General features: G+C 45.1%; 1 protein-coding gene across 1 annotated transcript; it reads left to right on the top strand.

Moving 5' to 3' along the window:
• Positions 1 to 5844: 5844 nt before the first annotated feature.
• On the top strand, positions 5845 to 56430 carry RAP1GAP2 (RAP1 GTPase activating protein 2; the record flags this gene model as incomplete). The annotated part of the gene is made up of 17 exons (XM_008059441.1): positions 5845 to 5923; positions 6711 to 6764; positions 9282 to 9365; positions 15056 to 15156; positions 17195 to 17324; positions 19467 to 19622; positions 24973 to 25044; positions 25566 to 25652; positions 27073 to 27207; positions 36482 to 36619; positions 38302 to 38420; positions 45818 to 45931; positions 46205 to 46319; positions 46764 to 46890; positions 50511 to 50587; positions 50983 to 51021; positions 51963 to 56430. Coding segments are annotated over 16 exons (1597 nt in total), but the record flags the coding sequence as incomplete, so codon positions are not given.
• Between the last annotated feature and the right edge of the window lie 4103 nt (positions 56431 to 60533).

The following is a 60533-nucleotide window of genomic DNA, read 5'->3' as shown; positions in this document are numbered from 1 at the left end:
CATCTCTTGAAGGTTTTGTTCTGTCTTTTTTAGCTTATTTTCTGTGTTTTTAAGAGTTTGGGTTATTTCTATATTTTGGTCCTCAAGCTCTGAGATTCTTTCTTCTGCTTGGGTAATTCTGCTTTCCATGCTTATCAATTTGTTATTTATTTCATTCACAGTATTCTTTATTACTGTTATCTCAGATATCAGCTCCTTCCTAGTTTCTTCTTGTGTCTCCTCAATTCTTTTTAATCTCTCCATTATTGTTTTGATATCTACATTTGCATTTTGAGACCCTTCATTCTGGGGACTTTTCATTGTTTGTATTCCAAAGTCAATTTTCTCAGTGTCTGCTCTCCCAGGCGTCTGGGAGAGACCCATACTCTTCTTTTGGTTTTTCTTCATTTCTGTAGATTTTTCTCCCTTTCCCCCTTTCCCTCCCCCTCTTCAATTCTGTTTTTGAGGGAAGGTGGGGTTGCTTTTATTTCTCTTCTGTTCTAAAGTTTCATGTGTGCCTGACTTTGTCTAGTGGTAGGGATACTGTGAGGCATATGTTCTCATCTTGTTACTTGGTATAGAAAGCATTCAGTACATTTTAGGTGTTCTTATTTGTATTCCAAGTCTTCTTCCTCCTCATCATCTTAGGGATCTAGACCATTGTAGGATAGTGAGGGTAATACAAAACATAGATGGTAAGGCAGAGCTGAAAGGATGAAATGTGTTTCTGAGTGTGTTGAGAGATTATGCTAAGAGGTAAGAAAAAGGTGGATCATGTACAGATGATGTTTAGGAGCCTGCATCCTGGATGTTATCCTAAGAGTAATAGGAGAGCTACTGAAGGGAGACTGTCTTGATCACATTTGCATTGCAGACTGATCACTCTGGCTAGAATAAGGAGAATGGCTTAGAGGAAAGCCAAGGCCAGAAGCAGGAAGGTGAGTCAGAAGGTTGCTATGATTATCATGGTGATTATCACAGGTGATGATCCAGGTCACCAGATAGCATAATGTGAGTGGTGTCCCGAGAGCTGTGTTAACCAATAAGCATGATGGAAACTACACCAAGGTGGCTTGAACTGAGAAGAAAAAAGTGGGTGGAAAATTCTAAAACATCTGGGAAAAACTGACATTAAGAAAGATCCAAAAGCATCAACAAATAGGAAGTAGATTTACTGCTGGTGAAATTCAAGTAATGGTATACTTTCAGAATGACTTAAAATAAATGTATTTAAGATTGTAAAAAGATAAAGAATGAATAGCATCTGTGCAATGGATAATAAATTGTGATGGATCAGAAACACACGAGTATAAAATAAAAACATAATTATTGGAAATAAAGAAATATTTGTTGAAATAAACTTAACACATGGGATTAAAATCTATTCTGTACAAAGAGTGCTTTTATAAGTGCAAGATAGTCCCAAGGAATTCATCCAGAACACAGCACAGATCAAGATATAATATATATAAAAAAGAAGATAGGATATATGGATAATAGACTGGAGGGCTCCAGCATTTGTCTCAAAGAAGTTCCAGAAGGAAAGAACAGAGAGACAAGTGAACAAATATCCAAAGAGGTTATAGCTGAGAATATTTCAGAATTGAAAAAAGCACACACCTTGCTGCTGAGCAAGATTTTAAAACAAAACAATACTTCTAGACATGTTGAAGTGAAACATAAATATTAAAAAAGTTTAAAAGCTACCTGAGGATAAAGACAAGATTATCTATGTAATATGTGTAATGGCAACTAGACTGAGAACAGATTTCTTCTTAGCAATGATAGTTGTTGGAAGGCAACGGGACAGTATCTTTAAAGTATTTTTAAAAAGAAAGGAAAAAACCCTCTTAACTTAAAATTCTATACTTGGAAAAACTATCAGTAAAGACAAAAGAAAAATATATTCAGTTGTAAAACAAATGAAGGGAGTGTATTATCCACAGGCTCTCCCTGAAAGAATCACTGAAGGATATATTTCAGCAAGAAGAAAAGAGAATCCAGAAGAAAAAGATTTAATTAAAATGATAAGAAATAAGTAAACTATGTTGATAAATTTAACTGTTGACTGGACAAAAAAGTAATTTTTTACATGTTTAAAAGGAAACTTGAACTAAATTTAATAAAAAATGACAAGCACAATGGGAAGGGCAAAGTTCATTGGATAAAGCATACTCTGTTGTTTCTTGTTTACTCCCCTCCAGAGAGAAAATACATTTTTAGTTTGTTGGAAAAAATATAAATATGTGTATTGGAAGATACAGACTTACAATCTATAGCTCCTAAATTAGCAGAGTGATAAAAGGATGATAAAAAACAATAACAAAAAAGAAAACAAACAAAAACTTCACAACTGTATTCAACTGAAGGCAAGAAAGGAGAAAAAAACAAGAAAAGAAAACAGTTAATAAAAAATGTAAAATGATAGATTAGAAATAATTCCAAATAGGATAATAATTACAATAAGTATAAATAGATTAAATTAGCCTATTAAATTACCAGATCGATTGAATTAAAAATACTGTTATACTCTGCTTATAAGAGACATACTTAAATAAAAATGACATGGAAAGATTTAAAATAAATGAAAAATGATGCACTGGGAACATACTTACCAAGAAAGCTGGCATAGCAATATTAATATTATTAGACAATATAGGATTTTAGGACAAAAGCATTAGGGATAAAGGGGGTACTTCTTTGTTACTTGGGAATACTTCTTCCTCACTTTTGATGTTTCCTGTGGCATGGAAGGTACGTGTTTTTGTAACATCCTGGCTCTTTCCACCCTCTGATTGGTGTATTTGGGTGCAAGAACTGGATGTGTGTATCCATGTTCTTTCTGCCTTTTCCTCTTGGAGCCAGTTGCCCTCAGGGCAGTCTCCTGTACTGTATTGTCTCACCTGAGCAGAATCCAAGGAGGGGGCTTGCCCCTGTCCAGTACTACTCGTGCCTGGGTGGGTAAGTTTGGCTAATTCTGGCGTTCAGTTAGAAAGACCGATTCCATCCTCCCTCTAAGCTATGTGCTCCTACTTGGTTTTTATCAGTAACAGAGGTGTTATTTTGGCTCCCAATACTCTATTTTTCTTTGTATATGTGTATGTGTGTGTGTTGTCATTTGTTTGTTTCTGAATTTATTCAGAACCTGGGCAGAGGAAGATGCCTTATACTAGGCCCCCTCTGAGTCCTCAGCCTACATGATGATAAAGAGGGCAGTCCACCCAGAAGATCTGACAGTCATGAACTTGTACTTAGTAACGTGGTCTTAAATTTGTAACAAAACTGACAGAAGGATAAGAAGTAGATAAATCTTCAATTATAGTGGGAGATTTTGATAGCATCTCTCAGAAACTGATGGATTGAGCAGGCAAAAAATTGTGAGGATATAGAAGATTTGAACAATACAATTAACAAATTTGATCTTTTGACATATATTCTTGCTCTTAACAAAAGAAAAAAAAGTACATTCTTTCAAGCCCACATGGAGTGTGAAAAAAATGTAAAAGTCTATGTATGTATTAAAGTCAGCACACTTCAAAGAATATCATATAGAGTATGTTTCCTGAATTTAAGACTGTTAAATTACAAATCAACAGTTAAAATACTGAGGGAAAGAAAATCTCATATTTGGAAAGTTAAAAAAAAAAAAGACCTCTTTAAATAACTCATGGGCTAAAGAGGAAATCACAAAAGAACTGACAAAATATTTCTCACTAAATGTCAGTGAAAATACTACGTATCAAATTGTGTGGGAAGCAATTAAAGTGGTACTTAGAGATGGTATAGTTCTAAATGCACTTGTGAAAAAGAAGAAAGATTCAATGAGTAAGTTTGTAGTTCAGGACGTTAGAAAAAGAACAGTGGAAAAACTCTGAAGAAAATAGAGAAAATAGAAGAAAGCACACAAAAAGACAAGAACAAACTAGTAAGTAGAAAACAAAAATAAAAAAGAATAGAACTGATAAACAAAACCAAAAGCTAGCTCTTTGAAAAGTCTAATAAAATCGATAGATCTCCAGTCTAGACTGATCAAGGGAAACAGAAAAGATACAAACAAATAGTATTACAGCAATGAAGTTGAAGAGACAACTACAAATGAAAATGAAGACCTAAGAGAATACGAAAAGCAACTTTATATCAATGTGTTTGAGGGATACTTTTATATAAAAACATAAGTCACCAAAATTGACTCTGTAAGGAATAGAAAATATAAACATTTACCACCAAGGAACATGAATTAGTAGCCAAAAGTTCCTCCTATATAGAATGGCAGGCCTAAAAATGACACAGATGGGTTTTAGCAAACCTTTAAGGAATGGATAATTCCTGTATTATACAAACTATTTTAAAAGATGAGAAGCTACCTAGCAATTTTACAAGGCTGGAATAACACCTTGAGATCAAAACTTGGCAAGGGAAATACAAGAAAATAAAAAATAGGCCAGTGTTGCTTTTGAACATAGATGTGAAAATCTAAATAAAATACAGTAGTTCCTCCTTCTATGTGAGAGGTATGTTTCAAGACCCCCAATGGATTCCTGAAACATCAGATAGTCCTGAACTTGATTGCCATTAATTAGAACACGTTTCTGTTCTTCCACCCACACATTTAATGCTTTTTCTATCTTAGCTAAGCACTTATCATGCACTGTGGCAAGAACTTTTGCAGTTGGAGATGCAACAGCAAAACTTGCACGAATTTCTTTTTCCTTCTTCACAATTTCACAGACTGAAATCGATCCCTACTGCAGATCTCAGCAACCTCAGCATATGTTTTTTTTTCTTTCTTTGAGCACTTTCACCTTTCACTTACAGGAAGTGTTTATGATTTCTCTTGGCATGTCTGAATTGCCAGCATAACTACTCTTGCTCTTTGGGACCATTATTAGTAAAATAAGGGTTACTTTAATACAAGCCCCAGAGTATTGCCGAGATGGCTATGGAGTGACTCATGGGCAGGGAGCGTGTACAGTGTGTATATGCTGGACAAAGGGAGAATTCCCATCCCAGGTGGGCCAGAGCGGGTTGGCGGGAGAGTTCACCACAGTACTCAGAACATAACACAATTTAGAACTTAGGAATTGTTTATTTCTGGAATTTTCTAGAAAATTTGGAATGCCCAATGTTTGGACTTTGGTTGACCACAGGTAACTGAAACCTTGGAAAGCAAAACCATGGATAAGGGGGGGACTACTGTATTAACAAATTAAATTCAGCAGGATGTTAAAAATAATCCATCATAAGGAAATGGAGTTTTACCCATGGACTCTAAATTTGCTTCAACAGAAACATAATTCACCAGGTTAACAGAGTAAAAACCATATGATTATCTCAGCAGATGCAGAAAAGCATTCAGTAAAATTCAGCACTTTCATAATGTGCTAAATGAATCAGGGGAACAGGCTAAATTTAGAGTCTTTTGGTGAATCCCTTTATAAATCAGATGCTACCCCATTTATATTTTGAGTAAATCCAGATTTTCAAATATTAGATTTTCTTTTCATAAAAGTTTAATTGCATATCAAAACCCAAATATATCCAGAAGCTGTGCTTAATTCTTTGGGAGAACACAAAAAACCCACAATCAACCAAAAAATATTGGTGACCCTGAAGGTGGCTACTTACATTGATTGCCCTTATTTCAGTGACAGACAGATTGACCAGGCATATCCTTTAAGTGTCCATCTCCCTTGGGGTACCCAAGTAGGACTCCATTTTTCCACCATTTGAGGGTGGTACCCAAGACATGAGCTGGGTAAAACGAGGCAGATCTGACCTAGGGAGACCTAGGTGTGGTCTCAGCCACCTTCCTAATTGGCTGTCTTTCTTGTGGACGCCCTTTCTTACCCTCATCTGTGTGTGCAGGTCCAAACTGAAGACAGTGCATGAACGGATCCCCTTGGCTGGACTGAGCAAGTTGCCCAGCGTCCCTCAGATTGCAAAGGTAAAAACCAGCCCCTTGGAGTTGGGGAGGTCCCTTTACTCATTGGCCCTTGACTGAGTGGATAGGGCTTGGGGAGGGCTGTTGGCAGATGCCTCCATGTTTCCTACACTCTTCCCAGCTCATCCTTGTTGAGGTTGCCCGGGAATAGTGTTATCCATGGTGCCTGCTCCCAACTAGTTCACAGCTAGTTCAGGAGACAAGAGAAGTGGAAAGACAGAGCTGGATATGGAAAGTGCTGTAGGACTTCAGAGGAGGAGTGGGAGGGAGTGGCCAGGGAGCTTTCACAGCAGAAGAGAAGCCTTAGTTGGGCTGGAGGATGATCCAGATTGAGCACACTCTTGAGTAAGGAGCAGCCAGCTGGTGGAGGGGCTTGTGTTACTGCTTTGGGTTACTGGGACCTTGGAATTGAGTCAGCAAAGTGGGGTGAGAAAGATGGTTGACTGGATTGGGTTGGACTCTCACTCTGGGAGCAGGAATGCCACAGAATTATGCTGAATAACTCTGGTGAGAATTAGGGAATAGATGGCTTTTTGGCATCGTCTTCATGTCAGAACAGAGACAAGCCTCAGGCTTCATCTAGTCCCTCTTCTCACATTATCAGGAACCCCCAGAAAGGCTACGCGACTTACCTAGGCACAGGTTAGTGTGTGGCAGAGCCAGAATTCAAGCCCAGGCCTCCTGACCCGTGTGTCTTGCCCACCCATGCTACATTCTGTTGGTGGGCAGAGGAGCCCAGATGTACTCTATGGATGTGGTCTCTGAGCTGTGTGTTTTTCTCCCTTCTCAGGCCTTCTGTGATGATGCAGTGGGGCTGAAATTCAACCCTGTCCTGTATCCCAAGGTGAGGACCTTCATGCTTCCCCCAGGGACCCTATAGCTTGGCACAGATTTGTACACCTATGGCTCTATGGGCAGTTCTTTGCATCATGCTGGGATTTTGTGGGGTCTCCATGATAAACTTCCATGTCTTCCTCTCTTCCTGCTATTCCTTTACTAACTGGTCCACTGGGAACCCACTTACAGCTATGCCTGTGTCTGCAGCCCAGCTGAATTCGTCCCCAGCCTATTGCGAAGATGGCAGAGGATAGCAGTGTTATAGTTTCTCTGCCCTTACCCCAGTGGTACCTCCCTGAGGCCAGAACTGGGGTGTAATTCTACAGCTGGGGGCTGTTGCAGATATAGTTTGCTGTCATGGAGGGGTGGGGGCTGCAGAAGGCAGAAACTCACTAAGACATGAAAGGCCAGACCACTGCTCCCCATTGCCCTGTAACTGCAGCTCTGAAGCCTTCCAAGCCTCTACCCAGCCTTCGTTAATAAACTGACTGGTTCTCTGATATCAGTTTCCTTAGGATTGGCCTGATCTTGACCCCAGTTCTGATATGGGAGTGTGGGTGAGGAGAGGAACAATAATAACAAAAACAAAACAACAAACCCACTCAAGAGCAATTATGATATGACAGGACTTAAATCACCATGGGCTTTGTGAATTGCTTGAAACTGGCCACAGGAAGGAGGGTCTGGAGAGAGAAAATGGAAGCAGAGCTGTGCTTCCGAGCCTTTGCTGTGGGCCAGTGCTGTGGCAATAGAGGTTTGCTGGGGCTGGTTCTGATCATTCCCTGAGTCTCAACTCTGACAACCAGGGGCCATGAGCTGAAATATCTAGTGGAGAAGAGAGGCCCTGTCCCAGCTGAGACATCCAGAATCCCCTAGAACAAATGCCTTAACTGTTTGCAATTGGGCATGACCCTTTTAGAAGCACCTATTTATCTATTTGCAGTGGTTGAGCTATTGGCAGAGTCCTCTCCTGCACAGAACTCTTCTTTCAGACACCTCTTTTAGCCATTTTAGCATCTGTAGATACTAACTGGGAATAAGCTACACTCTGTTGAACATTTTCTGTCATTCAGACTGATCTCCTCTTTATAATTAAAATGGAATTAGTAAGGTTAAACCAAATATTAAACCCCATCATAAAAGTTTAACAACTACAGGTTTGGCAATTTTTGTTGTCAAATCATATCCACTTAGAGAACCAATGATGTTTATCTGCATAGTTCTCTCTGTAACTTGGAAAACCTCTGACCTTGGTTATTATAATGGAAGAACAGCTGTATTTTTATATTTTTTATATTTGAAGGACTGTGGCGTCTGACTGGCTGAGATGCATGTATGTGTGTGTTTTTAACATTTGCAGAGTTTAGAACGTTCTTTGGAAGATCTCCATGGCCTGATGCCTCTCTCTGGCAGGGCAGCTCTTCCTCCACTTTGACTCATCCTAGGCAGTAGTGGAGGGCTCCCTTTAGGGTTGGGCAGCAGTGTCCTTACTGGGGGAGCTGAGAAGTGTCCAATTCCTCAGGCGGCTGAGAACCTCACGGAGATATACAGTGGTGGCAACTTGACATGGGCCACATATTCCAGCCAACAAGTGATGCCGGTTTGTTCCTCCCCTAGTATAACACATGGTTGAATCCCTTTTTTAAAAAGAAAATTACAGAGGGTATCCTAACAGCCTGCAGATCTTCTCTGTCCCAATAAGCTGGTTCAGCTTTGATCTTTCTAGAGGGTTACATGGACGATGATGATGATGACGATAACGATAGCTGCTCTGTGATCAGCACTTTATGCACCTGATCTCATTGAATCTCCACAACCATACATCTCCATTTAACAGATGAGGAAACTGAGGCCCAGAGAAGTTAAGTGGCTCACTCAAAGTTACATAGATAAAAGCTGCAGATTCAAAACTACACTTCAGTGTTTCTAACCCCAGACGTTAATTCTAACAAGCATAATGGAAAATTAGATAGAATACCAATGGTCAGGTTTTTTTTTCTTCTTTGCATATTATATTAAAGTGTGTTCCTTCTTAGAGTGGTCTTCTGAGAGACCTCTCATTTTATGGATAAGGCCTTGAAGTCTGGGCAGGAGCAGTGACTTGCTCAAAACTATACTGTTGATTAGGGATGAATCAGAACTAGTCCTTCTTGCTGACCAGCTTTTGGAGTTCTGGTTTCATTTTTTCACACCACAGATTAGACACTGGGGTAAAGGTAGTTCCTTGAGTCCTGCTGAACTCATGTGCTCAGGTCTTGGCTGGACATCTGGATGGAAATGGAATGGATGATGCAGAGGTTTGGTTACTGCTAGGGAAGCCCAGGTGTTGGGAGCTAAACAAGACCTTTGGAGTTTCATCCTGACCATCTGCTTATTATTTCTCCCCTTCTCTTCCTCCATGTGTGTGGATATTTATACCGGGGGCACATTCTCTGCCCAAATAGATGCTTTCCCTTCCATTTGCTTCCTCACTTGCCTCCAAATTAATACACAGTCTTGATTGTTTTCTTCCCACACTTTCCAGGCCTCCCAAATGATTGTGTCCTATGATGAGCACGATGTCAACAACACATTCAAATTTGGGGTCATTTATCAAAAAGCCAGGCAGGTAAGCAACATGGATCATACTGATTACTATATCCTATGGCTTCTCACTGAGAACTTTTCCCCTCCTTATCTCAAGTGCAGGAGCCCTGAACTAGGTTCTTGAACATTCTGAATACAACTGTCACATTTAGGGAATAAATTAGACAAGAGGTGGCAGAACCTTCAGGATGGCCTTTCATACAGTAAGTTCTGATTTTTTCCTGGCCACCTTAGCTTGAATTATCTCTGGGCAGTTGGTTTTAAGAAAAATCAGACTAGTAGAGGGACTGGAGTAGCATAAGCCACTCTTTCCTTGCCCACCATTCTTCCCATCTGGAATGAACTTTTTCTCTCCAAACTTCAGTGGTATGATGGAACCAATTGTGTGTATTTTCCCAATTTTGTTCAGTGATGTTGGGTTTGTAGCTTGAAAGCAGCCATGGTAGAAGCTTTTACACCATAGATTGGCAAACACCAGGGTCTTTTTCTTCTCTGGAGATCCAGAGGCCAAAAAGTTGACCTGCATGCCACTGCTCACTTTCCTGTGTCTCTTGTAGCACTCACATGTTGCTTTGGAGTTAGTTGGCTAGAAATAATGTTTCTCATTTTCCCATGAAGTGCTAGTCTGGTGATGTACTCTGTGAACAAATAACTTAGGGAGGAGTTGTTATGTGTGTGAGAACTTTTTTAAGACTCTAAGAACCCCCTCAAGGTAAGTAACTCTTTATAACTTGTTGAACTGAGTGTTTCCCATGCTAATTTGGCCACAAACTTCCCATCTTTTATACTTTTTTCCTACCATGAACTTTTGTTGACATCCCAAGCAGAGTGGTCAGCTGAATACACTGTTTTCTCACCTAGATTCTTTGAGAGAAGGTTCTACACTCATTTCATCTTTGTATCATCCAAGAATCTAGCATGTCAACTTATATAAATAAACTAAATGCTTAAGAGAATTAATGAATGAATAAAAATTTTGGCCCTGCTAATGATAGGTTAATAGTATCTTTTGATATTATCTGTGTTATTTTGCGTGATGGTATCTTTCTTGGCTAGATGACACCTGATTTCCTTGTCTGAAGATACTAGACCATAAGAGACCATGGAGCTTAAAAATGCTCTAATTAGGAGAAGAGTTTAGGGTCTGTAACATAAACACTGATGAATCTTATAATTTAAGGGAGATTATTCAACTTATTATTTTCACATATTACATTTTTATTTTGAGTAGCTCTGTTAATACAACCCCCCTAATTAAAGTTCTTTGCTTGCAAAATTTATCAGAGCAGATTTTATAAGGTGATTACAATCCAATGTTCCAGCAAAGCTATAATTACTGAACATTAACCATCCACATCGAAGAAGGAATCTGTGTGTTGTTTATGTACCTGTTACTGCTGCGGGGGGAAAAAACCAGGAAGATAAAATTCTTTTTTTTAAAAAACCCAGGCAGATTGTTGTTTTGCAAACCCACAGCTGGGGGACATTTAATATGAGCATTTGTTGCATGAAAGCCCTATGTTGGTCTTTAGATATAAATAAACCTCACCCAACTCTCCCGTTTTTCATTGACTGTGCTAAGCACTCTGGGGGATACAGTGATGACTAAGACCCCCCCCCTTCCTGAGCCCATGGTCAAGTTCAAGGCCAGTATAAAATAATGGCAATACTAATACCAGACTGGATGTGAATCCTGCAAGAGAGGTATATGTCCCAGAACACACACTGGATTGTTTTCCTAATAGGAGATGTAGGTTGCCTAGAAGCAGCTGCTCCTCCCACACTCTGGCCTCATGACTGGGGGCAAACAGGACACTTGGCTGGAGTTGTGATGTCTTCATGACATATTATAGATCAGGGATTGGCAAACTATTTTTGTAAAGGGCTAGATAGTAAATACTTTAGACTTCATGGGCCTTGGGGTATATGTCAAAACCACTCAACTCTGCCTTTGTAGTACAAAAGTAGCCATAGACAATAGATAATGAGTTGGCTTGGCTTGCTCCAATAAAACTTTATTTGTAAAATCAGGCAGCAGGCCAGACTTGACCCACAGGCCATAAGTTTGCTGACCCCTGCTGGAGTGTGGTGCTCCCCAAACTTTAGACACTCACAGACCATATTCAAAATCTGTATCATATTGTTCCATCATGTGTCACTGTTAAGATTTCTATTATACCTATATTTTTTTTTGTTTGTTTTTTGAGTGAGAGTCTCGCTCTGTCACCCTGGCTGGAGTGCAACCTTGACCTGCTAGGCTCAGGATATCCTTCTGCCTCAGTCTTCCAAGTAGCTGGAACTACAGGTGCATGCCACCATACTTGGCTAATTTTTTTGATTTATTGTAGAGACCAGGTCTCACCAAGTTGCCCAGGCGGGTCTTGAACCCCTAGGCTCAGGCAGTTCTCTCACCTCTGCCTCCCAATGTGCTGGGATTACAGGTGTGAACCACTGCGCCCAGTCCACACTGTTAACTACTTAATATTTTCTTTAAAAAGTTTTTAAAAAATTTAAATGCATTTAAATGCATCTATATTAAATCTCTTAAAAGGAGATTTTATATCACTACTCTAACTGGAAAACCAGTATCATTTACCATGAAATGAAGGTAATTCTAAAATAAATGCTGTAAAAAACAAAATAAGGTTAATGAAATCTATCAGCTTCTGTCACCTGTTAAAGGCATGAGGCCTGAGGTCTGCTCTTTTTTGCTATAAAGCAGGTGTTAAGAAGGTGCACAAGAATCATCTCTTGGAGACTTTCTACTTGAAGGTAGACTAGAGGGTCTTTATGTCACCTGTAGCCATTTATTGCAGTCTATGGATGTTTGTAGAGCCTTCAGCTGTTTGTAGATCCTGCTGCTGTGGGTAGAGCCTGTTGGTCAGGCAGGGTAGTCAGTGTTTTAAGCCTCTTACTGTTGGCAGAGCTTGTTACTGTTTTCAGCTTTGCTTTCTAAAACAGTATTAAGCTTTTTATTTTTAGATAATTGTAGACTCACATACAGTTGTAAAATATAATACGAGAGATCTCATGTACCCTTTACCTAGTTTTCCACAAAGGTAATGTCTTTCAAAACTATAATACGGTATCACAACCAGGATATTGACATTGATGCAATCTACAGATCTTATTCAGAATTCCCCCACTTTTACAGGCATTCATTTGTGTATGTTGTGTGTATTTTGTTGTAGATAGTCTTATCACATATGTAGGTTCCATAGTCAAGATACGAGGGGGGGACCCAAAAAGAAGATAATTATTTTTTGGTGGGGGGGCCCTTTGTAGTACTGGTTTCCCCTACTAGGTAAGTGTTCTAGCAACCCATCAGCATCATTGTACCAGCTAGCATTGTAGTAAGATGCTGCATTGGGCTTCAGTGAATTTTTCTTTGGAGATTCTTTCAATGCGTTTGCCCATTTCATGATGGGTGATTTATGAGCACACCTGCCCACAACATGCTCTGTTCAGCAGATTTTGACCAAAACCAGCATGACCCCCAAGCCTCACTTTCCCTAATCACCTGATCTCGTCTTGAGTGACTTTTTTTTTTTCCTGGATAAAAAAAAGTCCTTAAAGGGAGATGTTTTGCCAGTGTGGAAGAGGTGAAACAAAAAACCACAGAAGCTCTAAAAGGCATGAAAATTGATCAGTTCAAAAACTGTTTGAGCAGTAGAAAAAGCATCTCTGCATCAAACAGAGAGCAGTTTGAAGGTGACTGAAGTTTAAACATGGAAGAATACACAATTTTTTAATTAAAAAATAATGGTTTTTTGGGTTCCCTTCATACAGAAGAATTCCGTTATCTCAGGGTTCCTTGTGTTGCCCTTTTCTAACTATGGCAACCTCCTTCCTGCCTCCCTTCTTCCTTCCTCCTACAATTCCTAAGCCTTGGTAACCACTAATCTGTTTTCCAATTTCTAAAACTTTGTTATTTCAAAATGTTATATAGATGGAACCATACAGTATATAACCTTTTGAGATTGACATTTTTCCACTCAGCAGGTTTTATCCAAGTTTTTGAGTGTATTGCTAGTTCCTTTTGATTGCTGAATAATATTCCGTGGTGGTAATTCACCACAATTTGTTTACACAGTTCAGTCCACCCAGTGAAGGGCATCTTGGTTGTTTCTAGTTTTTGGTTATTATGAGTAAAGTTGCTATGAACACTTGTATACAGGTTTTTGTCCGAACATAAGTTTCTCTGGGATAAATGCTTAGGAGTTGTAAATGCTGAGTTGTATGGTAATTATATGGCTTAGTTTTGTAAGAAACTGCCAAACTGTTTTCTAGAATGAATGTTCCACCAGCAATATATGTGTTATCCTATTTCTCCACATCCTTGTTAGCATTTGGTCTTGTCACCTTTCTTTTATTTTAGCTGTCCAGATAGATGTATAGTGATATCGACTTATGGTTTTAATTTACATTTCTCTAATGACTCATGATGTTGGACATCTTTTCACGTGCTTATTTGCCATTTGTATATCTTAGGTGAAATGTCTTTTCATGTCTTTTGATCATTTTCTAATTAAATATTTTTACTATTGAGTTAAATATTTAATAACAGCTTTATTGAGCATTTGAGCATAATTCTCACACTGTGAATTCTCACAATTCAAAATATATGATTTATATCTCAATAAAGTGTACAATTAACTGATTTGTACTGTAACCTCAGAGTTGTCCAACTATCACCACCATCCAACTCCAGAAAGTTTGCAACATCCCCAAAAGAAACTCCATGCTCACTGGCAGTCATTCCTCATCCCCATTTCCTTTAGCTCCTGTCAGTCACTAATCTACTTTCTGTCTCTATGACTTTGCCTATTCTGGACTGTTTATAAGTGGAATTTTATAATATGTGGCCTTTTGTGTCTGGCCTTTTTTACTTGGCATAATGTTTTCAAAGTTTATCCATGTTGTAGTATATACTAGTACTTTGTTCCTTATTTATGGCCAAATAATATTCCATTTATGGATATAATACATTTTGTTTATACTCTTATCCATTGATGGACATTTGGGTTGTTTCTGCTTTTGGGCTATTATGAATAGTGCTGCAGTTAGTATTCATGTATAAATTTTTGTGTGGACATTCATTTTCATTTCTCTTAGGTATATACCTAGGAGTGGAATTGCTGGGTCATATATATGGCAACTCTATGTTTAGCCTTTTGAGGAACTGCCAGCCTGTTTTCCAAAGTGGCTGCATCATTCTACATTCCCACCAACAGTGTATGAAGGTTCTGATTTCTCCACATCCTCACCAACACTTGTTATTGTCTTTCTTTTTTATTATAACCATCTATGCTAGTGAGTATGAAGTGCTGTATCATTGGTGGTTTGATCACTTTAGAGTTTTGAGAGCTCTGTATATATTCTTGATACTTATCCTTTGTTGGAAGTCCAATGGTCAGTTTTTTAATATATGGGTTATGTTTTTGGCATTAAGTCTAAGAACTGTTTGCCTCAACTTTGCCTTGTGCTGACCAGCAGGAACCTTTGCTCAAACTGAAAGGTCTCATTAATCAGCCCAAAGATTTGGCACTGTTGAGTGAGCCTCTGTTAGTCCTTCCTCCAACTGAGGACAGCTATGGTGAATGTGCTGGGAGAAAGGAAGAAAGAGACTAGGTATCTGGGCAGCCATATTCCTTCCCTTGGCATCAAGAAGGGTTTTTCTAACTTCTGCCCCTGTCCATGTTTCTTTTTCAGACCCTGGAGGAGGAGCTCTTTGGGAACAATGAGGAGAGCCCAGCTTTCAAGGAGTTCTTGGACCTGCTGGGGGACACAATCACACTACAGGACTTCAAAGGGTGGGTTTTAGCCAAGTGGCAGCTCCAGCTCCATTGATGAGGCCCGAGAGGAAGTGCAAGGGGCAGACAACTCAGCCTTAACTCTCAGGAACATGTGAGAGTTAAAAACACGCAAGAAACAGGGGATTACTCTTCAACATCTGATCAGCACTCACTCACCTGCATTCCTGAGGAATCAGTGGTCCGAGGAATAACTCAGCATGGCACATTCTCTGAAAGGCATTCACATTTGGCCTTAGGATGCGTGATGAAATTGCTCTGCCTCAGATTTGCCTTCCTAATTACATTTAGATCGGACTGAGAGTGAAACGAATCCACTTTCTCTATCACTCACCTGCTAGGTATTTGGGAAAGACAACCCTCTGCTGTTTGAGAGGAAATGACCTATTTTAGATAATGCACAAAGAATGGATAACTAAGAGTTGATGCAAATATAATAATTCCTCAGGCAGGAATCCATGCAACAGTCTATGGCTTTTTAAGTGGATAGTAAGACAGAATATTGAGGTTATTGCTTGGAAAACTCTGGCCGTTGATTTTCCTTGGCAAAGGCTACATTTGGGATAAATTCAGATCTGGCCGGCTTGTTCTGTGCTTGATGGTTGGCATGTGGCTGAGGGCCCAGAATTCCCCACCCCAGCAGCCAAATTAACAGGAGCTCCTAACATCATGTGTGAAAGCACCCAGCCCAGTGTCTGGCATGCAGTAGGTGTTCAGTAATTGTTTTCTTCCTCTGCTTCCTTCTCTCTCTTTCTTCCTTCTCCTTTTTCCTTTTCCCTCTTCCTCCATCTTCTCCTTCTTTCAAGATCATCAAGGCTGTCTGGAGTCAATCACATCTGAATTAGAATCCCAGCTCCACAATCTATTAGCTCTATGACTTTGGTTAAGTGACCTCTGCATGCCTCAGTTTCCTCATCTGTAAAAAGGGAGATAAAGATAGTATTGATCCCACAGGGTTATTGGGAGATTAAAATTGATAGTGCTCACGAAACGCTTAAGTGTAGCACCATACATTGGTAGTCATTATAGTTTTACTATCTTTTGTTGACTTTGAGATACCATCATTATAAGACACTTCCTGATTTCAGTGATGTTAAAATGTGAAAAAAATGTGGGTTTTAGAATAGATGAAACACAGTATATTAAACGTAGAAGGACCCCAGAGATCATGTAATCCTATCTGTTTTATGGAGAAAGGAAACTGAGGCTTAGATAGATTAAGCGATATGCCCAAGGTCATGTACTGACTTAGCTGTCCAACTACTGGTCCAGCGTCTTTTCTGCCATGCTGAGCTGAGCACATTTTCTGGCTATATTTTGGTGCCAGAGGGTCTGACAACCAGGGCCCATCTTATTTCATTTCCTTAAAGAACCCTGCATTTGCTGAAAAATATGAACCAAGCTGGCAGCTATGCTTTGTAAAGGCAGAAGGGACAGCTCTTGGAAGCCCACTCAGTTCCTTAGTACTTTTCTTTTCTGCCTGTGAGGAGATAGCTAGAGATGGGACCTCCGGGATACCCCCAAGCTGGGTGCTGTGGTGGTTGGACCTCCATATCAGGGACTAGCTGGGTAGGAGTGAAGTATCTGTCATCTCTCCTGGCTGATTGACTCTGGGTGCTCCTGTGGGGCTTACACTGTCTAGCAGGATGGCTGGTTGCATTGGCTGTGGGCTGGGGATTCGGTCATGGCCTTGCAGAAAGCAAAGACCTGAGCCCAGCCTTGGGGGTCACTGGCACCTGGGAGGGGCATTAGTCTGGGATTGTGGGTGGATGGTTTTCCTTCTCACGTGACCATCCAGCGTGTTGAAGTAGAGGTTCTGCCTTTGTCTTTTAAATAATGGATTTATGGATGGAACACCAGGGCAAGTCTGCTCAGAGGAACACATCTACCTGCTATTTCCACATCATGATCTCCTCTGCTCTCTACTCTCCATGTCGTCTTCTGCACTCCCCAGCTGTGTGTCCTCAGGGAAGGTTGCACCAAGTGGCCCACTTTCCCTCACTCTCTCTCTCTGGCTCCTGCCCTGTTTTGCTGACAGTTTCCGAGGAGGCCTGGATGTGACCCATGGACAGACAGGGCTGGAATCAGTATACACGACATTCCGGGACAGGGAGATCATGTTTCATGTATCCACAAAGCTGCCATTTACCGAGGGAGACGCCCAGCAGGTAACCTGGTTTGGGGAGGGCTTTGGGAGCCCGGGGTGTGTGAGGTGAAGGCCAGCTTCTGGTCTGACCTGCCCGAGGGACCATGGGCCCCCTCCCCATTTTCATAATCAAGAGGCCAGTGGTACATCTGGGTAGCGTCATCAGAGCCTGTTCCTTTGTGCTGTCTCACCAAAGCCACACCTCAGCTGCCCTGTGCGGGAGGCAGGGCAGGGCTCCTTGTGGTTAAAAGACTTCCTTGAATTTTCCCAGTCTATTCAGGGCAGAGCCCGTGTGCTCTGATCATATCTGGTGGTGGTAAAGAGTACCTGATGGGGTCTGTGGTTGGGGACCTGAAGCCAGCTTTGCCACTTAGGGGTGTGTGACTCTGGGCAAGCCCGTTAAACTTCTCATCTGTGAAATAGGGATAACACCACCTAAGGCAGAGGATTGTTATGGGGGATTACATACATTTCTGAATGTAGGGCTCATAAGATGCCCAACTTGTGGCTGGCGTCCCATGACAGCTGTTCACTGCCAGGCCACGAGTCATTTTGCCCCCCTACCTGCCCCGGCAATGTGAAGCTGGTTATTGTGTGAGAATACTTGCCCACAGCTTTCTTAGGCTCACAGCTACGTCTCTTACTACACCTGCAGGAACTCAGCCTTTACCTCAGCTGGGGAAACCTGGATGAGACCTGTGTTTCCAGAATTTTCTTGCTGTCAAATTTGCTGCTCTGACAGCTGTGCATCCTTGGGCAGGCCTGGCTTTTCTGAAGCCAGCAACACAGCCCTGGTGGTTGCAACACCATTTGGCCATGCTCACTTTCTGCCCCTTTCAGTCTCCGGGAAAATAAGAAAGACAGGTGGGCCTTTGCCCAAACTCTGACCTGTTTGTTTCGAAGCAGAGAACTGAGGAAGGAGCACAGATGTAAAATTGTAAACATTGTGCCTGGCTTCTTAGGAAAAAAGGAAATTGGCAAACCAGATTATGGTTTAGCTCTAAAATAACAACTGAATGTTCCAGAAACAAATGGAAGCAGGATTCCTTTGGTATCCAGAGTAGGTTTTCTCTCAGCCTTTCACCCTTGATCTCTCTTCCCTGTGGCTCTCCTCACCTGCTGCCTCATCCTGGGGTTAAAGCTTGTTCTCTCAGGGCCCTTTTAGTCTCCTTTATGTTAATTGAGAGGTATACCTTGGCACAGAGCTTGGCTTTCGGCAGGGAATGAATACATATTTTTCTCTTCCTGGGAAATGGGATGATGTGTGTGGAGCAAGTGAGGAAATTTGTAGAAAAGTGCCCAGCATGGTGCTTGGTGTATAACAGGTGCTCAGCAAATGAGACACTCAATGTGAAAGGGCCGAGCATAGGCCTGCATGCAGTAGGTGCTTAATAAGTGAACAAATGCATAGGTGGGCATTTAGCATGGTATAGAGGAGAGGTTTAACATTTGAAATCTTGCCTGTGAACAGCCCAACATGGTGACACACAGTAGGTACTTGGTGACTGAGATCCCATGTGAAAGCTCCTGGCATTGTTTGGGATACTGAGTCGGGGTTGGGTTCCCCCCTTCATTCCACCTGCACCAAGCCAGGTTACTCATGCCTCTCTAGGCATGGCTCTTCTTCCCTCTGGTGGAATGATCCACCCCCTCATCCCTGTCATCCACATTTCCATCAAGACCCACCCCCGCGTCCCATCTTCTCTTCCAGGAAGCCCTCTCAGGTTGCTATCAGGCCCTCTGATTTTGCCCTTCTCTCTATCCCCAAGCTGTCAGGCACTTCGTGTGCAGCAGCTGATTTAGTACTTGCTGGCTGGTGGCTTTGTTAGTGTTATCAGGTGGCTTCACCTGTGTTTGTATTTCTCCCGGATCAATTACAGGCTCTACCAGGACAAGGCCTGGCCTCACCTTTTCACTGTTCTCCCCAAGTCCTGAGTCCTGGCTCTGCACACTATAGAGCTCAGTAAGCTACTCACTGGCATCCGCCTAACAGCTTGGGCATCTTCCCAATTTTTTTCTTTGGTGGCTTCTAAAGATTGAAGGAAGCCCCCTAGAGAGTTGAGTCTCAGAGTCCCATGGTTTATGTATAAGGGTAAAATCCTGAGGAAAACCTGTTTTTAGGATGTTCCAAACTGACATAACAATTGAACACTTTTTTGTTCAGCTCCAGAGAAAGAGGCACATTGGGAATGACATTGTGGCCATCATCTTCCAAGAAGAAAACACACCGTTTGTCCCAGATATGATCGCCTCCAACTTTTTACACGCCTACATTGTTGTGCAGGCTGAGACTCTAGGCACAGAGACCCCATCCTACAAGGTAAGAAAGATGCCTTGTTGGAAGAAATATTGGGCCCAGGCACTTCACTGTACTTTGTGGATTCAGTGAAATCAAAGGAAACAGTACTAGTTCTCAGTAGTAATAGATTGTCCACGAGTTTTCAGGTCTCTGGGACTTGGAGCTGGATTCTTGATGGAGAGTACCTTCTGGGGTTCATCCAGTCCACCTTGCTGTCTCCACGCTCGACAGCATCTCACTCAAGGGTTGAGAAGCCCTTCGTACCATATATGGAACCTGTGGATGCTATTTGCTAGAGTGAGGCAGAGCTAGAAGAGAGAAAGCAGAGAGCTCAGAGAGGACTGTCAAGAAAGGAGAGAGGAAGAAAAGTGGTGATGAAGGAAAGAAAGAAAAAGGAGAAATGTTTATGGTGAGGGGTGGAGAGGAGAAGGACCTAGTACACCCTGGCCACTAGGTGAGTGCCCGGGCCTGGCCATTCTGGACAAATTATTGCTCTTAACTTGAAGACTCCCAAGGAGACAGGGAGGCAGGCACCGGGTCTAAACCTCCTGACCAGTAAGTGGCCTCTCTGATTGGCTCAGAATCCTCCTTAGTGTGAATGGGACCGAGAGAGTGCAGCACATTGTCCTTGCAGCCCTGCCTACTCCTGATGGCTGGATTGCTGGTCCTCTCCTGTTTCTTCACGAGAAAGAGTCCCAACCTCTTGGGCAACAGTTTCTCTCTATCACAGTAGTTTGGGGGCCATGGGACCCAACGGCGATGGACTGAGGCAGGGGACTTCAGACTTTCAGGGCAGGCTAGACAGGCTCTGAACGCTGCAGATATGTGCGAAATGCTGAGTTTGTGTCCTTTGCTTCATTTCCTAGGAAGAGAATTCTCAAATTCTCAAAGAGCTGCCTGCTCCGCAAAATATTATGGACTCTTGTTCTAAGGGAGAGGAAAAATAAGCGTATGGGAAACAGTGAGGCAACTGGAAGTGTTTTCTGTATAATAATTTAAGCCAGTGCTGATTCCTGGGGTTTACTATGCTTTAGCACTTCAGCCCAGATGTATTAAGGTCAAAATTAAAAACCAAATGAGAATCATCGAAAAATAAAACAAAACAAAAAACCAGGAGGCTGAGGTGGGAGGATCACTTGAGCCCAGGAGTTTGAGGCTGCAGTGAGCTATATTGCATCACTGCATTTCCAGCCTGGATGACAGACAAACAAACAAAACCAAAACAAACAAAACCAAAGCAACACACACACACACACACACACGAAAAACCAAAAGACATCTCCCTATCTCCTCCTTGCTGAGGTAAGCTGATTCCTTTATATGCCCATGTTCATGCTGGCATTGAGCAATTTTAGCTGAACTTGGAGAACATGTGGTATGAACATTTCTTGAAGGCTAAGGCTCACCTGCTTTGACTGAAATGGGCATTCACCTCAGAGAGCTTCTTGGTTAATTTGTTGGTGGAAGCAAGATTACTCATTCAGTGCCTACTGTGTGCCAGGCACCAGGCTGGGGGGCACATGGAAGTGACATAGAATTGGCCATCAGGGCCTTCCTGACCCCAGAGAAGTGGTAGAAGAACCAGTGAGTGCAGTTTAGCCACTGGGCAGCTCAAACAACCAATTGGTTCTTTTAGCAGCCATAGAAGTTGAGGAACTAGTGAGGAGAATTCCCCAAATAAAACTGCGATAGAAGGGCTCTTAGACCCTGCCAGGCAGGCATGTGTGTGTGGCCTGTCTGTCGGAAGAATGAGGCCTCTTGTGGACATTTAGCATTTACTTTTCGTTCCTAACAGGAGATGGATCTCAGCTAACTGGCTTCTCCATTCTCCCAAGGCCTTTGGTGGTATGGTGTACCCATTCAGAGAAAAACAAGAGGTCCAAGAAAACACTACCCTACCTCCAGCTTTGATGTTAGAAGTCTGCAGTCCAGGGCACAGCACTTTCCATAGAGAGGTTTTGGGAAGCAGGGCCTAGGGGAGGAGCAGGCCAAGTCCCCAGGCTATAGGACCTTGACTGACACTCCACCTGCCAGGCAGACACTGAATTTGGAAGGCAAGATGTGTGAATGGGGCCAGGGAGGCAGAGGGCCAGGAGGGAGATCAGTCTTCTAAGGTACTCCCCAAAGTGCTGTTCATTCATACCCCTGGCTGTACCCCAGGTAATGAGCAGACTGTGGAGAGGACCTGGTTAGGTCCTTCAAGGGGCATGGGTGAAACAGGACCTTAGGTGGCCCCTGTGGCCTTAGAGACTATGGCAAAGGAGGGTGAGATTTCTCCAGGAGCTGAGCAATGCCCCAGGAGGCCTCCACTGGGGAGGACGAGCTTTAGGAAAGAAGAGGAAAGGTGGAAAGGATGGGAGTGGATATGAGCAGGAAAGGGTCCTTTCCATTCCACAGAGCGCCTTGGCAGCCTAGGGTTCTGGTCCTGGCCCTGCTCCTGCTATGTGATCTTGTGCCAATTCCTTCCCTCTCTGGGTCTCTGTTTTTCTCTGTGTGAAATGAGGAAGTTGGACTAGAGGACCCATAAAAGCTCCTTCTAGCCCTGACATCCTGTGGGAGGGGAAGGAGGAGGAGTTGAGAAAGAGTGTGTGTGATTGTGTGTGGTGGATTACACAGTGGCTTGGGGGAAACTGTATGTTTTAGGTGCTCTTATTAAGTGCAGGTCAGCAGGGAAAGTAAAAAAGCACTAGGCGACAGTGGTTACTCCTCACCAGGCGCTGTGCTAGGCCCTTAGAAGCATGGTCTTCTTGAATCTTTTTTTTTTTTTTTTTTTGAGTTGGAGTCTCACTCTGTCGTCCAGACTGGAGTGCAGTGGCCGCTCCCAGCCGCCCCAGCCTCGACCTGCTAGGCTCCAGCGATCCTTCTACCTCAGCCTTCCGAGTAGCTGGAACTATACGCATGCGCTACCACGCCCGGCTAATTTTTGATTTATTGTAGAGATGAGGTCTCACCAAGTTGCCCATGCGGGTCTCAAACCCGCGGGCTCAGGCAATCCACTTACCTCAGCCTCCCAAAGGCGCGGGATTACAGGCTGAGCCACGGAGCCCAGCCGCTTAACAACTCCCTGGTGAGGCAGGGACTCTCATTAGTCCTATTTATAGGGAGGAGATTGAGGCTGAGAGAGTAACTCATGACCTGAGGCCACAGAGCCAGGGGAGCAGTGGTGCTGAGATTCTCGTCTGGGTCTGCTTGTGGTCTTTGTCACTGAGCCATGGGAGCAGGTGGGAAGTTAGCTCCACACACTTTGGTGTGCAAGAAATTTCACACTGGATTATTTTTCCAAAACAAGTGTAGACCTCATCCTGCCAAACTAGAAGGAATTTCCAGCTCAACCACACTAGGACTCCCTTGTCTTCCTCTCTAGGGTCTCCCTGTCCTCCATTCCTGAGGTCCTACAGAAGTTTCAGGAATCTCATGTGAAGTAGATTGCTGGGGAGGGTCCTGTCTTTGTGGCCTCTCTTCCTTTCCCATCACTGCTCACCTGTCCCTTGGACAACCTCTTCATGGTCCTCCCAAGCTCTAGTGGGGATTTTGTCAAGTTTTGAGCCCTCTGAGGTTCTTGGAGCATTCTCATGACTCACACTCCAAGCTCCTTCTGCCTTCCAGTCTTGAAGATTCCTTCCTTAGATTCACCTGCTTCTGCCTCCCTCCCTCTGAGCCCTTGCCAGGAGGCCCTCACTGAATTTAGAAAACAGGAAGGTGGGGATGTGTTCAGGCAACTTCTGCTTTCAGCTCAGCAACCCAGATGTCCCCAAGAGAAGGGAACAACAAAGGCCTGGCCGCTGCATTGGAATGGGGTCAGGGGAGGGAACAGAATGAGGAGGGAATGTGAATGGATAGCACAAGGAAGCATCCTGCCCCCTCCATTTCTGACATGGCTGCTGCAGTGCGGCTGTCCAGCTGGAAGATGCGGACGGATTTAGGAGTGTATATGAAGTCACCCAGTCAGCTATAGACCACTCTCATGCATGCTTGAGAAGGAGAAGTCGGGGTGGGAAGGGAAGAACTGGGCCTGTCCTCTGTCTTTCGTCCCTGATGCCTGTAGTTGAAAGCCTCTCCATGGCCCTCCCACGAACCCCTACCCCAAATTCTGCCTCTGTGGGTGGAATTCCTGACTTGGGCCACTGGTGCCTGGTGAGTGGTGGTAGGGAACTGTGTTCAGTAGCTGGAGCCCAGCCAGAAATCACATCAACTGCACACATACCGTTTCCTGACTCTGGGCTTTGCAGACAAGCCTTGAGCTTGGAGAGAGAAAGCCTGTATTGACCAACTCTCTCCCCCTCCGTTTCTCCTCCGGACCCTGGCAGGGCCTTTCCTTGGCTTGGTGCCGAGTGCCTGCTCACCCCGTCTGGCAGACTCTCTGCATCTGCCCTACTTCACAGGCCAGGAAGGCTGGCGGAACGCCAGGGCCAAGCTCACGTCAGCGGGTGCTTGGGGAAGGGAGACGGTAGTCTCTGGAGAGCCCTGCAGCCTCATGGGCTGAGAGCAGGTGAAACCAGGGCATCTCCATGCAGACAGGAAGTGGAAGCGTGGAGCCTGTCCCAAGTCCAGGAGACCCCCACCCCATTCAGAACACCTGGATGTTGTCACTCCAAATTTCAGACCTCACTCAGGCTGCCCAGAGGTGGGCACCCTACCCTCAATTCCCAGCCTGGGTTCTGGTGCTCTGTTAGTTTGAGCATCACCCAGACTGGCTGACCCTGTGTGCAGGGCCAGGATTCCCAAACACAAGTCCGGTGGCTGCACAAGAGTTTCAGGAGCTCCAAACTTCCCATTCAGTAGGTTTGGTATGGAGCCTGTGTGATCAGTGTTTATTTTGTAAACACCTGAAGCAGTTCTGATTTATGGCCAGGTTGGAGAGTCAGAGTGGTAGAGAAAGAGCCCCAGAGCTGGATCAGGAAGGGTCTGAATTCTGTGTTCTGCTCTGTAGCTAATCACCTGTGTGACTTTGTGGGGGCTCTCTCTATGTCGCTGTGTTTCCCCATCAGGGAAAAATCTCATTGTGCCTTCCCTGAAGGTTTAGCATCACAGTTGAATGATGTCATGAGATAACATCTTCTGGGCACTTGTACTGCATTAAAATTAGGGTCTTAGACTGCTCCTCAGCCCTGTCCAGTCATCATGCCAAACTTGCTTCCGGCCTCCAGGAACGCAGATGAGTGGATGCGGATGGCTCTGTACTGTCCAGTCCCACTTCTAGGAACAGTGACCCTGGGCCTATGCTGATGATACTCACAGGAGTGTTTTATTTGTGTTCTGGGAAGGGGAGGAGGGAGAAGGTGAGTAGCTTTGCTGGGAGAAGTGTGGCTCCCCTAGGGGAAGTGCTCTTCTCTTCCCTCTGGCCATCACTATGACCCTGTGTTTCATTCAGGTCTCTGTAACTGCACGGGAAGATGTGCCTGCCTTTGGCCCACCTCTGCCCAGCCCCCCTGTTTTCCAGAAGGTAAGACACTCTTCTTTCTGCTCCTCTCACATCCAGGACCCCAGGGTTCAATTCTTGTGTGGTAGTGGTTGGGGTGTGGCAGAATTCGGGCTGGGAACATTAGGGAGACCTTTTTACAGGTTTGGGAGAACCTCCCTACTCAGGGTCTCTCCCCATCGCTCCTTATGCTGCCATTCTGGCCCAGCATAGGGACACTTTTCAGGAGTATTTGACTCCGGGATTGCTTTTCTGCTAAAATAAGGGTTTTTGTGCCATGCTCCTATCCCAGGAGTCTTGGGCAAGAATTGTCTCCAGTCATGGAAGTGCACTGTGGAGGGTTGATTTCCCAGGACCAGGGAAACTGACTTCCATGTTGGCATATTAGCAGGTGGACTTGGCCTGGGCTAGAGGTGATTAAACATCAGAACCCTTTAACGGGTTCTGTCCCCAGACCTCTTGTTCTGTCTACCTGCTACTGTGGCTGAAGCCCTTCTGGCAAAGGCTTAGGGTGGAAGAATTGTGGGCCATCTTGTCTGTTCCAGGGCCCAGAGTTCAGGGAGTTTCTGCTCACCAAACTCACCAATGCAGAGAACGCTTGCTGCAAGTCGGACAAGTTTGCAAAGCTGGAGGTGAGAGCATGGTTTCTTAAGGTCTTCTTCCTGCCTGCCTGGCTGCCTATTAGGCAGCCTCCCTCAGGGATCTATTCTTGATGACTGTTCGAGGTAGGGAGCACTGTGTCTGCCCCTCTAAGCCCACAGCCCTATGCTGATACAGGAACTCTCTCTAGTGGAAACTCCATCCAGACTTCAGGTCTAGTCAGTCATTTAACAATCATTTATTGACCACTGACTGTGGCCCTGTTCTGTTCCTTGGGATACAGAGATAAGCGAGATGCACTTTCTGCCCTTAGAGTTTATGGGCTGGTGGGAGGGGGTCGTTACTAAAGAGATAGTGTGCCAGCACGGGGCTGTGATGGTGGAGGTTAGTACTGCTTGGGGATAGTGACTGCTTCTGCCTGTGGGGGGCTGAGGACATGTTCAGGAAGGCTTCTTGGTGGAGGTAGCCCTCAAACTGCCAAATCTTGATATGTGATTAACCTTTTGCTTGGAGGAAAGAGTGGGAGGGTTATCCCAGCATAGGAAACAGCATGACCGAAGGCCAGGCAGAATCATAGGCCGACTTTGTGAAGGAACTCCTGAGAATTTAGTGCGGCCTGAGATAAGAATTCTTGGGGGCTGGAATGGTGGGGGACTCAGCTAGAGATGATGGTTGAGTCAGATCAAGAAGGGCTCTGAGCTAGAGGAGGTGGGGTGCTGATGAAGTGCGGAGGCAGGAGAGGGATGTATTTGATTTGCACGTTAGAGGGATTACTCTGACATTGGTGAGAGGATAGACTGAAGGGGAGGAGGTGCAGGAAGGTGGTGTCAGAAGTTATTCACAGGAGTCCAGAAGAGATATTGAAGGCTTATACATCCAGTATAAGGGTTTAGGGTCAGACTTGGGAAGACTTGATGTACACCTGGATGTAATGGTGGGGGAAATGGGATTGCAGGGTGACTCTTAGGCCTTTGGCTTGAGCTTTTTGATGACACAGGGACGAGTTCTGCTGATGTGCGTTCATGTGCCTGCAAAGGCTGGGTTGCTGAAGAGGCTAGTCCAGGTCTGTGTGAATGGCGCCCCCTGGAGACCATAGACGTGGCCCTGGATGAACATCTGGATGGAAAGGAGCTGTGGGCAGTTGGGTGCATGGATGGAACATAGGGCAGAGGTCTGGGCTGGGACCCACCAGGGTAGAGCTGCAGGAGTGGTGGGGTGGTTCAGGGGGAAAGGCAGAGGGATGAGAGTAAGGGGTCAGGCATGAAGCCTTAGTATCAGCTGCAGCATTTGTGAGCATGAAGCTCAGCCCTGCTGGAGAGCCATACTGCCACTGGGACGGGTTGGGCAGAATAGCAGCCTTCAGGACAGGTGTCTGGAGCCCACGGGCAGAGGGCATATCTCTGCTCTCAGTGCCAGCTTCTCCACTGTATTCTCTACCCTCTTCCCTTCTAGGACCGGACGAGGGCTGCCCTCCTGGACAACCTTCACGACGAGCTCCACGCCCACACACAGGCCATGCTAGGATTGGGCCCAGAGGAGGACAAGTTTGAGAACGGGGGCCATGGGGGATTCCTGGAGTCTTTTAAGGTACTGGCACAAGAGTGTCTGACAGTTGCTGTGGCGGGGAGGGATGGAGCAAAGAAAGAAAGTGGTCCAAGGCTCGGGGGATCCTGACCCCAGAGCCCAAGTGCCAGCCAGAGGTGACAGGACCAGTAGTGGCATCCCAGGTGACTGCAAAGGGCTGGGGCATTAGGAAGTATGGGAGATTAGAGCAGCCAACAGTGTCTCCAGCATCCTCCATGTCCTCCCTTGAACTGATCATCTCCACCTGACCCAGGAGTCTGATCAGCAGGGACAGGTCAAGAGTTAGCAGGAGGAGAGGAGCCAGAGCAAACCAAGAGCATTACTGCTTTCACTGACCTCCTCCTGTGATTGAGGAGCCCAGGGCAGAGTGGCAGGAGCAAGGACACATGCCATGGGGTCTTCAGGAGCCGGTGTGGGATGCTGCAATGATTCTTTCCAGCTGACAGGGCATTGGAGTACTACAGGCAAGTCCTTTTGGGTTTTGCCAAGGGAAGAGCTTTCTGACTAGAATGAGCTGCTTAAGGAAGCAGTGAGCTCCCTGTCCATGGAAGTATTCAAGTGGAGCTCGGACAGTCACTGAACTGGTATGTGTGTGTGTGTTCATTGGCTCATGCTTGCTGAGTGCTTGTTGGCCCACATAGCACTTATATCCGGCATCTCATTTGCGCTATAGTCCTGTGTGGATGGCTGAATGGGTCCTGTTATTGCTAACACATGAAGGGGATAGGCCGAGAGAGGGCATAGGACCTCAAAACCTTAGTTCTGCTTAGAGGTAGAGCCTTGTTTCAAACCCAGGTCTTTTGATTCTTAGGTCAGTGTTCTGCTGAATTTCCCATTAGAGAGTGATTATTTGGGGAAAGCATGTGTAAGGTTAGGGTTAGATCTGCCTATATTCATAACCCAACTCTTTGTGATCCTGACTGTGATCTTTAAAGTCTTTAAGCTACAGTTGTCTTGTCAGCGAGAGGACCTCTGTCATAGAGTTGTGATAAGTCATTGAAATAGTGCCTGGAAAAGTACATATTGCCTGAAATACAGTACAAGGAGGGAACCTCCAAAAGCGTGGAATTATCTTTTGGGGGACTGGCCCCTTATAGTGCACTTGGAATTTTTTCCTCTGGATCAAATAATCAACCAAAGTTTTTGTCTGGAAGTTTTGAGAAGGTTGTGTCATGATTTGCAGAAGCAACATCCTGAGTTGTGGAAACAGGTGACTTGTTCTTCCATCATGACAATGCACCTGCCTACACCATGCTGAGTGTTCAGCAGTTTTTGGCCCAAAACAGCATGACCCCCCCCGCCCCGTGCCCTCCTTCCCTATTCACCTAATCTCACCCTGAGTGACTTTTTTTTGTTACCCTGGATGAAAAAAGTCCTCAAAGGGAAATGTTTTGCTGATGTGGAAGATGTGAAACAAAAAATGGCAGAAGCACTAAAAGGCATCAAAACCAATGAGTTCAAAAACTGTTTTGAGCAGAAAAGTGTCTCCATTGATGTATTGCGTCAAACAGACAGTACTTTGAAGGTGACTGAAGTTTAAACATGTAGAGTAAATACATAATTTTTTATCTCCCCTTTTATAAATAAATCCCTTCTTGTACGTGCTCTGAAGTATTAGCTATTGTTATTGTTGTATAAAGACAAAAACTTCACACACAGTCCCACCATAAGCCACTCAGTGCCCTATGGGGAAGGCTATTATTATGGTATGATAATTTTGGTATAATAATTCTTACCCAATTTTAATAATTATGAATGTAGTTTCACATGTGAGGAAACAAAGCCTCAGAGACAAAATAATCTGTCTGTGAGATGAGAACTTTGACAGGAAGAAAATAAAACATACCATTTTTCTTCCTGGAATCATTTTAGGTACCACTTCTTTCTAGAGGGATCCCATGGAGGTCTTGGTGAACTCCATGGGGAATGCCAATAATTCTGACACCATAACCCTGCCAAGGTGTCCATGAAGAAACACCAAAACTAGAGATGGCTTCCTGAGCTGGGCCAGGCACAGCCTAAATGTCAGATTCCCCTGCTGGCCGCTGGACTCCCTGTGACTGAGCCTGGCCTACCCCCGGCTCAGGCCTCTATGCTTGGGAGATGTGAGGGCATGATGAAAGAGCCAGGGAAAAAGAGCTCATGTTCCCCAGCTGGGAGGAGAAAAAAGTTGATTACAATCTTCAGAGCCCTGAAGGCTTACCCTGTGTGACTGATTGTGACATTACCCTTCCTTGTCCCATGGTGCTACCTCAGAGACAGGCGTGAAAGCAGAATGTAGAAGCAGGTCTGTCTTCAACCTACAGTTGCAAGGATTTGTTGTTGAGAATTCCCTGGATTAATGGATCAAAGGCGAGTCATGATAAAGCCTTAAAGCCATCTCCTCTCTTTTAGCAATCCCTTTAGGAATATGTCGGCCCCGGAAGCCAAACAGATCAATTACTGCTCCTGCCAGAGGCAGGGGACTGGACTGGGACTACTCTTATTTAGACCTGCAACCTGTATTTATTTAGCTGATGGGCCACCTTATCCATTGGGCACCATGGACAGAGTGGCTATAGCCTACAAGCTTCCCCAAGATACAAAATCTTGAAACCTAAAAAAACCAGTTGTCACCTACAATACTCATAGAAACCTGCAAAACTCAAAGCAACAAATGCTTCATTAAATATCTACAAAATATAACATGATGTTATCTAGTCAACTACAGCTCAATTCTTAGTTTTATATAAATCATATTTCCTGTGGGATGTGGAACATTTGATAGGCTTGCTATAGGTGGGACAGGGCCTCCAGAAGTAAGAGTTCAGAGTCTACAAAGGGCTTTCTGTGGTCTCTCCTATCTGTCTTCTCCAGATCCAAGCTTGTGTTTCCCTATTTACTATGTCTTTCATTCACCCTATCTTGGTTGGGCTATCCGACTTGGCTCCCTCTTTTCTCCCTGTTCCTCTTCTCCCTCATCCCTTTTCTTTCTCCTTCTCCCAATTTTTATTTTACCCTGTCCACCACTGTTCATCAGGACTAAAACAGGTGCCCCAGGAATCTCTCACCAGCCTGGGCAAGGAGCTCGGCTCCTCCTCTCACCCCTGGAGGAATCTTGGCAGCTGGGCCCAACTAGGGTCAGCAGAGCCATGCCCTACTCTCTGCGGTCCAGCTGGGCAGTGAGCGACTGGCCCCAGGCTTGCCCAGACCCAGGCTAGCATGGGTGGAACCTTAGTTGAGCCAGAAGCTGAAAGGTAGTATCACATAGCACTTAAGAGTACAGACTGTGGAATTCAGCAGACCTGGATTCAACTCTATCTGCTGGGTGACTTGGGATGGGAACATAATTGAGAATTTACATGACTGAGAGTGATTCTAGCCATCCATGCCTTCACCTCTCTTGGGACCGTTCTCCTTCATACCCTTCAGCACTGACCCTTTGTCTCCTCAGAAGCAGACCCACATTCCTCTGGGCTGTGTCGCCTGGCACCTCACATCACATAGAGTAGCTCTTTACATCTTGCTGTAATGAAGCTTTTCTTCCACAAGGCACAGAACAGTTGGTTTATGGACATCTAGACCTACTTTTCAAACCGAGCTGCTTGGAGATATTCTCAGGGATTTGTTAGTTTTATAAGCACTTCTAAAGTTTGCATTTTCACTGAGAGCTAAAAAAAATCCAATTATAAAGACTAAATCTTGCAGTGATAATTCCCAATTAAAAGACGTTTCTATGGAATAAATAGGTAAGGCGTGAAGTTGGCGTAGCAAATGCAGCCCATGGGACCTCTGGTGTTGGGAGATCTGTGGGCATATTCTTGGGAGTCTTGCAAGGACATTTTTCTTTATAAAGGAGCTGCACATTATTCATCTTTGAAGGATATTGATCTCTGGACTATTATTCTTAAATGCCATTCTCAGTCACTGCCAGCTGTTGATGAGGTTTTTATTGGTCCTCAATGCAATGAAAAGAAAAAGTGACGATACTTAATGTGTCCACATGCCATGGACACAAAGCACTTGTATGATACATTTTGAGAAACACTGAGCTAACCCAACTCTCTGTTGACCATACAAAAGTGGACAGAGGACCAGGAAGGAGAAGGCCACCTGGTTGGCTGCAGCAAAAATTGGACCACAGCAAGCAGGGAATTGTCAGCTTAATTTCTCCCATCCTTTGAGGGACTGTGATGGTTAATGCATTGGTCTGACCTGACCCCTAGTGGCAGGAGAGACTGCGGCTATTCCCTGGCAAAGTCTTTGTGGCTATGCAGAACCTGCAAGCAGGGGCAGCCCCGGCAGTGCCAGCGATGGTGGATGGAGTCCAGCAGGGGCCTAGGTGGAACCCCTGGTGTTTGACATCTCTGCCCCCACCTTTCCTCTTGAGACAGGAAGTTGTGATGTCAGGGTAGTCCCATTGCAGTGTGGGTCCACTGAGAGAGAGCTCAGGCCTTGTGCTTTCTCAGCTCAGGAGCTGGAGCCATGGTCTCTTGGAGTAGAGTGTCGGCTTCTGTCCTGTGTCTGCCCTGCTAGAGGGACAAAAGACCCCATGTGGGACCTCAGAGTGCTTTCTGAGTAGAAGCCACTTCAGCAGGTAAGAAATTAGCATCTTTGTCTCCAAGGGCCCTGCCTCTGTCGCTTGCCTGGTTTGATTAAGCACATCCCTCTTGGTTCTCGTCTCCCTGCTTTGTGTCCCTTAAGCTGAGTTTCTTACATTGAAACAGCTCATGAAACCCACTTGTAAGGAAACAAGGGGTGTGGTTGGCCAGGAAGGGAAATGTTCTCTCTGTGACGATGAATAGTGCTCACGCCCTGGCTGAAATAAGGTGACTCAAGCAGATCATGAGAAAGCAGCACTGTCTCTCTCTTCTCACTCCCCTGAAGGAGTACTTGTTCAAAGGAAAGCAGTGAGTTATACTGAGGGTGGTTGATGGAACTGGAGATGATTAGCTGGGAGGAGCGCGCAGACTCAGGACAGCAGGGGATGGTCATGGGAAGTAGTGAAACAGACTGCCCCGAGACTCCCAGGCCCAGAAATGGTAAGATTTCAGTTTGGTGCAAAGAAGAATTTTCCAAAGGTCAGGATTTTCACCATCGGAACAGGCAGCAGGAGCAGCTGGTCCCTGGGGACTCAGCAGAGGAGAGGTAAGGGTGATCAGGAAGGTACTAGGGGCTGAGTGGTCCTGGAGACCACTTGGCAGATTGTCCAGGTAGTCCTGATGCTGATGCAAAGCCTTCTTGTGCCTGTCCTCCTCTCTCCTGCCTTCCTTTTCCCTTATCACTGCCTTCCTTTCTCCTTTTCACCTTAACTAACTCTTCTGTCTGATTTGAGAAGGCTAATGCTTCTATCCAGCTCAACATCAGTCTGAATTGGGAAGTTCTTCAGAATGTTTCACTGGGCAGTTTTGTCTAAATCAAGCTTTATTTTAGGGCTTAGAGGTAGCTGTCACCTCTCTCTCCTTGTCTCCCTAGGAGCAGGGGAGGAGAGCTGACCCTGAGCAGGCAGGGCTCATGCCTGCTGTTGTACATATACTCTATGTCATCATCATGACAGCTCCTCATGGTGGGGACTGTCACCACATTGTGCAAAGAGACTGCTTTTTAGAGAGGTTCGCACACCAAGCAATGGGAAGAGCAGGATTTCAATCCCTTCCTGTTTGCTTTGAACAGCAGACTGCCACCCTGCACTCCTCTGAAATTTCCCATCAGCCAATTGTCTTCCCAGACTGATCTCACTGACTCTGATAGCATCACCGATGCTATTTTTGAGGAGCTGGTGTCCTCCTTGACTGACATCAGCTTCTGAGATTTTGTGTGTGTATGTGTGTAAATCCCTAAAAACTCCTGGTTTCTTGTCATCCTTAGTTCATCTACCAGTTGAGTTACATTTTCAATTAAGGCTAGTTTTAGGGCTATAGGGACCCTTTCATCTGGAGCCCAGCGTCCTGGGTCCATCTCTTGCCTATTTTGTGGCCTTGGGCATCCTTTACTTTTTGAGATCTTTTCTATCCAATGCCTGTCCTTTCTGCATCTCAGAGTTGTTGTGATTCAATTAGATCATGTATGTGAAGCTCATTAAATCAGATACTAATGCACAAGGCTTGTTATCTACATTGAATCTTTTCTAGGGGGGGTAGTGAGGATTACAATCATGTGTTGTTTAATGATGGGGATGCACTCTGAGTAATTCATCGCTAGGTGATTTTGTCATTGTGTGTGTCACAGCGTGTACCTACGCAAACCTAGATGGTCTAGCCTTCTACATACCTAGACTCTATGATATGGCCTATTGCTCCTAGGCTACAAACTTGTACTGAGTGCTGTAGGCAACTAACACAATAGTATTTGTATATCTAAACATACCTAAGCATAGTAAAAATAATCTTACAGGACCACTGTTTTATATGTGGTTCATCATGGACTGAAATGTCATTATGTGGTGCATAACTATATCAAAATGCAGATAATTAGTTGGAGCTGACATTGTTGAGGACAGTGGTGGTAACAGATGAGGGCATCAAAGGCTTATAAAGATGTTGAGATTTATGGAGCACTTAACTCATTCAGGGAACTTTACCACTCATCCAGGGACACCTCAGTGTGCTGTCACACCTGTCCTGCCCTCAGTTGTCCAAAGGGTATGTAGCTTTCTGATGTTCAAATGATGGAGTGAATAGGATGTGCTGGTTATTTTCACAATGTCCCAGGAAACTGTTGCTAGGTGATTTTGTTTTTTGGTCTAAAGAGGGAGCCAGAGGTGATGTCCCTCAAGGGGCATCTTTGACTCAGACAAGAGAGACTATCAGTGGTATGAGGCTGGTGGGCTGTGTGCCCCATTCTCAGTAGCTTGTTTCGAGGGCTATCATGCTTGCAAATGGCCTTCTTGAATCTGCATCCCTTGTCAGGATAGAAAGGCAGGTAGGATGGGGTCCTTTGCCATTCCCAAACTTGGAGAATTCCTGGCCTCAAGAGATCCCAGGGAGACCTGCTGTTTTTTCTGGGACCGCCTTGCCATGGACCGAACTCTTCCTTGGATGCCTCAAGGAGGGAAGGGAGTTTGTTCTTCCACATGAGCCCATCTGTAGGTTGGCACATGGGGTGAGTAAGTTGACATGTTTGTTACATGCATGGGCATGAATCCAGAGAGGAAGAGAGCAGGGCCCACATCTTAGTCCTGCATTCATTTTCTAAGGCCAGAGTTAATGAGAACACCCTACCTTGACTAACTCACATCATGATAAGGAAAGTCCATGAGCTTATGTAGCATGAAGATTCAGGTGGCTCTTGGGTCAGTTGGTCATCAGTATCCAGGTTCTCTCTGGCTTTCCCCACTGTCATCTCAGTTTGTTGGCTTCATCCCACAGGCTTGGTCCCTCACAACCCCAAGGTTGTTGCTATAGGTATAGAAATGTCACATCTTTTTTGGGAATCGTTGAGGAAACCTTTCCCCAAAGCCCCCAGCAGGTGATGCCCATGTGTTCCACTGGCAAGAGAATGGGTTAACCTTAGGCTAATCATGACTTACTTCTGTGTCCCATGGAGGAATAAGAGATGTTGGATCAGACTGTGGCTCTGCCTGCAGAGAACGTGGGGAGTGGGGTTGATACTTGTGTGCGAGCAACTAGTAGTATTCGTGTCTGGAAGTCTTTGTCATTGAGGGGCCTGGATGACTAATTAATGCAGAAGGAATGCTCCACTCCTGATTTGAGAAGGCTGGACTTTTTAGCATTGCCCCAGTTTTAGGAGTATGCTTGGGCACTCTTTGAAGGCAGGGCTGTGTCTTATACTTCTTTGACCTCCCTACTGCAATTCTCCCAGTTCCTTGCACAGTGCTGGGTACATGGGAAGCACACAACAGATGCTTATTATAAGTGATGCAAAGTAGCCATGTTAATTGTGCCGGCCTCTCTCCTAAGCTCCTAAGAGCTTTATATGTATCTCACGACATGTGTTGACATCCTCATGACATTTCACAGATAAGTCTGGGAGAAGCTAAGTCACCTGACTGGGTGGAGTAGACAGCCCAGATATCAATCCTGGCAGTGCAGCTCGAAGGCTTTTGTGCTTTTGACTGTTAAGTTGCATTGCTGCCTGGCCATGGTATTGAGTGATTGGATGAATGATCAAAGGGAGGTGATACAAGGATTCTGGGATACCAAAGAGAATCTCCTCTTCCTAGAACTCTCACATCATCGGTGAAGGCCTCCGGAAACCAGAGGGAGCAACATCCAGGGAGTAGCTGGAATACCCTAGTTCTTCTCTTATCAGGAACTCCTCCCTTAGATCAAGCTGAGCTCTGCCTCAGTGTAACATTCCCCTTTGGTCCCGTCCAGAGCATCGCAGCATGCAGCACAGTCTGAGAAGGTGGTTGCTGCCTCCCTGGTCCATCCTACCCATGGCTCAACAATCTTGTTTTTGCTGTTCTTCTCATTCTCACATGCACTTTGATGAAGACCTGACTGTCCTGGTGATCTTCTGCTGGATACTCCACCATTTGCCAGGGTGCCTCTTGCTTTTTGGTAGCCCCATGCCTCCTGAGACCCTGCACCTCTACCCGGTCTGAGCATGTGTCTCCTCTTTCGACAGCCACGTCAGACCATGGGCTCGTGATTAAAGTGCCCTCGTGATGAAGCCCCCTGTGAGCATGAGGAATGGCTCAGTGCATGGCTCCATGCATAGATATGCAAGAGCTCCTCACTCAGTTTCACCAAAGTTAATACATTTCAAGTTGCACAAAGCATACTTTAAGATGACAGCAGAAGGGAATCTCCAGTGTATAAATATAGAAGGAAGCTTAGTTTTCTGGAAAAAAGAGTCAGGTACCTGACTGTGTTTAATCCCCACCACAATTCTGCACAAAGTATGTAATTCCCATTTTACAGATGAGGAGAGGTTGGTCTCCAGATGAGTATCCCACAGGTTTGGCAAACTCCAAGCCTCACCTCCCTTACCTTTAAGATGGGGATAACCACCTTTGTCTACATTTGTTGGAGCTGGGGCACTGGCCCCTCAGATTTCCCCCAGCCAGTGCTCTGCCTCACCTCCTTGCATACCCAGAGCATGTGACAGAATATGGGAAACTTTCCTATAAACTGTAGTGACTGTAGTGTGGGTGTCTGTGAGTGTGTGTGTGTGTGTGTGTGTGTGTGTGTGTGTGTGTGTGTGTGTGTGTGTGTGTATGTGTATGCTGAGGGCTGTGTCTACAGACCCCATGAAGAGGGCAGGGCCAGCCAGAGTGACCAGGTGGTAATTCTCAGGCCCTTGTCCTCTCCTCCCAATCCCAATCTCCCCACAGAGGGCCATCCGTGTGCGCAGCCACTCCATGGAGACCATGGTGGGCAGTCAGAAGAAGCCACACAGTGGGGGCATCCCTGGCAGCCTCAGCGGGGGAATCTCCCACAACAGCACGGAAGTCACCAAGACCACTTTCTCGGTGAGTGTCAGCAGACCCTGGGACAGCATGTGGGTCCCCAGAAGGGTCCTCCCAGACCTATGGAGGAAGGTTGCCCCTACCTGGGCTTGGCTATGTGACATGAGCAGGGCAAGCTAGATGACAGAGGGGAACTGAGGCTGCTTGGGGTGACCCCAGCCCCTGCCCTCTGAAAATAATCCTTGGGAGCTTCCATCCCAAATGATACTGGAAGTTGGCCCAGACTGGAAGCCCTCTTGTTGTCCTATTCTCTGAGTTTCCTCAGTAATTGGGCCTCCTTCTCAGGGCCAACACTGCAAAATGGTTCTGGGGGTGTTTACCTGCCCCGGGGGTGTGGGACCCATGACTGCGAGAGGCGTGTTCTTGCTGTGTTATTACTAATGATAGCAGGAGCCATCCCAGCTAGTTGTGTACCAGGCACTGAGCTATTAGCCCATAGACATGATCTCACCTGATCCCTATAGCAACTGCCTGAGGTAGGTGCTGATGTGTTCTTCAGTCCACATTTGAGAAAGGAGAGGCCTGGAGAGGCTAAGTGACTTGCTAAAGGTCACCCAGCTAAGCTTAAGAACTGGGTTTGAGTGCAGGTCTGTGTGTATAGTTCCCAAGGAAAGAGGGTCCCGCAGGTCTGTGAGTTCAGGCATGGTTGGCTTGTACCAGGGGCTAGGGAAGTGGGGGAACCACATAGCTTGTTCTTTTATAAAGCTAAGTGGCTTTGAATTTGTATGGACTAGGATTTACTTTTTTAAAATAGCAGGACAGACCTACCACGATGCTAATGATTAGTATCATGAATAGCCTTGCACAACTAATTTAATTTACCATATGTTTTCATAGCTATTATCTTGTTCCTCCCAGAAGGCCCATGGGGAGAACAGAGCAGGGCTATTATCTCCATCCTGTGGATGAAGAGGCTGAGGCCCAGAGGGATTCACCATTCACCCAAGATTGCCTAGCATCTGCACAGCAGAAGTTAGGGCCTGGGTTAGAGGACTGGTGGCTCTAAAGATGGGCTCCAGGCTGTCAGCTGCCCTTCCTTAAATTCCCACCCCTCCGTTGTCCCCCCATGAAACCAAGGAGTTGTCCAAAGCAGAAACCTTCTTGGCTGACTCCCCCATGCCTGTTGGTGCATGTGGACATGGCTCTGCTACTCTCATTCTGTCTTGTTATTATGACACCTGCTTGGGCTCATTTATTTGTGAGCAATGAATGGAGAGTCAGGAGCCCTGGGTTCTAGTCCTCCTCCTGCCAGTGATTTGCTAGATGACCTTGATGCAATCTTGCCTCTCTGGTCTTAAGCTTCTTTATCAGTAAAATGAAGGGTTGAACCAGGTCACTCCAGGGGCTCTTTAGCTTTGTGGTTCTCAGTGTGTGACCCCTGAATCACCCTGACTTTCTCAGTTATGTGGGGCTTCTTTTATGGTGGCTCTGACCGTGTGTTCCTCCAAGAATTCTGGTCTTTGGTAGATCATTACCTGGGACCACAAAGCTTGGCTTAATACAGGAAAAGAGACCATGAGTGACTTGAGTCTCAGCTCCTGTTTACCCAGATCCCAGTCTTCTTAGCTGTCTTGCGATTTTCTGGGGTCTCCTCCAGACCGGAAGCCATTTGTAGACCTGGGAAGGGGGTGAAGGGAAGGCAGGGTTTGTGATGGGAGCACTCATTTTGGTGGTTTCATTGGCAGCCTCCGGTGGCAGCAGCAACGGTGAAGAACCAGTCACGGAGCCCCATCAAGCGGCGGTCAGGGCTCTTCCCTCGCCTGCACACGGGCTCTGAAGGCCAGGGGGACAGCCGGACACGATGGTAACTGTTGGGGCCCCCCACTCTGGTCTGATAGTAAGGTCTGTCGGCTGCCCAGTCTTGGGGAGAGCTTTGCTCAGCCTTAGGAGATGACTTCTGTCTAATCCTGGCCTCCACTTCAGACACTGGCACACCCCTTGTTACTCACCCAGCTCTTTATCCACAGAGGCCAATTTGGCCAGTCTCTGCTTGGGACATTCCAGAGCTATTCTTGGCAGCATTTTAACCCAGGCTAGATACATTGTTTGAGTTCTTATCTTTATTTGCCTCTTTTCTCAGTGCTCACTCTAAAGCTCTCTGTTATGGAAGCCTTCTCTGATTCTTTTTTAAAAAATTATTTTATTTTAGAAATGTGGGGTACAGTTGAGGATTAGGTACATATGTGGTCATCATACAGGTTAAGTGTGGGTACCCTTATTGATGTTATGTGCCCCACCTCCCCTGACAGTATCCCACTACTGCCAGTCCTTTTCTTATGTATTATGATAAATGTTCAGGTGAGTGAGTATATATGGTACTCAGATCTTTGTTTCTGTGATAAATCACTGAGCATTATAGACTCTAATTCCATCCAGTTTGCTGCAAAGTTCATAATTTTGTTTTTCCTTATGGCTGCATAATATTCCATCATGTAAATATACCACATTTTCTTTATCTAGTCCACTTTTGATGGGCAGCATGGTTGGTTCCATGTTTTTGGTATTGTGAATAATGCTGCAGTAAACATGCATGTGCAGGTACCTTTTTCATAGAGTGATTTGAGTTCCTCTGGGTAGATTCCCTGAAGGGGGATTGCTGGGTCTAATGGAAGGTCGATTTCCAGATTTTTTAGAAATCACCATACTGTTTTCCACAGAGGTTGTACTAGTTTACGCTCCCACCAACAGTATAGAAGTGTTCCCTTTCCCCCACATCCTCTCCAGCATCTGTTGTTTTTGAGTTATTGATGATAGCCATCTGACTGGAGTTAGGAGGTATCTCAGTGTGGTTTTAATTTGCATTTCTTTGATGACTAGTGAGGCTGAGCATTTTTTCATGTATCTGTTGGCTGCTCATATGTCTTCTTCTGAGAAGTGTCTATTCATATCTTCTGCCCATTTTTTTTTTTTTTTTGAGTTGGAGTCTCACTCTGTCACCCAGACTGGAGTGCTGTGGCTGCTCCTGGCCACCACAGCCTTGACCTGCTGGGCTCCGGCGACCCTTCTGCCTCAGCCTTCCAAGTAGCTGGAACTACAGGTGCGCACTACCACACCCGGCTCTTTTTTTTTTTTTATTGTAGAGATGAGGTCTCGCCAAGTTGCCAAGGTGGGTCTCGAACCCTCTGGCTCAGGCAATCCACTCACCTCAGCCTCCCAAAGTCGCGGGATTACAGGCTGAGCCACCGAGCCCGGCTTCTTCTGCCCATTTTTAAATAGAGTTGGTTTTTTTTTTTCCTTTCAGCATGTTTGAGTTCCTTGTAGATCCTGGATGTTAGGCCTTTGTCAGATTTACAGTTGGCAAATATTTTTTCCCATTCCATGGGCTGTTTCCCCACTCTCTTAATGGTTTCTTTGGTTTTACAGAAGCTTTTCAGTTTGATGAGGTCCACTTGTCTATCTTATCTTTTATGACATTTGCTTTTGGAGAGTTGATCAGGAATTGGCTGCCTATTCCAGTTTCCATAAGGGTGTTTCCTACATTTTCTTCTAGGATTCTACATTTCGGTAAATTTAGAGTTGATTTTTGTGTGTGGTGATAGGTGTTGGTCCTATTTCAATCTTTTGCATGTGGTTAGCCAGTTTTCCCAGCACCATTTACTGAATAAGTTCCCTTCTCCCCATTGATTGTTGGTGGAGGCTTTGTCAAAGATGAGTTGCTTGAGAAATTGAGGTTTTGCTTCCAGAGTCTCTATCCTGTTCCATTGGTCTATGTGCCTGTTCTTATACTAATACCAGGCTGTTTTGATTATTGTAGCTTTATAAAAGTAGAATTTTAAGTCTGGGAGTGTGATACCTCCCGCTTTGTTTCTTTTGCTAAGGATTGTTTTGGTTTTTCATGGTCTTTTATGTTTCCATATGAATTTTACATTGTCATTTCCAGGTCTGACAAGAATGATATTGGTCATTTAATGGATATTGAGTTAAATCTATGATTGCCTTTGGTAGGAGATGGACATCTTAGCAATGTTAATTCCTCCAATCCATGAGTGTGGAATATTTTTCCATTTGTTTATGTCTTCTTGGATTTCTTTGAGCAGTGTTTTGTTGTTTTCATTGTAAAGGTCTTTCACATCTTTGCTAGAAGGATTTCTTTTTTGGTGTGTGGCTATTGCCTTCTCTGATTCTGCTAGGCAGAATTAATTGAACCTTTCTTTGGACTTCTAGAATGTTCTGTACTTTTTTTGTTTTAAGCAACTCTCATGTCATACTTAATCTGTTGTCTTTCTGATTTTTAAAAATGGATACATAATAGTATATATTTTTGGGGTGCATGTGATCTTTTGATACATGCATACAATGTGTAGTGATCAAATCAGGGTAATTGGAATATCTGTTGCCTCAAACATTTACCTTTTATTGATGTTGGGAATATTCCAATTATTTTCTTCTAGGTATTTTGAGCTATACAATACATTATTGTTACAGTCACCCTACTGTACTATTGAACACTAGATCTTTTTTAAAAAAAAATTTATTTTAAAGATGTGGAGTATATAAGTGGTCATTGTACAGGTAAAGTTTGAGCCTACCTTTGGTTCCCACTTTGCCTGGTTTGAGATCAGGTACCCTTATTAATGTTATGTGTCCCCACCCCCCAGCAGTTTCCGGCTACTGCCAATCCCTTTCTTAGAGTATTATGGTAAATGTTCAGGTTCCACTTGTGAGTGAGAACATGTGGTACTCAGTTCTTTGGTTCTGTGATAAATCACTTTATTATAGACTCTAAATCCATCCAAGGTGCTGCGAAGTCCATAATTTTGTTCTTTATGGCTGTATAATATTCCATCATGAATACTAGATCTTATTCCTCCTATATAACTATTCTTATATCCATTAACTAACCTCTCCTCATATACCCCCTCTTCCCATCCCCTGGCAACCACCAATCAACTCTATACCTCCACGAGGTCTACTTTTTTAGATTTCACATGAGTGATATTTGTCTTTCTGTGCCTGGCTTTCACTTAACATAATGATCTTCAGTTCCATCCACATTGGTGCAAATGACAGGATTTTATTGTTTTTTTATGGCTGAATAATACTCCATTGTGTATATATGCTGCATTTTCTTTGTTCAGTCATCTGCTAATGGATACTTCGGTTGATTCTGTGTCTTAGCTATTGTGAATAGTGCTGCAATAAACATGGGAGTGCAGATATCTCTTTGATATACTGTTTTCCTTTCTTTTGGATGTATGTCTTATAGTGGGATTGCTGGATCATTGGTAGTTTTATTTTGAGGAACCTCTATACTGCTTTCCATGGTGGCTGTACTAATTTACATTTTCATCAATAGTATACGAGCATTTCCCTTTCTCCACTTTCCTGCCAGCATTTTTTGTATTTTTGATAAAAGCCATTTTAACTGAGGTGATATGACATCTCATTGTGGTTTTGATTTGCATTTCCCTGATGGTTAGTGATGTTGGACATTTTTTCATATACCTGTTGGCTATTTGTATGTCTTCTTTTGGGAAATATCTATTAGAGCTGTTGCCTGTTTTTTAAATTGAGTTATTTGAGTTCCTTACATTTTTTGGTTATTAGTCTTTTGTCAGATGAATAGTTTGCAAATATGTTCTCCCATTCTTCAGGTTGGCTCTTTACTTTGTTTCCTTTGCTGTGCAAATGTTTTTTTTGTTTGTTTGTTTATTTGTTTGTTTTTAGCTTGATGCAATCTCATTTGTCTATTCTTAGTTTTGTTGCCTATGCTTTGAGGTCTTACCCAAAAAGTTTTTGCTCAGACCAAAATCCTGAAGCATTTCTTCAGTATTTTCTTCTAGTAGTTTCATAGTTTCAGGTGTTAGATTTACATTTTTCATCAATTTTGAGTTGAATTTTGTGTTTGGTGAGAGATAGAAGTCTAATTTCATTTATTTGCATATAATTATCCAGTTTTCCCAGCACCACATTTAGAAGAGATTGTCCTTTACCCAGTGAATGTTCTTGATACCTTTGTTGGAAACAGATTGGCTGTAAATGCATGGATTTATTTCTGGATTCTGTTCTGTTCCATTGGTCTATGTGTCTGTTTTTGTACCAGTACTGTGCTATTTTGGCTACTATAGCTTTGCAGTATATTTTGAAGTCAGGTAGTGTGATACCTCCAGTGTTATTCTTTTTGCTCAGGATTGCTTTGTCTCTTTAGGGTCTTTTGTGGTTGTGTACAAATTTTAGGATTGTATTTTCTATTTGTGTGAAGCATTGTCATTGGTATTTTGATGGGAACTACACTGAATTTATAGATTGACATTTTAACAAAGTTTTTTCCAATCCATGAGCATGGGATATCTTCATTTTTTGGTGTTCTCTTCAATTTTTTCATCCAGTGTTTTATAGTTTTCTTTGTAGAGATCATTCATTTTTGACTAAATTTAATCCTAGGTGTTTAAAAATTGTTGTATCTATTGAAAATGAGATTACTTTCTGGATTTCTTTTTCAGTTTGTTTACTGTTGTTATATATAAATGCTACTGATTTTTGTATCTTGATTTTGTATCCTGAAACTTTACTGAATTTGTTTATCCATTCGAACAGTTTTTTGGTGGAGTCTCTATGTTTTTTCTAAGTATAATATGTCATCTATGAACAGTATAATTTGACTTCTTTCCAATTTGAGTGCTCTTTGTTTTTTTCTCTTGCCTAATTGCACTGTCTAGGGCTTCTAGTACTATTTTGCATAAAAATGGTAAAAATGGGCATCCTTGTTTTGTTCAGATCTTAGAAGAAAGGCTTTCAATTTTTCTTGTTTATTATGATATTTATGGGTTTGTCATATATGGTCTTTATTGTATTGTGGTATGTTCCTTTTATACCCAGTTTGTTGAGAGTTTTTATCCTGAAGGATGTTGGATTTCATTGAATGTTTTTTCAGCATCTGTTGAAATGATAATATAGTTTTTGTTCTTGATTCTGTTAATGTGATATATCATATTTATTGATTTGTGTGTGTTGAACCATCCTTGCATCCCTAGGATGATTCCCACTTGATCATGATGAATGATCTTTTTATTGTATTGTTGAATTCTGTTTGCTAATATTTTGTTGAGGATTTTTGTATCTGTATTCATCAGTGATATTAGCTCATAATTTTTGTGATTGTTGTGTCCTTGTCTGATTTTTGTGTCTTTCTGATTCTTTAATTGGTGAGCCCATTTGCTCTTTAATTCAGCAGGCAGCATTTATTGAGTGCCTGCCATGTGCTGGGCACAATGCTGAATACTCAGACAAGTGTTACAAAAGACACAGACCTGACCTCTAGAGGCTTACAGTCTTGTGAGGGAATGGTAAGCAGTTGGTTGACTTTCAACTTTCCAAGTTGTCTGCCTGTATTCTTGGTGGTGGCACCGTGCTCTAAGCAAGGACATGCAGGACAAGGGACAAGTTTATGGAGAAAGATGAAAAACTTGGGAGTCTTTGTGGGCCGTCCAGTAGAGATGTCTGGGGAGTGGACAGAATTACAGGTTTTGAGTTTAGGAGAGAGGCCTTGTCTAGAGAAGGAGAGTTGGGAGTCATGGGGTAGAAATGTTGGTTAAACATGGCTTAACGAACATGGCTACCCAGATAGGGTGTGTAGAGCACTACATTTAAGGGTAAGTGGAGAAGGGAGAGCTAGAGATGCCACCTGGAAAGGAAAGGTAAGAGAGGAGGAGGAGAACGTAGAGTGGGTGGGGTCTCCGAAGCCAGGAAAAGAGAAATTCCAGAAGGGGAGAGATCAGTATTTTAGGCAGGCAGAGAAGTCCAGCACAGTGACCCAAACCCCCGTGCAGGTTGATAGGCAGTTATTAGCAACCTCATCAAAAGCACATTGAAGCGCTTCACATCTCTGGGATGGCTATAATAAAAAAGACAAACAATAACAAATGTCAGAGAAGATATGGAGAAACTGGAATCCTCGTTCATTGCTGGTGGGAATGTAAAATAGCGTGAGTGCTTTGGAAAATAATTTGGCAGTTTCTCATCAGGTTAAACCTAGAGTTACCATATGACCCAGCAATTCCACTTCTAGGTATATACCAAGAGAACTTAAGACAGTTGTTCATGAAAAACTAATATATTAGTACAACTAGTACACAGATGGTCACAGCAGCATCATACATCATAGCCAGAACTAGAAGGAATACAGGTGTATGTTCAAATAGATAAGTAAAACTTGATCGATCCAGAAAATGGAATAGTATTGAAATGCTGAAACATGCTACAACTTAGCTGAACCTTGAAAGCATTATGCTAATTGAAAGAAGCCAGACAAAAATACCACAACATGTTGTTTAATTCCATTTATATGAAATATCCAGAATAGGCAAATCCATGGTTAATAGTTTAGGGATTGGAGGAGGTAGGGAAGAATAGAGAGTAACTGCAGGTGGGTCCAGTGTTTCTTTTAGGGGTGCCAAAAATGTTCTAAAATTAGATTGTGGTGATGGTTGCACAAATCTGTGAATATACTAAAAACCATTGAGTTGTATACTTTAAATAGGTGAGTTATGTGATATGTAGATTATATCTCAATATTACTATTATAAACAAAGTGCATTGAGGATAGGGCCATCCTGTCTCCAGCAGCTAGGACAGGTTAAATCATGGGTACTAGTACAAAGTCTTTGTTAAACTACAGGAGAAAGAAACTCTTGGACCCCTGGGCTGAGAGTAGCCTTTTGCTTCCCAGTACCCAGGGTTGCCTTGTTACATGGATCCAGGGAACTTATACTGTAGCCTATATAAAGAGTATCCCCCAGGGCTATATAGTAGGTGGCCCTTCTGACATCGCACCAGGAGTCCATGCATATTAGAGTGTTTCCTGCTATGGGGGTAGATGTCATAGACCCCACTCCACTCCCTGTGTGGCTCTCTCTTGATTTATAGCTCTTCCAGGTAGGACAGCCAGCTTGGGTAAGGGATAGACTTGGGCTAGAGGCCAGAGGTCAATCCAGGACTCCTGCTTGGTAGTTCTGGACTTCACCCATGAACCTAGAGTAACCCCTATTCCAGGGAGCAGAAAACTCTGCTGTTTGCCAGTCCCAGGAGCTTGGGTGGGAAGGAAGTTCTGGTGGCCATGCTTTGGTAGGTGGCTCTCTGACCCCACAGTCTCCCATTGTGTCCATAGCTGGCAGGCAGAGGCTTTGCCTTGGGCCTGAGGATGAGGTGGGGGATTAGGGGCTACCTCCGTGGCTTCACTCCTCTTTATTCTCATTTTCTCAGTGACAGTGCATCCAGCAACCCCAAGACCCCGGATGGCGGACACTCTTCTCAGGAGATAAAGTCTGAGACCTCATCCAATCCCAGCTCTCCGGAAATCTGCCCTAACAAAGAGAAGTAAGAGAATGAGTGGGAGGGAAAGGCTGGCTTTAGCCATTTGGAGTGCCTAGAGGAACATGTTCTCTGCCTCCAGACAAGCTGAGAGTGACCGTCCCTTGCCCCTGGAACTCTCTGAAACACAAAGGGTGACAGGCAGGGGCACAGGGAACTGCCTACAGGCAAGCTGACATCTTCATTGGACCTGCCCTGCTATGGGTCCCAGGGAGGGCGTGTAGGGTGGAGGACTCTCGGCATGTGACCAGGGCTTGCCTTGCTTCCTGTTCCCTCCAGGCCCTTCATAAAGTTGAAGGAGAATGGCCGAGCCATCTCCCGCTCTTCCTCCAGCACCAGCAGCTTCAGCAGCACCGCAGGGGAGGGCGAGGCCATGGAGGAGGGTGACAGCGGGGTAGGTGTCTCCTGTCCAACCTCAGGGCCCAGTCACCCACCCTCTGTACATTATAAGAGCTACTGTGGGTAGAACCCCACTTTAGTGTGTTCATCACCACTTCCTGGGAGCAGTGGTTGAGGGGGGATCTCTCTTAGAGTGACATGACAGCAGCTGCAGAGGGACAGGGACCAGACACTGTGGGATATCCCTGCCGTGGGGTTGCTGGCTGGAGCAGTGAGGGTCCAGTGCTCCGTGGGGCTGGGTCAGAGGCACCTTCTGGAGGGGGAGAGGTTGGAACCAGGGTTGAAGGCGGCAGGAAAGAAAGAGCAGGTCAAGTGGGGAAGTGGGTCCAAGTGACTGTCCTGGGCTTACAGGGACCTATTTCAGGCCTGCCTGGGCATGGGCCACCCTGTGGGGCTGCTGAGGGTGGGCCAGCCTCACTCACCCAGCCTCTCTCCCCAGAGCAGCCAGCCATCTACAACCTCGCCCTTCAAGCAGGAGGTGTTTGTCTACAGCCCGTCCCCGAGCAGCGAGAGCCCCAGCCTAGGGGCAGCTGCCACCCCCATCATCATGAGCCGGAGTCCCACGGGTCAGTGACATTTGGTGGTGTGTGTGTGTGTGTGTGTGTGATGTAGCTGGGAAGGTGGGGTGTGTTCTGACTACTGTTAACAGGGCATGTGCCCCAGACATGCTGAACTGGCCAGTTCCCACTCCTCCTCCAAAGTGTTAGGCCCTCAGTTCTGCTAGCTCACTTCATCTGTTCACCAACCATAACAGGTTCATTTTCTTATTCTCCTCCCCCCTTACATATAGAGAAACTGAGGCTCAGAGAGTTGAATGACTTGCTAGAGATCCCATATTGGAGGAGTTAGAATTGGGTGGTTAAACAGCTGAGGGCTTTCCACTGACCCCTCTTTCCAACCCACCAGTGTTCCAGGCCCCGTTTATAGCAATGATCCTGATAACACAAGGCTGAGAGTATCCAGGTGGAGGGGACAGTATTGGAAAAGCCGAGAGAAAAGGAGATACTGAGTGTTCTGGAACCAAATGTGGTTCAGTGTGACTGGAGTTCACGCAGGGGCAGTGTGAGAGAGGAGTGAGAGGTTAGAGCGATGGCCGGCTGGGACCACCATGGAGACCCTGGTGAAGATTCTGCATTGGAAGCTCTTAAGCCTTTTGAGGTTCTTAAGTAGAGATGACCAACTGGACTTGAGAAAGACCCATTTGGTGCCTATACCTGTTGAATGTAGGAATTAGTGGGGAACAGGGGGAGAGAACAGTGAGGAGTGAAATGGCCATGGGAGAAGCATGTGGGTTCAGGAGTGTAAAGAGGTAAAATCTACCGGGGTTAGTAGTGGTAGTTTAGAGAGAGCAGGAGTCTTGGCCTTTCGGAGTTCTGTGACCCCTGAAGTTGGGCAGAGTAGGTGGAGCCAGCTCTGGGGAGAGGGTGAAGGGCTGGCACCTGAGGGTCACCTGATATACCTGTGTGGTAGGCACTGCTTGGCGGGTGGTGCAGGTGCCAGGAAAGCAAAACCTTGGTCTCCACCTTTCAGGAGGACAGTATAGCGTGGGGCAAGAGCAGGTCTCTGAGCTGGGTCCAAATCCTGGGCATACTGCTTATCGGTGATGTGACACTGGGCAACTCACTGAGCTTTTCTGTGCCTCAGTTTCTCCAAGCAAAAAGTAAAGGAGAGGGGGAATACTAGTTTTTATCTTAGAGGATTGGCTGTGTGAAGATTAAATGAGCATATGCTTGTAAGAGATATAGAACTGTTGATGTGTTTACTAAATAACTGGAATAAAACAATACTGTAGTCAGTGGTCTTCAACTGGGGACAGTCTTGCTCTCCAGGGGATATACGGTAATGTCTGGAGATGTTGATTTTCATGGTGGTGGGGGGGAATGCTGTTGGTGTCTAGTAGGTGGAGGCAGGGATGCTGCTAACAATGTACAGGACAGTTCCCACCACAAAGCATTATCTGGCCCCAAATGTCAGTTGGTTGAGAAACTAGTCAAAATGATGGAAACATGGAAGGGGCCAAGGGGCCATCAGGGTGGCTTAAGCCACAATGTTCCTGGGGTTCTCCAATTATGGGGTGTTGGCAGAAGGGGACGTGCAATGCCAGGGAATAAAGGGAAGATCCTGGTCCCAGAGCAAATGTTCCTTTGTGTCAGTGCTTCCTAGTTAGTGGAGCAGTTGACATGATTCCTCTCATTTGGACCTCTGTGGTTGGGCAGCTATGGACTTTGGTTCTAATTTTGGCTACGGCATTGACAGGCCTACCACTCGGAGTCTTAGTTTCCTCATCTATAAAATGGGATAGTAATACAAATTCCATTCTATGGTTTTTAAATAAGGTCTAATTAAATATTAAAGGAATACATGAAGGAATCTGTAACCAAGCTTGGCTCCTCCTTGGCATTCAATAAATATAAAAGTAAATAGTATTTCAAGTAAAGAGAGTAACTTGCTGAGGGTCATTCAGGGAAGAAGGGGCCCTGCAACGGGTCTGGCATCTCTTGCCTATGCTTAGCATACCATGGTGATGCTTTCCCTCCATGCAGTATTTAACCCTGATGGGCTGCTTTTTACTCCTAGCCCCACACAAGTTGTGCTGGGTACCAGCAGGTTTAGGGTAGGCTTGGGGAGATCTGTAAACCCATTTTAGGCTGTTCAGCTGAGTCTGGGGAAGAGGCAGGGCTGAGGGGAGGGAGGAGGGAGGAAGCCTGGGAGTGCCTGACATTTAGTTTTGCATGATTTCAGGCCATTTCATACCTGGGCTTTCTGGGGGCCCAGAAGAGGATGGCAGGTCACACAGCTCATAGGCTGGGGTAGAGCCTTCTATTCAAAGCACCAAGAAACAGTCAACAGCCTCTAGGAGGACTGTGCTAAGTTGTAGTTTCCCTTGGCGGGCAGAGAACGAAAGCCAAGTGGCTCTCTTGCCAGTGGTGTAGTGGTAAATGTTCACAACTGGCTCTCCTGCCACACACACACACACACCTACACAAGTGTGCAAACACACCCATTTATCATAAGATGTACTGATATAATATTCTTTACTATAAATGCTACATGTCAATTTGATTTTCACAAAGTACTTTCATTGATATTTGCCTAATCTGCATGTCTGTATCCAACTTAAGGTTGCAGATGAGGAACAAATGTAGTTCCAACATGAATGTCCACTGGCATTACTGTGTATGTTAATGAGCATTTTAAATTAAGAGAACTTAATTTATTTGTCAGTGACATGAGCAACTTCTTTGCTGAATCAGATAATAGTTTTCAATATTGAAAGAATATTTATCACCTTTTTTTGTGCTTATCACAATGAAATGGCTACAGATATAACACATTTTCAAATTGAATCTGTATTATTTTATCTATTAGTTTCATATATATATATGTTTTGAGTTGGAGTCTTACTCTGTCACCCAGATTGAAGTGCAGTGGCATGATCATGGCTCCTCACAGCCTTGACCTAGGCTCAGGCAATCCTTCCACCTCAGCCTTCTGAGTAGCTGGGACTACAGATGTGTGCCACTACACCTGCCTGATTTTAAATTTTTTTTGTAGAGACAGGGTCTAGCTATGTTGCCTAGGCTGGTCTGGGATTCCTGGGCTCAAGCAATCCTCCTGCCTGAGTCTCCAAAAGTGCTAGAATTACAGGTGCTTTCTTAAGTATAGACAACAAAATCATAAGTTTCTTAAATATAGGTAACAAAACCCTAAGTCAAACTCTGCTTTTTGTAGCATTTGCTAATTTTTGTTGTGTAAATACTCCTATCGTGGCTAATCTTAAACTACCAATGTGACGTCCCTGAACGTGGGAAGAGAAGCACTTGTAGCCATCATCATATGGATACAGTAGACAGAAGAGCATAGATAATAGTAAAGTGTAGTAAAATCACTAGCAAGGGGTGAATTTTGAGTGTCTATTACCTTTGTTGTATATAATTTATTGAATTGTAAGCTTACATTGTTTAATTTTTAGAAATGGCCTGCATTTAATCAGATTACTCCATTTCTCAAAACTTAAGAGTTGGCTCTATGGATTGCTAAAGGCCAGAGAGAGTTGCCTCATGGAGAGGAGGAGACCCCCTTCTCCTGGCCTTCCTGGCCAGTACCCCTTCCCCCACCCTGCCTAACAGCCTGAGTGACTGCTACAGCTTCACCCTCTTTTCATGGACATTCTTCTTTTTCTTAGATGCCAAAAGCAGAAACTCCCCGAGATCTAATCTGAAATTCCGCTTTGATAAGCTCAGCCATGCCAGCTCTGGTGCGGTAAGAACATGGGGAATGGCTTCCCATATCCCACATTCCTCTGAAAGCCAGCCTTCTTTTCCATGGGCCAGAGGAAGAGGGCCTCAGACATGCCATGGGGGGCTCTTGTAGGAGGCAGGGGAAGGAAAGCTTTTTTCGGATTTGTTCCCACCCTGTGCAGTCTGGGTCAGAGGGTCACCAGCTACCTTTGCCACACCTCCTGAGTTAGAGCCACACCCCTGGGCATAGCTATACCCAGTATGAATTGTGAATGTTGGCTCTGGGGGCCCTGGGCCTTCAGACCTGAGCTCCTCAGATTGTGGAGAGCTGAATGCACAGAAGCTGCACTTGGCGGGGTGGGGGGGCGGTTGTTATCTGGTTATTTGAAACTCTTGTATGGATGTTTCTTAAAACAGGGTCACTAATGTGAAAGGGGAGTCCTTCGCCTGTCCAAGGTGAGTTGAATGAGCGTCCCACTGTGGCCATGAAGGGGGGAGTGTGTTTCTTTAAGATTAAGGTACTTGGGGCCTTATAAACTCTGAATGACCAGAGAGCTCCTGCAGCCAGGGAGAGCCAAACAGTTGCCTCATTCCTGAAGCCCTGTGATGGGGAGGAGGTGCAGATGGCTTTAGGTGAAAATGGAAAGGGTTACCCAATAGGATTGGACCAGACTCACTAACTAGGTTTCCCTCCCACTGGAGGGCGACTGGTTCCAACAGGCAGAAGGGGCAATAGCCCCGAGCCCCTTCCTTTCTTCCTTCCTTCTACTTTCCTTTCCGGAGGGAGGGGGTCCTTATTTGCCCCCTTGCTTCCCTGCTGTCTAGCAGCCCTCCCTCCTTTGTCTCTAGCCAAGTGTGTCCTCCATATGTGCCAAGAGAGGCCCCTGCCCAGTCAGCACTGTGAGGGACAACCCCGAGGGGCCTCTGCTCCTGGCCTCTGCCAGGGGTTCAAATGCTTCAGCAGCCCAGCTCGCCACCATCGAGGCCTGAACTCCTACTGGTGAGGTGATCAGAGTCACCAGAGACTCCCTTACCCTCTCCCCACATGGAGCTCCAGGGTTAGGAGTCACAGTTGGAACTAAGGAGCAGAGTACAAGTGAGCCCACTTTTATGTTAAACCTGATTTGTGGGGAAAACAGAAGATAGCATGGGAATGTCGGCATTCATTTCCAGTGCCCTTCATGTACTTCAGAGGCCAAAGTAAGGTTTATGCCCAACTTCTCGGCCTGTATGAGGTAGGGCACCCTTGTATCTGGCGCCCTCCTTGTCCTAATTGTACTGAGTAGGCTGTAGCCATGGGTGGGTGCATTCCCTTACTCCTGAGGTCTGCACTCACAATTCCTTCCTTCCTTTACTGAATTTTTGGTCATCATCTCCCTCCTCCTTGTCTCCTCCAGGGAAGCCCCAGTTGTGTCCCGGAGAAGGCTCCTATTCCAGCAGTTCGGGGGTGCCGTCCACTACTCTGACTGTCACAGGCCTGCTGCCTCACCGGCCACCTGCCCAGATCCATTGTCTGTCCAAGTGTCCTGGCCCTGTCACAGCCCCACCAGCTCCCTCACTAACACACCTTCCAAGCACCTCCCCATCTCTGGACAACGCCTCATTCCTCGAGGCTCCCTCTGCCCCTGACCCCCAGTGTGACATCTATCTGGGTCATTTATCATCTTGTTTAGTCTACAGAGGACAAGAGAGTTGAACAAGGAGGGAGCTGGGGGCTCAACCAGAGACTGGGAAGCTGGTCTGCTTCAGAGACAAAGAGTGGGGAACAGAAGCCAACAGCAGGACATAGCGCCTTGGCCAGGGCTTTGGCCATGAGGCAGTACCTTCCCAGGCATGGCAGGCAGGGTGCTCCACCACCATGAATGCACTCAGTGGTGGTGGAGGGGCCGCTTCTCCAGGAACCGAGGTTTGTAGCATTCTCGAGCTGTCCTGATCTCTGGAGCGCCAAAACACCCATCTGCTTCTGTGCTAAGAATGTCTTACCCATCTGTTGACATGGGCCCAGGGCTACACTCCCTGTCGCCAGTGTATCCTGAGCAGGGCTTGGGCACTTGAAGCCCCGAGACAGAGCTGGGCATGTCTGGGACTGGCGCCACACAACACACTTCCTTGATTGTGGTTGAAGCTTTTTGCCCTCCTGATTTCACATGGGCCCCTGATCATCGGGAGAAGCCCGATGGCAGCCTCTTTCCTCTGAGCAGATTTTTTCCCCACGAAGTAGAGGGAAGCTGGGAAGTGAGAAGGAAATCAGGGAAAGCGAATGAGCCAGTGCTGGGGTGTTGGCTGAGGGACACCTCAGGGCCTAAGGGCAGGGCTTGGATCCAGGTCTTTGCTGGCTGTGGAGGTTCACGGAAGACATAAGTAGTTATTTAACTCACTGCTTAGGTGGAGGCAGAGAGGTGAAGTGAGGGTTGATGTGCTGGTTTCTGATCAGGCCCATATGTGGGGGTTGAACTTAGATATGGGGAAGAAGCACAGGAAATTTATGTTCCCAGCATCTGATGGCCATCCATTGCTGCCTTGGGGACTGTTTCCAGCTACTGTGTCCTTTGACCACATCCAGGGCTTCATCCCTCAACCCTCTTCTTCCCCTCTCCAACTGAGAGTCTTTAAGCAGTTTTCACATCTGTAGGATTTCTGTGACCAGGCCCCCATCTGGTTGTGGTTCAGAGATCACATGACACCTGCACCCTCAGCCAGAGCACCCTTCACTGGGGTGGGCTGGCTCGTTCTCTGAGGACCAGCCCCTTCTGGGTTCCCCCCCATCCAGTCTGTAGTATCACAGGGCATTTCTGCTGATGGGACCCAGTTGGGTTTAGGTGGGGGCATCCTCTAAGTAAAAGATAAAGTCTAAAGAGCAGCCCCTTGGAGGTGCTGCAGCTTCCAGGGGCCTCTGGCACAGGCTGGCACAGGGTTGCAAGGTGACACTGGCTGGGCTTCTGCTTTAATGAGTAGATGAAGAGGATTTCTAACCAAATACTTTATTTACATGGGGATCTGGACCTATTCCCAAGTCAAAGATATAAATGTACACTTTTTTTTAATGATATTGTGACAGTTTCCCCATTGCTTTTGTCAGTAGAACACAATTTTGATCCTTTGCTCCCCCTCACCCCGACTCCACTCATGAGGAAATTAATTGGCTTCTGTTTGCAAGCTGGAGGGACTTCTCCCCTCCCACTGCATGGGAAATGTGTATACGTCAGGCACTAGTCTGGTAAAATTTATTCTAGTTAGAAGGTCAACAGAGTATCTGTTTGGCTTTTATTAAAAGTCACCGTAGCAGCACCCACTGCTGGAAGAAGGCCTATAGATTCTGGCAGTATTTTGTTGGCTGGTTTCTGAAGGAACTTGAAAGGTAAAACTGCATTTCTTTAAAAAACAATTGCATGGTTCTGACCTGCCTCTCTGGATGGCTAGTATTTACATTGCTTGGTGGTTGTGCTGTGTTGCATCATGGTCTGAGGGCATCTGGAGTTTCCAGGTTGTCCTCATGCTGTCTCATTTGTTAATCCCATACCTACCTGTCCCCATTGCTTTGGCTGCTCCCCTGCACCCCCCTACCTTCTGGGAGGGCTTTGCTCCTGCCTCTGAGCTAGTGGACTGATGGCTGGGTGTGTCCAGAGGTACTGAGAGGCACCGGTGTGCTTCTGAGAAGCTTAGACCTGAGATGTGGTCTCCACCCTCAGTTTGCTATTGGGGTGCCCTGGGTGGGATCCCAAATGCCCCTTTCCTCTGGGTCATGCCTCGTCATCCCTAGAAGGTGCATCCTATGGCCTCCAGCGTGTGCACTGCCAGCCCACCTGAGGTCCCAGTGCCGAGAGGAGGAGGAGAACAAGGATGGGCCAGTCTCCCCTCGCTCCTCTGGACCACGGGGCAGGCAGCTCAGGTTCCTGGAGGGCTGTTTTCCCCATGCTCTGTTTATATCTGTTCTGATCCAAAATGCTTGTCCTTTTATTGCTGTGCCCAGTCTTGGAGCTCAAAGATTTGCTGAAGCTCATGGGCCCTTGTGACTAGACTCATCTAGATGGTGCTCACCCTGGTATTTGAGGCATTTTCACTGTGATCTCCATGAGTGGGTGTTTCCCTATGTCTCTGGCTCTGGCAACTGCCTGACTCACTGAAGAAACTACTTTTCAGGCACTGTAGGGCACCCATATGTCTCCAGTTCAGTTGATGCTTAAAAACAGGCACAGAAAAGCTCGAGGTAGAAGGTGTTAGCTAAAGTTTCTGTCTGTGCTAATCAATGCAAAATGGCATTTCTTGAAAACTACTCTGTGGTTCAGTTTTGTCAGCATCATCTCAATGACCAAGGCTTCTGGTTCCTTTCAGCATCTCATCCAACCATGTCGTCATCCAGATGAGACATCATCTCATCTCATCCAGATGAGACCTTTGCTCAAGTGAGGAGAAGGAACTTGCTTGAGGTCACACAATCAGCTATTGGTAACGCTAGGATTAGAACACAAATCCCAGGGTACTTTCCTCTGCACTACCTGCGTAGTTGATTAGAATAAGTGGCTGGGGTCCTGGGTTTCCTGGGGCCCTGGGTTTTGGGGAAGCCAGTTAGCCAGTGCCTTAGCCCTGACTGGGAGGTGTCAGCAATCAAGGATGCTGCTGAAGCCTCACTCTGCTTTTTTGCATCATGAGGGATGATCTCTTGGATTTTTCCAGTGAGAGCCCCAGGGTTTTGCATGCAGCTTGAGCAAAGAAAAAAAAAACAGAGGGAAAAAGGGATTCTGGTGAACTGCTCCTCAGTGATATCGGTTCTTCAACTCTAGTCTCTAATGGGGGTGGAGGCTGGGGCAAAGATGCTGTTAACCAACCCTCAGCTTCCCATTTCTAAATTAAGAGAAAAATAGTGAAAGAAAACTCTTCATTTCTCCCTGATTCTTAAACAAAGCTGGTTCATGAAAACCTGGACTCTAGTGACAGGGCAGGACAAGAGCCTGTTTCACTTTCTTACCCTGACCCTTTATGGTGCCAACTCAAACACTACCTTTTTCATTCACTTCTAAGTCAACAGAGACAGGTCTGGTTTGAGTAGTCGGGGGTTCAAGTAAATCTTATGGCTACAGGTGGCCGGCGGGGACCAGGACAGGACTAGCCATGCTCAGGACCCCATGGCTCCTCCCCCAGCCTCTAGCTACTCCTTATCAAGGGTGGGTCAGTAAGGCTTGCCACGACTGTCTCTGTAGCCTGACTGGGGGGCAGATTGTGGCATTCTTCTACTAAGCTCTGGTAGCTGTTTTACCACCAGCCCCTTGTCCACCCTGATCCCATCTCCCTCCTTTCAGCCGGGCCAGGTGCCCCTTTGGGAGGAAGAAGACAATTCCTGCTAGGGCCAAGGGCAGCAGAGCCCTGCCTGGTGAGAGGCCGTGGGGCAGCGGCTCTGTCCTATGTCTTACCAGCTCTGGGAGAAGGTGTTTGGCTGGAAGACTGGAATTTAATTGCCATCGTCTTTGATTTTGTGACATGTCCGCTTGGAAGGGTGAACCCCTCCCTTCCCGCTTCTTAGCATGTGTGCCAGCTCTCCCTTGTCATGGGTTACCCTTTGACACTCCAGCTTGGGGAGTGCTGACATTTCTGTGAAGAGATTCCTCTGTGTGATAGAACCTAAGAATTGTAGCTTGGAAGTGATGATCCATGTGATGATGACTTTTCTTTCTTTCCTCTTAGTGAGGAGGTGATTTGTAGACCCCGACTGCCTATGTAATGTAAATAGTGTACATTTAATTTATTGCTACAGTAGCATATTGTATTTGTTAATGTATAAAACAAATTCTAAAAGGTTGACAAATGTATATTTTGTTGCTTAAATGTGTCTTTGCAGAAATTGACAATAAATAAGATATTTTGTGTCCATCAGCATTCAAATTTATTTATAGGGGGCGCTGGGGGTGGAGCATCACCTTTTAGTTCACTGGAGGTCACATATTATCTGTCCTGTAGATGTGTTACTTTGGCCTGAAAAGTGTTTTTAAAATGTTGAATTTGTTGTTGATGTTTGAACAACTGACCACAGTTAAAGAAAATCCTAGGAATTTCACATAAAACCTGAATTATTTTGCTTCTCTTAAAAAGATCAGATGCTGGTGGCTAATGCTTATAATCCCAGCAGCTTGGAAAGCTGAGGCAGGAGGATCGCTTGAGGCCGGGATTTTGAAACCAGCCTGGGCAACATAGCAAGACCTTGTCTCTACAAAAAGTAATTAAAGAAAATTAGCCAGGTATGGTGGTGTACACCTATAGTCCAAGCTGCTCGGGAGGCTGAGGAGGGAGGATCACTTGAGCCCAGGAGTTTGAGGTTGCAGTAAGCAATGATCATGCCACTGCACTTCAGCCTGGATGACAGAGCAAATCTCTAAGAATACATACAAACATACATACATATCAGATGCTGAGTCTGCTGAGGCCTGAGTTGGTCAGAGCTCACTTGAGTCCATCCCTTTGCATGGGACCTGATTACACCACAGCCCCACCATTCCCTGCTGTGTTCCTCTCCAGCATTTTACTCATTCCTGTTACTTGCTTGGCCTCTGTAGGCACCTGAGTTTTAGACCCCTACTGTTCACTGATTTATCTCTCTTCTGCAATTTTCTTCCTTCTGCCAACTTTCTCAAATTCACTTCTTCAAGGATTCGTTTATGATTACATACATGCCCTCCCCTCCCCTCCTCCTTTAACTCCTGAATGGCCATTCTCTTGCGTACACTTTGCTTTACACTGTTTGGATATAGATTTAGAATATCTGCATTGTATTTCTTAAGCTTGAAGGCAAGGAACAGGTCTTTGTCTGCTGGGGCTTGATTTTGTGATCTTGGAAAAATTGCTTAACATGATTTGCATTTTCTTTTTTGATAGTTGGAAAAATAACCCACGTATGAAGCATGAGCATAAAAACGAATTCATAATTGGGAAAGCAATTTGAAAAAAATGACGTGTTATTCAAGTGCCAGAGATTTAGTATTAATAATCGGAGCAGCTGACATTTATTGAAAGCTTACCATTTACTATGTGCTTTACATATGTAGTCAGTTTTGTTATAACACAACATACAGTACTAGTTCCTTTTTGTTACAACACAACATACAGTACCAGTTCCTTTTTAGGAACTACACCACTACCACACTATGTGAAATTGTGCAACCACAGGGCTTAGGGAAAAAATGGGGTTAGAGACAACAAATTAAAAACTCTGTCAGTGACACATAAAAATAAAAAGACAGCAACATAAGGAAAATGGTAACACAATTTTAGATGTTAAATGATTAAGAAATACACAAATACTAAAGTAAGGAAGGCATTTTAGCTTGAAAAAGACCTGAAGTTTGCTTATGGAAGTGGTTGTTGGAAGGATTGTGAAAAGATGGAAAGAGAAGTTTTCTGAAATTGGTTGGCCAGTGGTGACATCAACTGTGGATGGGTGTGGCCCATGACACATAGTATACTTCGGTAGCTGGTAAATGTTGGAGGTGTAGTGTGTTTTGTGTGTGTTCCTACACAGCTCGATTTAGCCGGGTACTATTATCTGCATTCACCTAGTGTAGCTCATGGATGAGTTGCCTAATCTAAAGTACAGTTTACATTTTACTCAAATTCTTCCCTACTACAGCATTGCTCTGGACCAAATTCCCATTTTTCAAAACAAGGGTGATAGAACTGACTGTATTACCTCATTGAGTCACCTAAACAACCCATTAAGGCCTGTGCTATTCCTATTTCACTTAAGGGATCAGAATAAAATTTCAACTTGGAATCCAAATCTGATATGCTGACCTCAATATGAAGGTATGTTCTAGACTCGGTGGGGGGAGGTTCTAGATGCACAGAAACATGTCAGGTAATATGCAATCCAGCTCTCTTTGTTTTCCCTGCCCAACTTGGAGCTCCTGTCCTGGATCCTATGTCTGTAGCATTATGGGCTTCTGCCACCAAATGGAGTTGTTATTTTTCAGTTTTGGATTCCATCTGTTGAGTACCCTTGACTGCAAGTGAAGTGCATCTTTCACATAAACACTGCATGCTGGTCTGCACCTTGTGGTTTGGCTGCTTCCTGGGTTAACCTCTTCTTCCAGGAAGCTGGAAGGTTGAACATTTCCTGTGTGGGAAAGTGCTATTGGAGGCATGGACCTCATTCAGCTGGGGCGGTTCTGTCCCTCCAAGTCTTCAGACCCTCCCTGGGGCCTTGAAAGCTCACCTATTAGTCTGGGTGTCTGGGTTCAGATGTTCTTTCCCACTAGGTAGGCACTCCCAGTCTTACAACTCTTGAAATCTGTTTTGTCCACCTTAAGGTCCAACAGCTTGTGGCAGTCATTGGAAATCTCAGAGAGAGGGAGCATTATTCGGCCTATTCCAGGGAGGGGGAATGGGCAGGGAAAGTTTTCCTGAGGAGTGTGGTCAGGTGGTGCTCAGGTTTTCCCTCAATTTCATTTTATGAGTGAATCATTTTTTAGTGTCTAATGATGCTACCCACAACCTGTGCTCTGACCAACCTTGCCCTCTGGCTCTAATAACAATGTTGTAGTCCAATTCTATAACTTTGCAGTAACCATCAGTTATTAAAACAGTATTATTTCAGTTCAGACTCAGTTTGTTTAAAACTTCACATTCCATTCAAAGTCTTCCTCCTCAACTCTCCGAGGCAGTCTGACCTGGAGGATCCAGTGTTTTGACTTGGGGTGTGGTGAGGACTCCCTCCTTGACCAAACTTTAGTCAGGCTTCTCTGAGCCTTTTCAACTAGACCTCAACCTTGACCTGCCCTTGATTTTCAGAGCCCAGTTTTTTGTTTTTTTGTTTTGAGTTGGAGTCTCACTCTGTCGCCCAGACTGGAGTGCAGTGGCCGCTCCCGGCCACCGCAGCCTCGACCTGCTGGGCTCTGGCGATCCTTCCACCTCAGCCTTCCGAGTAGCCGGAATTACAGGCATGCGCTACCACACCCGGCTAATTTTTTGATTTATTGTAGAGATGAGGTCTCACTGCCCCAGGCGGGTCTCGAACCCGCAGGCTCAGGCAATCCACTCACCTCAGCCTCCCAAAGGCGCGGAATTACAGGCTGAGCCTCTGAGCCCGGCTCTGAGTCCAGTTTTAGCAAAGAATTATTTAAATCAGATTGAGAATCTCCCCACCCTTCATAGCCAACCAACTTCTACCCAGTAATTTTCCATCTAAGAAAATTATTCATTCTACCCATTGATATAAATCCCTACCTGTCCATGTGTCTAGAGATGCTTGCAGTGTTCCTCCCTCCTCCCATTGCAATAGTCTTGAATCAAGTTTACCTTGCCTGTTTAACTCTGTTTGGTGCCAAAAAAAAAAGTCCCCTTTTCTCCTCTATACTTCCACACCAGTGTTGAGGTAGGGAGGAGAAAGGCAAAAGAGATTTCTCATTTGGAGACTGCCCCTGGAAAGAGCACTGGTTAGTCCATCTGGGTACGAAGCAGACACCGAGACAGGAATAATAGTTATTAGGGGAAAGGCTTGTGAGGGAAAACAGGAAGAGAGAACTGGAGAAGTGTGGAAGAGCTGTCAGACCGTGATGCAGGTCTGACCCCATGTGAAGGAGAGATGGGAGGAAGGGAACTTGGATGGAGGCATCTTAGATGGAGAATAGTTCTAAGAAAAGTTCAGCAAGGCCACTGGGGAGTCCTACAGCCAAAGTTGTCCACCAGAGGAGTTCCAAATATCACAATAATGAGCCTAAAATTACTATTCCTGTTGCACTCAGTCACCAAGTTTGGGTTGTTGCAGTCTAAATCCAAGGCCTGAGGACTGGTGGGCCAATGGTGGAAGTCCCAGTCTGACAGAACCAGGAGTCCTGTTGTCTGAGGGCAGGAGAGAGTGAATGGACATTTACACAGCTTGAGCAGATTCTGTTCACCATTTTGTTCCATTCAGACCCTCAGCAGTTTGGATGGTGCCCATGCAAACTGGTGACGGCAGATCTTTTTTTTTTTTTTTTTTTGAG

The sequence above is a fragment of the Carlito syrichta genome, unplaced genomic scaffold (assembly GCF_000164805.1).
Source record: "Carlito syrichta isolate Samal-C Ts95f unplaced genomic scaffold, Tarsius_syrichta-2.0.1 Scaffold304053, whole genome shotgun sequence".
Classification (NCBI taxonomy): Eukaryota; Metazoa; Chordata; class Mammalia; order Primates; family Tarsiidae; genus Carlito; species Carlito syrichta.
Note: the sequence above shows the minus strand (reverse complement) of the source record. Positions and strands in the feature narration are given on the sequence as shown.